At 33.2% G+C, this 72,089-nt stretch overlaps 1 protein-coding gene and 4 long non-coding RNA genes across 5 annotated transcripts; 1 reads left to right on the forward strand and 4 right to left on the reverse strand.

The window, feature by feature from the left end:
• Positions 1–25,707: 25,707 nt before the first annotated feature.
• LOC146946078 (uncharacterized) lies at positions 25,708–27,923 on the reverse strand. Its single transcript, XR_015026603.1, has 2 exons — positions 27,757–27,923; positions 25,708–26,252 (listed from the first exon to the last, which is right to left on the reverse strand). It is a non-coding gene; the product is annotated as an uncharacterized LOC146946078 (long non-coding RNA).
• Positions 26,251–32,404, forward strand: LOC146946079 (uncharacterized). Its single transcript, XR_015026604.1, has 2 exons — positions 26,251–31,730; positions 32,243–32,404. It is a non-coding gene; the product is annotated as an uncharacterized LOC146946079 (long non-coding RNA).
• Positions 32,405–34,144: 1,740 nt separating this feature from the next.
• Positions 34,145–37,241, reverse strand: LOC146946080 (uncharacterized). The gene is made up of 2 exons (XR_015026605.1): positions 35,069–37,241; positions 34,145–34,447 (listed from the first exon to the last, which is right to left on the reverse strand). It is a non-coding gene; the product is annotated as an uncharacterized LOC146946080 (long non-coding RNA).
• A 3,568-nt stretch (positions 37,242–40,809) lies between these two features.
• On the reverse strand, positions 40,810–53,863 carry LOC146946081 (uncharacterized). Its single transcript, XR_015026606.1, has 8 exons — positions 51,480–53,863; positions 50,735–50,820; positions 50,444–50,614; positions 45,004–49,189; positions 44,259–44,344; positions 43,968–44,138; positions 41,736–42,713; positions 40,810–41,106 (listed from the first exon to the last, which is right to left on the reverse strand). It is a non-coding gene; the product is annotated as an uncharacterized LOC146946081 (long non-coding RNA).
• A 12,669-nt stretch (positions 53,864–66,532) lies between these two features.
• Positions 66,533–67,885, reverse strand: LOC146946082 (uncharacterized). The gene is made up of 3 exons (XM_085748140.1): positions 67,256–67,885; positions 67,034–67,162; positions 66,533–66,919 (listed from the first exon to the last, which is right to left on the reverse strand). The coding sequence occupies exons 1-3, from the start codon at positions 67,883–67,885 to the stop codon at positions 66,533–66,535; spliced, it is 1,146 nt and encodes a 381-aa protein (XP_085604266.1).
• Between the last annotated feature and the right edge of the window lie 4,204 nt (positions 67,886–72,089).

Below are 72,089 nucleotides of genomic sequence, written 5' to 3' on the forward strand. Positions count from 1 at the left end.
GAAGGTTTAGAAAACGGCGGCTAGGGTTTCACAACACTTGTGAATTAGGTTAAGCACTCACAAAAAGTTAGTAATGCTTCAGCACAAGGGTTCTATTTATAGAATCACTTGTGTGGTCAGCAAGACAACACTTAAGTACACCGTACCTTACGGTGGACTGCGTTTCTCTATTTTTCGTAAATTAAATAATAAGTCATACTTAATTATTTAATTACTAATAAGTCTTACTTATTATTTTATAAATAAGTCTTATTTTATAAATAAGTAGTACTTATTTATTTCTCTCATCTATCTGCCCTTTGTGTGTGACCCTATAGGTTCCCATAACGTTGGCAATAATATTAAATCACATATTTAATATTATAAACAGTGAGCGGTATCTAGCAACACATCACTGCTACCCAAGTCACGAGAATGTCATGTGATCTGACGAAACCTTTCCATGATAATAATCATGTCTATAATTACCCGTCTGCCCTCATGTCTATATTGAACACAAGGCATAGACCGTGTCATCTAGGTCACTCCTGTCCCTCAGCATGATTCATGGAGTACCCATCAACCAACTTTATAGTCATCCTGTTACGGACAACGTTTGAATGGTGACAAAGCACTCGACTCCAACATCTAGGGTACATAGTGGTTTCAGGTCGAAGGGTGGAATACAACACTATCACTATGAGAATATCTTATGACACTTTTCATAACTTTTACTATGTAGTATTCTCATGGCGGGTCAATCCAATATAAATATTACTCCTAATATTTATATCTATGTGAAGACTTGATAACTCTTTATCCATGATCTATGAGATATGATCATCAGTTTACCCACATAATAGTCTCTATGCTTTAATGATATCCCACTTCTCAATAAAAGCTTGACTACGGATACTTTTAGAATAGTTTCCTTATGTTTAACGGGGTCTCACAATTAAGTTATACTTAATGTTCCATCAAACGGACTAACTATTCTAGGGACTTTATTATTTTGAAACAAAACAAAATCAATAAAGAAATGCCTTATTATTTATATATTCACAATATATATTTATATCAATATCATGATACAAAGTCAAATCCAATCAATATAGATTGGCTATTAGGGCTTATTCCAACAACAACTCCTCTAACTATCATCTTATTTGTCTTCAAATGCAAAAAAAAAAAAAAAGTACTAAAAACATAGCCAAAATGTCATATGATGCTTTGTCATCATTCTCTCTCTCTCTCTCTCTCTCTCTCTCTCTCTCTCTCTCTCTCTCTCTCTCTCTCTCTCTCTCTCTCTCCCCTCATCCATAGCGGGACTCACTACTACGAAACGATACCTAAATTTGTCAATAGAGTATATGTAATGCTCGAATAGTTTGATAGGTTGAACAAGAGACAAAAGTCTGCGGTGAGAGGTTCCCCGCTAAATATTCCATTGAGGTTGAAGATATAAAAGGATGTTTTCACTGCCACACCCGTACGAAGGTATGCATATAAGCCATGCACTAAGGGTGCAATTGGCATGGGGCAACCTTCAATTGATTCATCACGCCCATCTCAAAAGGGGAAAATTGAATCTTAACCCCAATCTAAAGAAGGAAACACAAATACATGACAAAGCCACATTGTTGGGGGGAAATAGTCACAGTTCAAGCATCCGGAACATCCAAGATCGTGTCAGGTAGGTACATGAGGAAACCCTCGGGATCTCCAAAAATTGATGGCTACCCTAATATTTCTTCACTCACAAAGGGGAACCGATCCAAGAACCGGGCAGGGATGATGGACCCGCCTTGACGGTATATCTTCCTCCAATTCAAATCCACATATATGTCCATAAAAAGATAAGGCAACAATTATACCATAATAGAAGGGCACACCATTCAAACGCTAAGAGCCCAACACCAAAAAAGTCAAAAAAATTGAAAGGAATGACGACCCAGTAATCCCCGATCTTAATTGTTGGACATAAACTCGTCAATGGTGAACCTGTTAAAACTGGGGGGCACAACAAAGGTTCATTGTCCACCATGTTACCTGGGTACTTACCTAGAATCGTCATAAAAGGAGATGGCAGAAGGTCCACAAGGAAGGAGGAAAGCGAGAAACCCAGATATAGAAAAGAGCATTCTTGAGGCACACAACGCAGAGAGGTTCCTGAATCCTCCGGCAAGGATCAAAACCCAACGATCCTGAAGGCAAGAAATCTTACTTGGTGCAGAACGACAGTAGGGAACGGTGAAGAAGGCAAACACAAATATGAATTCTTTTGATGATCATCACAAAGCCAAGAGAACAAGAGGAAATGTAGGAAACTTCAAAAAGAATTGTAGAAGCCATTTAAATAGGCTATAGGAAGCCATATGAAAAGGCAAAGTTTTAACGACTTATCTAGCAAGGAAGGGTGCCTCGAAAAGGCGCAGCCAAGTTATGTGACATCTGTCTTGGCAAGAAAGCACAGACAGAAACAAACCAGACAACAAAAGCTGATGACAAGTTGCAAAAAAGGAGTCAACCCTTATCTTCCTGTCCGGACCAAATCAAGGTCTAGGGCCCACGAGTTCATAGAGTTTCTATTCTCAACCCCTTCAGAATTGATCTCAACGCAAATAAGAAAAATGATGTCACTAACAATTCAGCTGACTAAAATCAGAAATTCCCTTACTCACATGCACCCATAAAGGTCCAGGCACCTCCAAACTAGGCAGAAAACGATTGGAACATGATCTTCAAAAATCTCATAAGGACATTTGAAGTCTGGTGTTACTTTGTACAGTCCAAAGACGACGAGTATGATGAGGCCCTTGTCGATGAAGGCATGTCCCCCAAGATACTTCTATTAAGATACAACCTGACTCCCTCAACCTATAACTTAGGGGGCAATTGTTTCAGACTTTCCAAGGCCCAATTCGGTTGGGTTCAAGGCCGACCCAAGCCTAGAGAGCAAGAAACACCGTACGATGTGAAGGTGATAAAAACAAAAGAAGGTGGGTTGAATTGTGGTAGCTTTTTCCAGTTTCTTTTTCTTTGTTGTTAAAAACCTGGTCAGGATCTGAGGTATGCAGATTCTGACTCAGAGTCCGAGTGAAGAGGATAAATACATAACACAAAGATATATATATATATATATATATATATATATATATATATATATATATATATATATATATATATATATATATATATATAGAGAGAGAGAGAGAGAGAGAGAGAGAGAGCAGACACAAAACAATTTAATCTCGTTCCTCCCACAACATAGGAATAGTCCAGTCCCCTTTTTTTTTTTTTTGATGAACCAGGAGCTTGGACAGGCATCAGAAGGCATCGTCGACATCCCAACTAGGTTGGCACCCCGAGATACCTCCATCCTATGCCGCCAGACTCAAGAAAATTTTATTAAAAAAGGGGGAAAAATATATACAAATGAGGGGGGACTAGGCCAAAACCCTCAAAGAAACAAAAAAAACAAAAACAGACAGAAGCAAAACAGAAAAACAACACCGTCCCATTAAGGGAGTCTGAAAGTAGGAAAACCACATCTATCCCGAAAGAAATCAAGCCTCAAATCCAGAGGAAGATGATCCAACCAAACCGATCCAGCAGATGAGTGCCCCAAAGAAGCCAATTTATCCGCACAACTATTTCCTTCACGGTAAATGTGCGAAGAAATTACCTGGACTCCTAGCCGACTAACATTGTGCCACCTATTTCTTAACACAATAGGAACCAAGGAAGATCGTGAAAAAATTAAAAGAGCACTAGTGGAATCACTTTCAAGCCATATATTTTTCCATCCTTTTTTTGCAGCATACTCCATCGCTAAAATAATTCCCATAACCTCTGCATAAAAGACAGACTGGAAACCGATATTACAATGAAAAGCTCCACGAAAAGTACCTAGATAATCACGGAACAGCCCCCCACAAGCTGCATGTCCACCAACCACCGAGCCATCCGTATTAACTTTTAACCAAGGCGAAGAAGGAGCCTTCCATAAAACCGTAATAATATCCTTGACAATGCGACAATGAGGAGAGACCGCAAAAGAATCAAGGAACGGGAAGTCCGAGGTCAAGCACTTACCCTTAGAAAGATTTCCGGACATTGCAATTGCAGCATGGATGCGGACTTTAGATGAGTGCAAAGTAGGCGTCACCGCGGAAAAACGCAAAGCATTACGAGCCCACCAAATAGTGTGAATTGTATGCAATATTGCCGCTAGGAAAATATCGGACACTTGCGAAGAGCACATTGCTGGTCTACAATAGAGGAGAGTCGCAATAGAAGAAGTATCAATGACACAATTAAGCTTAAAACCAATCCAATCCCAAAGATGAGTAGCAAATTGGCAACGGAGGAAAAGGTGCTCGGAAGATTCATCTGATAACAAGCATAAACTACAAACTGACACCACAATGCAGCCACGGCTTCTAAGATTATCATCCGTAGGCATTCTACCGTGACTCAGCCGCCAATAAAGAAAGGAATGAGCTGGAGGAACAGCAGCGTTCCAAATGATCTCAGCCCATGGCAGAGAAGCTGTTTGCGGACATAAAAAAGAAAAGGCAAGTTTCGAAGAAAGCGTACCATCCAAAGAATGCTTCCAAACCAACACATCCGGGAGGTTAGTATGAGGGATAACAATATTGTCAACACGGTTTTGAATGTCCCCAAAATCCTTCAGACCCGTAGGCAAGAGAAAGGAGCCGTTTACTATTACTTCGGACAGCATGCCTTTAAAATGTCCGTGGAGAGCAACATCCAGGTTTATTATGTCAACCAAAGGCTTACCTAACCAATTATCTGTCCAGAAATGAATACGATCCCCGGTCCCAACTATCCATAAGGAGTTAAGCATAACTATGCCGATATGTTCTTTAATGCCCGACCAAACCGAAGATTTAAAGTAACGCTTACTAGGCTGTCCATTAGCAAAGTACCGCCTCTTAAGCAAAGAAGACCATTGTTCCTCTTTTCCAATTAGATCCCAAGACAATTTTAGAATCAAAGCTTCATTAATCATCCGCGTAGGTTTAATATCTAAACCACCTTCAGCCCATGGCCGACACAAAACCTTCCACGCTACCGTACAAACTTTTTTTGTGAGAACATCCCCACTCCAAATGAAATTTTTTATCCACGAGTCCAATAAACGCAGCAGCCTCCGGGGCCAAAGATAAATATGAAATGAATAAACTAACATCCCATGAATAATGGATTTTACAAGTTGCACCCTTCCCATGATTGAAAGAATGCTACCTTTCCAAGATGCTAATTTATTTTTGATTTTGTCAGCAATCATACGAAAGTGAACAACCTTGGGCTTACCTTGAAAGATGGGGCAACCAAGATACTGAAAAGGGACCGTTCCAACTGTGAATCCCAACATATTAGAGATCATAATCGCTCGAGATCCTGTCATAGCTCCTGTATAAATACGACTCTTTGCATTGTTTATAACCTGACCCGAAACCTCTGAATATGTATGAAAAATATACAGAAGCTCTCTAATATTACTCTTCAGCCCTGTGCAAAAAATTAAAACATCGTCAGCATACAGAACATGAGTTGGTAAAACAGTTCCTCGACAATAAGAGATAGGTGTGATCCGCCCCCTATTGACTGAGGCCGATAAAGCCCTACTGAGAACCTCCTCGGCTAGGCAAAATAATAGGGGAGAAAGAGGGTCCCCTTGACGCACTCCACGGGAACAAGCGAAAAAACCGACCGCCTTGCCATTCACCAAAATAGATAACCGAGCTGAATGCAGAATAGCCAGGATCCAGTTAATGAAATTACTGTCGAATCCGAAATTATGCAGCACCATTACCAAAAAGTTCCAATCTAAAGTGTCAAAAGCCTTTGAAATGTCCACTTTGAGAGCAACATTCCCACCATATTGTCGTTTGTCAAGAGCATTGATCGCCTCAGAAGCAATAATAATACAGTCAGAAATGTTACGGTCCCTTACAAATCCCCTTTGCTCAACCGAAATGATTCTTGAAGTAATACCAGCGAGCCTATCTGCCACAATTTTTGTAATAATTTTGAATTGGAAATTCGCAAGAGCAATAGGACGGTAATCACCCATCGAACAAGCCCCTGGGATCTTCGGAATCAACACAATCATATTTGAATTGATATTGGGAGGAACTTCACCGCGACGGAAAAATTCTTGGACCGATTTAACAACATCATTGCCCACCACATCCCAAAAAGTCTGATAAAAGTGACCACCGAACCCATCCGGACCAGGAGCCCCATCAGCATTAAGGGCAAACACCGCAGCCTTAATCTCTTCATGTAAAGGGAAACTCATCAGCCTATGATTCTCGGCCTCTGTGACCAAAGAAGGGATTGTTTCATCCACCAGAGTATTTTGAACACAATTATTATCCATGCTAAAAATTCCCTGAAAATAAGATAGAATATGCGCCTCTAAAGCTGTGGCATCTGTGATAACATTGTCGCCGTCCTTCAAAAAAGAAATAGATTTGGTTGCTGCCCGGATTTTTGCTACCCTGTGAAAGTAGGCCGTATTACGATCACCGTGAACAAAATGTTGATTTCGCGCTTTCTCCTTCCACAATTGTTCCTGGACATTTAAAGCTTTAGTTAAAAGAAGTTGGGCCTCTAAATCCTGCAAGTAAAGAGTGTCAGTAAATCCCTCAGAATCAATTATGTGTTGTATTCGATTTACTTCATCCATTGCAAGCTTCACTTGCCTATCAACATCACCAAACACCGTGCGGTTCCAAACCTTAAAGGCATTTTTAACATTACGTAACTTAGCCTGTAAACACGCCATTCCTTGACCTCTAACTCCTTTAGACCACGTGTCCAACACCAGCTTTCTACAATCATCATGAGAGGACCACACCTTGAAAAATTTAAAAGGAGTAGCATGCTGAACCGTTGAGAAAGTAAAAGAAAACAATAGCGGATTGTGATCAGATTGATGGCGAACTAAAGCTGAACAAGTGGAGTTGCGCCAAAAATTTATCCAATCTTCATTGCAAACCCCCCTATCAAGACGAAGAGCCACATTTTCCATACCAAACCGACCATTCGTCCAAGTGTAAAAAGACCCCAAAGTAGGAAGATGATTCAAAACATTTGCATTAGTCCAATTTAAAAAATCTTCACAAGACAAAGGAGGAGGAGGGCGCCTGCCCCTTTTTTCATGAGCACCTAAAACGGCATTAAAATCCCCCATAAACATCCATGGCCCCGGAAAACAACCTTGAAGGTGCGTAAGATCAGCCCAAAGTTGCCGACGGTTCACATAATAAGTGTTAGCATAAATCGCTGCAATATATACCGTTGACTGAAAACAAGAAATTTCCAAAGCTATGCATTGATCAGACACAAATATAACAGTTGCCGATAACTCATTACCCCAAAGGGCCCATAGATTGGGTAGAAGAGGACCTCTATTATTGATACAATATTTATTTACACCTATCGAAGGCCAATACCAAGATGGAATTTGAACAAAATTAACCTTCGGTTCCGCCACAAAAATCAGAAACGGTTTGTGGGATAAATATAAATTTTTTAAAGCAATTCGAGTATCAGAGTTACCGATACCTCGTATATTCCAGTATAGAATATTCATTGATCAGTGGATTTATTGTCACCCCGTGCACGGGACTTTGTCGGCTGCTTGGAAAGAACATGTTGAATCTTAATCTTCTGTTTCTGATTTCTGGTAAGAACAGGTAATAAATTTTCAGCTGATGCGGCTGCCTCCGCCTCTGCTGCCGAACGAGCATCATATTTTCGGACCCTCTCCCATAAATCCATACCATGCTGTATATTCTTGCTGGGGTGAACCTCTTGCCTCTCTGGAGCGTTAACCGTAGCCATGCCCTCTTCAAGATTCTCCACATGATCATCATGGTCATCAACTGTGTCTAGCAAAGCTTCCGCAGATATCTCATGCATATCAACATGCTCAACATTGGATGGTCTTGGAACAATCTCACGAGCACCCATGGGACTCTCCTCCAGCTCCCTTGGGCTCACATGATCTTGCCCCACACCATCCTGAAATGATTCAGATATTACATCAACCTTGGGGTCCAGTCCCCTTTCACTTCCAAGGGATTTCACTATACTCAGTCTGGATTACAAATTGCTCAAGCACCCTTCCAAGAGACTCTCTTGATCAAGCACAAATTCCCAAGACTTCTTTGCTCTAGAACACTACCTAAAGTCTTCCCTGCTCAAGGACAACTCCAAGAGACTTTCCTTTGCTCAATCGCAACTGATTGAGACTTCTTAGTTGCTCAAGGTTTCACCAAGAGACTTATCTTCTCAAGCACGCAAGCGAGAGACTGTCTAAATATTCACAACAGTAAACAAGTTAATTTGTTCTCACACTAGATAATGGTAGTGTAAAGTGAACAAATGAACAAACTATTTAGGATTTATAAGATATAAACTTGAATACAAAAATCCTAAGGCGTAAAGTGCAAATTGAATACAACAGTAAACAAGTTAATTTGTTCTTACACTGGATTTAACAATGGTAGTGTAAAGTGAACAAGTGAACAAATGGTAGTGTAAGGCGAGAGACGTTGGAGAAGAGTGTCAGCGCAAATAGAGTCATTGAGAAGCTTCAATCAAGAAAGTTGGCCCTTTGCCAAATATGGATAATTCCGTTTAATAGTCCTTTGAATTTTCTTTGCTGAAAGTAGAATTATCTATTGCATTCTTTTTGTTCATGAGGTCTTTTATCTGTTTGCATATGTAGACAAAAGAACTGCTATATCAGATACTATGATAGTAGTCCTTTGAATTTTCTTTGCTGAAAGTAGAATTATCTATTGCATTCTTTTTGTTCATGAGGTCTTTTATCTGTTTGCATACGTCGACAAAAGAACTGCTATATCAGATACTATGATAGGAACAGTTCACATAATAAAACAAAACCTACGTGGATTCTGGGTCCCTCAGGATTTTCTCAAATCTGATGGTCATCCAAATTTGGTCGTCAGCTGTTGAGTCTGATAACCTTCACAGAATTTAACAGTTACTCAATATCTTTAAAAAAAACAGTTACTCATTATTTGAAACAGATAAATTGTTATGACTAAATTTTTGGTTCATCTAAGAAATAAACAAAAAAGAATTATAATTGGATAATAACTTTTAAAATAATTGTCAAAAAAATACTTTTTAAATAGGTACAAGGTCAAAAAGAAATGGTAAATTTTGTTTTTTTTTTTATTTTAAAAAATACAACAAAAATATATTGATGCGTTCTAGTCTTCCCCCAAAACAACACTAAGGGTGTGTTTGGATGGAGGGTTTAGGAGGGGAAGAGAGGGGAGGGTTTGATTTTCGTTTTTAAATCATGGACACTATGAAATGTTTTTTTTTTTTAAAATTAAAATAATAATGTGATAAACGATCATATAATACGTCAATCACATTTAATTTATTTTAGAAAAACATGTTGTATAACTTGTAATTTAAAAAAGAAAAATAAACCCTCCCCTCCCTTCCCCTCCTAAACACTCAATCTGAACACACCATAAAAATCCTAACTTCACATTTTAAAACAAAATATATTGCAAAACAGAATATTATATTTTAAGGCCAAATCAATATAGAACTATAACTTGTAACCTCCCTAGTATAATCGAGAGTTAGCGATTTATAGAGTTTACTCGAGTTCATAAGAATTTATAAAAAAGAGAATTTGTATATCAATTAACCTGTTTAGTAACATAAAATTGTAAATTAATAATAAGCATTTAAATGATTTTTTTTTTGAGGGAATAAGCATTTAAATGATAACTCGAGAGGTTTTTTTTTTTTTTTAAGGAACTCGAGAGGTTGACAACCTTGGTTATTGATAACATTTATTATGTTTCTACATATTGATATAGCCTATAACTATTTTTAAGATTAAAGAAATTATCAAACATCCTAACCACTTATTAGTTGTCATTGTGTAAATAACATTCTTACCTCAATTGATAAACATGTCCCAATTTAACACTTGAATGGATTAATAGATGTTTATGACTTATTATCCTCACAATAAGCCAAATGGTATGTTTGATATTATTTTATTTTTCTTATATATATATATATATATATATATATATATATATATATATATTGTCCAATGATCACTATAAGTAACACACGATCATATTCATATTTCATTACAATATACTCTTAATTGAATTAATCAAAGGATGAAAACCAAACATTTAATCTTTGAACTCTTTATTTGTGCACTAATTTTTCTCTCTGTTGTGGCAGTTGAGCAATCTAAAGATGGGAAACAACGTATGTCTGTGTATATTAATTGAATGCACAATTTTTCCTTCTTTTATTATACTTAATAAAAAGTGTTTGTTAATTTACAGTTGGGGCAACAAAAGACGTCATATCAAAAGTTGAGACAGTTGTATGGAAACCATGGGGGGGAGGATGGATAAACTATGGAGAAAAAGGTGGTGCAGGAAGAAAAAATGGTGAACAAGGCTCAGGAGGAAATCATGGTGGAGGAAGTTCACAAGGTGGAGGTGAACAAAAAGGAGGTAGCCAAAATGGAGGGAATGGGGAACCATAATGAAAGCCAGATGTATGCATGTGTGTAGTGTATCCAAGATAATATTTAAAATAAAATCATGGACTATATTTTACCCTATGTCTATTTTTAATTGGATAAACATCTTTCTTTAAGTTAATATGCATTTCATCGATACCCTTAGACTGTATCACTTATATTACCAAAGTTAAATGGACATGTACCGTTGTTTCATGTTGTATTATTTTGTTTAACGTTATGTATTATTGTCAATTACTAATTATGTCATGTTATATCAATCAATAGTATATATATAAAGTAAGGTTTTTTATGCCACATGTCACTTCCACATTCATTTTCAATATTTTTATTATTTTTTCTACTTTTAAAAACCAATATTTTATTTAACATAAATATCTCAACAAACTTTTGATTTTATGCACTCAGTATTTTTTTAATTTTTATTGAATTTATAATATTTTATGTAGCAGAAATATCTCAACAAACTACACATCAATCAATCAATCAATATCAATCAATCAATAGTATATATATAAAGTAAGATTTTTTATGTCACGTGTCACTTCCACATTCATTCTCAATATTTTTATTATTTTTTCTATTTCTAAAAACCGATATTTTATTTAACATAAATATCTCAACAAACTTTTGATCTTATGCACTCAGTATTTTCTTTAAATTTTTATTGAATTCCTAATATTTTATATAGGAGAAATATCTCAACAAACTACACATCAATCAATCAATCAATCAATCAATCAATATCAATCAATATTATATATATAAAGTAAGGTTTTTTATGCCACGTGTCACTTCCACATTCATTCTCAATATTTTTATTATTTTTTCTATTTTTAAAAACCAATATTTTATTTAACATAAATTTCTCAACAAACTTTTGATCTTATGCACTCAGTATTTTTTTTTTTTTAAAATTTTTATTGAATTTTTAATATTTTATGTAGGAGAAATATCTCAACAAACTACACATCAATCAATCAATCAATCAATCAATATCAATCAATATCAATAGTATATATATAAAGTAAGGTTTTTTATGCCACATGTCACTTCCACATTCATTCTCGATATTTTTATCAATAGTATATATACTCCCTCCGTCCCATATTACTTGACCTAGTTGACTCTGTCACGTTTGCCAATGCACAATTTTAAACTTAAATTTCTTTAATAATCTAGTAGAAAAAATTACGAAAATTTGATATTTTGAAAATATTAATCGAGACGAATCTAGCAACATCTTATATGCTATATTTTGTTTTTATATATTAGTAGAAAAATAGAGTCAAAGCATGTTACATGAATAGTGCAAATATTCTAAATAGGTCAAGTAATATGGGACGGAGGGAGTATAAAGTAAGGTTTTTTATGCCACATGTCGCTTCCACATTCATTCTCGATATTTTTATTATTTTTTCTATTTTATTTAACATAAATATCTCAACAAACTTTTGATCTTATGCACTCAGTATTTTTTATCTCAACAAACTACACATCAATCAATCAATAGTATATATATAAAGTAAGGTTTTTTATGCCACATGTCACTTCCACATTCATTCTCAATATTTTTATTATTTTTTCTATTTTATTTAACATAAATATCTCAACAAACTTTTGATCTTATGCACTCAGTATTTTTTATCTCAACAAACTACACATCAATCAATCAATAGTATATATATAAAGTAAGGTTTTTTATGCCACATGTCACTTTCACATTCATTCTCGATATTTTTATTATTTTTTCTATTTTATTTAACATAAATATCTCAACAAACTTTTGATCTTATGCACTCAGTATTTTTTATCTCAACAAACTACACATCAATCAATCAATAGTATATATATAAAATAAGGTTTTTTATGCCACATGTCACTTCCACATTCATTCTCGATATTTTTATTATTTTTTCTATTTTATTTAACATAAATATCTCAACCAACTTTTGATCTTATGCACTCAGTATTTTTTATCTCAACAAACTACACATCAATCAATCAATAATATATATATAAAGTAAGGTTTTTTATGCCACATGTCACTTCCACATTCATTCTCGATATTTTTATTATTTTTTCTATTTTATTTAACTTAAATATCTCAACAAACTTTTGATCTTATGCACTCAGTATTTTTTATCTCAACAAACTACACATCAATCAATCAATAGTATATATGTAAAGTAAGGTTTTTTATGCCACATGTCACTTCCACATTCATTCTCGATATATTTATTATTTTTTCTATTTTATTTAACATAAATATCTCAACAAACTTTTGATCTTATGCACTCAGTATTTTTTATCTCAACAAACTACACATCAATCAATCAATAGTATATATATAAAGTAAGGTTTTTTATGCCACATGTCACTTCCACATTCATTCTCGATATTTTTATTATTTTTTCTATTTTATTTAACATAAATATCTCAACAAACTTTTGATCTTATGCACTCAGTATTTTTTATCTCAACAAACTACACATCAATCAATCAATAGTATATATATAAAGTAAGGTTTTTTATGCCACATGTCACTTCCACATTCATTCTCGATATTTTTATTATTTTTTCTATTTTAGTTAACTTAAATATCTCAACAAACTTTTGATCTTATGCACTCAGTATTTTTTATCTCAACAAACTACACATCAATCAATCAATAGTATATATATAAAGTAAGGTTTTTTATGCCACATGTCACTTCCACATTCATTCTCGATATTTTTATTATTTTTTCTATTTTATTTAACATAAATATCTCAACAAACTTTTGATCTTATGCACTCAGTATTTTTTATCTCAACAAACTACACATCAATCAATCAATAGTATATATATAAAGTAAGGTTTTTTATGCCACATGTCACTTCCACATTCATTCTCGATATTTTTATTATTTTTTCTATTTTATTTAACATAAATATCTCAACAAACTTTTGATCTTATGCACTCAGTATTTTTTATCTCAACGAACTACACATCAATCAATCAATAGTATATATATAAAGTAAGGTTTTTTATGCCACATGTCACTTCCACATTCATTCTCGATATTTTTATTATTTTTTCTATTTTATTTAACATAAATATCTCAACAAACTTTTGATCTTATGCACTCAGTATTTTTTATCTCAACAAACTACACATCAATCAATCAATAGTATATATATAAAGTAAGGTTTTTTATGCCACATGTCACTTCCACATTCATTCTCGATATTTTTATTATTTTTTCTATTTTATTTAACATAAATATCTCAACAAACTTTTGATCTTATGCACTCAGTATTTTTTATCTCAACAAACTACACATCAATCAATCAATAGTATATATATAAAGTAAGGTTTTTTATGCCACATGTCACTTCCACATTCATTCTCGATATTTTTATTATTTTTTCTATTTTATTTAACATAAATATCTCAACAAACTTTTGATCTTATGCACTCAGTATTTTTTATCTCAACAAACTACACATCAATCAATCAATAGTATATATATAAAGTAAGGTTTTTTATGCCACATGTCACTTCCACATTCATTCTCGATATTTTTATTATTTTTTCTATTTTATTTAACATAAATATCTCAACAAACTTTTGATCTTATGCACTCAGTATTTTTTATCTCAACAAACTACACATCAATCAATCAATAGTATATATATAAAATAAGGTTTTTTATGCCACATGTCACTTCCACATTCATTCTCGATATTTTTATTATTTTTTCTATTTTATTTAACATAAATATCTCAACAAACTTTTGATCTTATGCACTCAGTATTTTTTATCTCAACAAACTACACATCAATCAATCAATAGTATATATATAAAGTAAGGTTTTTTATGCCACATGTCACTTCCACATTCATTCTCGATATTTTTATTATTTTTTCTATTTTATTTAACATAAATATCTCAACAAACTTTTGATCTTATGCACTCAGTATTTTTTATCTCAACAAACTACACATCAATCAATCAATAGTATATATATAAAGTAAGGTTTTTTATGCCACATGTCACTTCCACATTCATTCTCGATATTTTTATTATTTTTTCTATTTTATTTAACATAAATATCTCAACAAACTTTTGATCTTATGCACTCAGTATTTTTTATCTCAACAAACTACACATCAATCAATCAATAGTATATATATAAAGTAAGGTTTTTTATGCCACATGTCACTTCCACATTCATTCTCGATATTTTTATTATTTTTTCTATTTTATTTAACATAAATATCTCAACAAACTTTTGATCTTATGCACTCAGTATTTTTTATCTCAACAAACTACACATCAATCAATCAATAGTATATATATAAAATAAGGTTTTTTATGCCACATGTCACTTCCACATTCATTCTCGATATTTTTATTATTTTTTCTATTTTATTTAACATAAATATCTCAACAAACTTTTGATCTTATGCACTCAGTATTTTTTATCTCAACAAACTACACATCAATCAATCAATAATATATATATAAAGTAAGGTTTTTTATGCCACATGTCACTTCCACATTCATTCTCGATATTTTTATTATTTTTTCTATTTTATTTAACATAAATATCTCAACAAACTTTTGATCTTATGCACTCAGTATTTTTTATCTCAACAAACTACACATCAATCAATCAATCAATAGTATATATATAAAGTAAGGTTTTTTATGCCACATGTCACTTCCACATTCATTCTCGATATTTTTATTATTTTTTCTATTTTATTTAACATAAATATCTCAACAAACTTTTGATCTTATGCACTCAGTATTTTTTATCTCAACAAACTACACATCAATCAATCAATAGTATATATATAAAGTAAGGTTTTTTATGCCACATGTCACTTCCACATTCATTCTCGATATTTTTATTATTTTTTCTATTTTATTTAACATAAATATCTCAACAAACTTTTGATCTTATGCACCCAGTATTTTTTATCTCAATAAACTATACATCAATCAATCAATAGTATATATATAAAATAAGGTTTTTTATGCCACACGTCACTTCCACATTCATTCTCGATATTTTTATTATTTTTTCTATTTTATTTAACATAAATATCTCAACAAACTTTTGATCTTATGCACTCAGTATTTTTTATCTCAACAAACTACACATCAATCAATCAATAGTATATATATAAAGTAAGGTTTTTTATGCCACATGTCACTTCCACATTCATTCTCGATATTTTTATCAATAGTATATATATAAAGTAAGGTTTTTTATGCCACATGTCGCTTCCACATTCATTCTCGATATTTTTATTATTTTTTCTATTTTATTTAACATAAATATCTCAACAAACTTTTGATCTTATGCACTCAGTATTTTTTATCTCAACAAACTACACATCAATCAATCAATAGTATATATATAAAGTAAGGTTTTTTATGCCACATGTCACTTCCACATTCATTCTCAATATTTTTATTATTTTTTCTATTTTATTTAACATAAATATCTCAACAAACTTTTGATCTTATGCACTCAGTATTTTTTATCTCAACAAACTACACATCAATCAATCAATAGTATATATATAAAGTAAGGTTTTTTATGCCACATGTCACTTCCACATTCATTCTCGATATTTTTATTATTTTTTCTATTTTATTTAACATAAATATCTCAACAAACTTTTGATCTTATGCACTCAGTATTTTTTATCTCAACAAACTACACATCAATCAATCAATAGTATATATATAAAATAAGGTTTTTTATGCCACATGTCACTTCCACATTCATTCTCGATATTTTTATTATTTTTTCTATTTTATTTAACATAAATATCTCAACAAACTTTTGATGCACTCAGTATTTTTTATCTCAACAAATTACACATGAATCAATCAATTGTATATATATAAAGTAAGGTTTTTTATGTCACGTGTCACTTCCACATTCATTCTCAATATTTTTTTATTTTTTCTATTTTTAAAAACCAATATTTTATTTAACATAAATATCTCAACAAACTTTTTATCTTATGCACTCAGTATTTTTTATCTCAACAAACTACACATCAATCAATCAATCAATCAATCAATAGTATATATATAAAGTAAGGTTTTTTATGCCATGTGTCACTTCCACATTCATTCTCAATATTTTTATTATTTTTTCTATTTTTAAAAACCAATATTTTATTTAACATAAATATCTCAACAAACTTTTGATCTTATGCACTCAGTATTTTCTTTAAATTTTTATTGAATTTCTAATATTTTATGTAGCAGAAATATCTCAACAAACTACACATCAATCAATCAATCAATAGTATATAGTATATATATAAAGTAAGGTTTTTTTATGCCACGTGTCACTTTCACGTTTATTCTCGATATTTTTATATTTTTTCTATATTTTATTTGACATCTTATTTGACATAAAAATCTCAGCAAACTTTTGATCTTATCCACTAAATATTTTATTTAATTTTATATTTAATTCCTAATATTTTGTGTAGCCAAAATATCTCAACAAACTATATATAATACTTTCAATACTATCCATTAAATCTTTCTTTATTTTTTTCTTTCTTTTTTTTAGGAAAAGAAGTTTCAATTAGTTTTTTTCATTGAGGAAAAAAAGGTTTCGATTTGTTTTTTTTAACTATAAATAAAGGAGAATTTTTTAATCACGTAAACACATATTTTGAGCGGAAACTGAAACTCAAACTTTCTTTTGATCTAAGCTTTTTCTTTCTTCAGGTTTGACAAACACTTATACTATTGTTTCTTTTTCTTATGCTTAGAATTTTATTTTTATATATAATATGAGAGGGAACTAACACCTACGAGTGAATTTACCGATTTTTTTTTCTTTCAGGTCCTTGAACTATTGTTGCTGGCATCCATTACAAACACCTACGAGTTTCAGGTCCTTGAACTAACACCTATACTATTGTTTCTGTTTCAAGTCCTTGAACTAACACATATACTATTTTTTTTCCTTTTCGTTTCAACAGTAGCGTTTTAATATTATTAATCACCTATACTATTTTTTCAGGTTCTTTTCGTTTTAATATTATTAATCAGTAGCATTTTGATTTTAATAATAATATTTCAGGACCTGAAATATTTTTATTTAATTTTATATTTAATTCCTAATATTTTATGTAGCCAAAATGTCTCAACAAACTATATATAATACTTTCAATACTATCCGTTAAATATTTGTTTTTTGTAGGAAAAGAAGTTTCAATTATTTACTATCTCTTTTAGCACCATATTTTTCAATTAGTTTTTTTCATTGAGGAAAAAAAGGTTTCGGTTTTTTTTTTTAACTATAAATAAAGAAGAATTTTTTAATCACGTAATCACATATTTTGAGCAGAAACTGAAACTCAAACCTTCTTTTGATCTAAGCTTTTTCTTTCTCCAGGTTTGACAAACATCTATACTATTGTTTCTTTTACTTTTACTTATGCTTCGATTTTTATTTTTATATATAATATAAAAGGGAACTAACACCTACGAGTGAGTTTACTGATTGTTTTTTTTTCCAGGTCCTTGAACTATTGTTTTTGGCATCCATTACAAACATCTACGAGTTTCAGGTGCTTGAACTAACACCTATACTATTGTTTCTGTTTCACGTCCTTGAACTAACACATATACTATTTTTTTTTCTCTTTTCGATTCAACAGTAGCGTTTTAATATTATTAATCACCTATATTATTATAACATATACTATTTTTTTCAAGTCCTTCAATTTGTTTATTTGTTTTTGGGAAAAGAAGCTTCAATTAGTTATTACTAATCTTTTAGCACTATATCATTCAATTAGTTAACTAATCTTTTAGCACTATATCATTCAATTAGTTTTTATATTTGAGGAAAAAAAAGGTTCGATTAATTTTTTTTTTTGATAAAAAAAGGTTCGATTAGTTATTATGTTATCTTTTAGCAGCATATTCTAATGCAAATGCTAACTATAAATAAATTAATTTTCATTAATCACATATTTACATATTTTGAGCACAAGGAGAAACCCCAAACCTTCTTTTCATCTAACATTTTTCCTTCTTCTGGTTTGCCAAACACCAATTTTATTATTTCTCATACATACATATATATATATATATATATATATATATATATATATATATTTCAATCACTTTCTTCCCTTTCAATCGATTTTTCTCTCTCATACGCATGGACCACGAAACAAACCCATGACCACATGTTTAAAGGGACCCAAAACTCTTACCACTTGGACTAATTCATTATTGATTTTGTTACACTTTTTATTCTTGCATTGACATTCATCTCATCATTTATATTTATTTTTATGATATTATTATAATTTTAAATTTAAATAAATTCAATCTAATATACTGACACGTGTATTCGTGCACACAAACTTATAAAACTTATTTAATATCTAACCCGGGCAACGCCGGGCCTCTAAACTAGTTATATATATAAAGTAAGGATTTTTATGCCACATGTCACTTCCACATTCATTCTCAATATTTTTATTATTTTTTCTATTTTTAAAAACCAATATTTTATTGGGTTAATTAAGTAAATTGTCCCTGTACATATTCAGAATTTTGTTTTTAGTCCTTATAAAATAAATCACACTTTTTAGTCCTTATAAAATTTTTCATCAGCATTTTTAGCCCCTATAAAATTTTTCATCAGCATTTTTAGCCCCTATAAAATTTTTCAATTAGCATTTTTAGTCCCTACAAAAAAATTTCATCAACATTTTTGATTCCTAAAATGCTCAAGGAAAATGTCACAGGGACTAAAAAGTGTGATTTTATTTTATATCAATAGTATATATATAAAGTAAGGTTTTTTATGCCACATGTCACTTCCACATTCATTTTCAATATTTTTATTATTTTTTCTACTTTTAAAAACCAATATTTTATTTAACATAAATATCTCAACAAACTTTTGATTTTATGCACTCAGTATTTTTTTAATTTTTATTGAATTTATAATATTTTATGTAGCAGAAATATCTCAACAAACTACACATCAATCAATCAATCAATATCAATCAATCAATAGTATATATATAAAGTAAGATTTTTTTATGTCACGTGTCACTTCCACATTCATTCTCAATATTTTTATTATTTTTTCTATTTCTAAAAACCGATATTTTATTTAACATAAATATCTCAACAAACTTTTGATCTTATGCACTCAGTATTTTCTTTAAATTTTTATTGAATTCCTAATATTTTATATAGGAGAAATATCTCAACAAACTACACATCAATCAATCAATCAATCAATCAATCAATATCAATCAATATTATATATATAAAGTAAGGTTTTTTATGCCACGTGTCACTTCCACATTCATTCTCAATATTTTTATTATTTTTTCTATTTTTAAAAACCAATATTTTATTTAACATAAATTTCTCAACAAACTTTTGATCTTATGCACTCAGTATTTTTTTTTTTTTAAATTTTTATTGAATTTTTAATATTTTATGTAGGAGAAATATCTCAACAAACTACACATCAATCAATCAATCAATCAATCAATATCAATCAATATTATATATATAAAGTAAGGATTTTTATGCCACATGTCACTTCCACATTCATTCTCAATATTTTTATTATTTTTTCTATTTTTAAAAACCAATATTTTATTGGGTTAATTAAGTAAATTGTCCCTGTACATATTCAGAATTTTGTTTTTAGTCCTTATAAAATAAATCACACTTTTTAGTCCTTATAAAATTTTTCATCAGCATTTTTAGCCCCTATAAAATTTTTCATCAGCATTTTTAGCCCCTATAAAATTTTTCAATTAGCATTTTTAGTCCCTACAAAAAAATTTCATCAACATTTTTGATTCCTAAAATGCTCAAGGAAAATGTCACAGGGACTAAAAAGTGTGATTTTATTTTATAGGGGCTAAAAACAAAGTTGTGAATATTTATAGGGATTAAAAACTTAATTAACCATATTTTATTTAACATAAATATCTCAACAACATTTTGATCTTATCCACTCAATATTTTCTTTAAATTTTTATTGAATTTCTAATATTTTATGCAGCAGAAATATCTCAACAAACTACACATAATACTTTCAACAAAGTTTACATATACGATCTTATTTTATGATTAAAAGACTCTAATTTGTTTATTTGTTTTTAGGAAAAGAAGCTTCAATTAGTTATTACTAATCTTTTAGCACTATATCATTCAATTAGTTTTTATGTTTGAGGAAAAAAAGGTTCGATTAGTTTTTTTTTTATTAAAAAAAAAGGTTCGATTAGTTATTATGTTATCCTTTAGCAGCATATTCTAATGCAAATGTTAACTATAAATAAATAAATTTTCGTTAATCACATATTTACATATTTTACCAAACCTTCTTTTCATCTAACATTTTTCCTTCTTTAGGTTTGCCAAACACCAATTTTATTATTTCTCATACATATACTTTGATATATATATATATATATATATATATATATATATATATATATATATATATTTCAACCACTTCCTTCCCTTTCAATCGATTTTTCTCTCTTATACGCATGGGCAACGAAACAAACCCATGATTACATGTTTAAAGGGACCCACAACTCTTACCACTTGGACTAATTCATTATTGATTTTGTTACACTTTTTATTCTTGCATTGGACATTCATCTCATCATTTATATTTATTTTTATGATATTATTATAATTGTAAATTTAAATAAATTCAATCCAATATACTGACACGTGTATTCGTGCATACAAACTTATAAAACTTATTTAATATCTAACCCGTGCAACGCCGGGTCTCTAAACTAGTAACTCAATTATATCGAGCGTGTCGTAGACAATGAAGGTGAGAAAAATAGAAGAAAGAGAGTTGAATTGTGTTGGTTTTTTTTTAAAAATCTTTTCTATCTTAAAACAGATGAGAGGATAGGGAAAAAAAAAAGCAACAGAGATAGAGAGAAAAATCAACACATATATTTATTCTGGTTCAACCCACAACTAGGAATTATGTCAGGTCCCCTCACATTTGAGAGATTTTTTCACTATATAATCAATCTTGATTAAAAATTAATTAGACACCATGTCTAAGATTTTTTGCCTCACCTTGAGGACTTTCTTCAATCCAACATGATCAAAGTTTACAAAAAATTGATGTTTGTTTAAACTTCATACTCAAAGAGAGATAAACTAATTTAAGCTTATTACAAATGATTTTAAAACACTTAAGAAATTCTAAGATGAAAGTTTATAGGAATTTATCTAAGTGTCTTTGCACTAGAAACTTGATCAGGGTTTTGGCACTTTTAATTGCGCCTCTTCTATATTTTCCTTCAAACACTTAAGGTCCTTTTTATAGAAGATTTGAATAGAGTTTGAAGAGAGTGTCAACACATCAAGCTTCCTTGAGAATTGTCGTTTGATTTCAAATTCTTTGCCAAATTTGGATTTTTCAATTGAAGAGTAATTCATAATTTATTTGCTTCTTTGGGAATTATTTGTTGCATCCAATTTGCATTTCAAGAGATTTGTTTGTTTCTTCAATGTGTCTTTTTTTAATTCACGAAGGACAAAAAGTACTACTGAACATAGACAGTGACGTTTCTTCAGAATAAAACAAAATGGGTTAGATGTTCATCAAAGGGTTGACTGTTGAATAAATCCTTCATATCACAACTCTGACTTCACAACTTGACGAGTACTTTGTTCAAAGCTTTGACTTTTTGTTAACCACCTTCAGATCAGAGCTTTTTCATCAGAGCTTCTGTTGGACACTAAAATTGTTTTTATTTGTTCAAAACATAGTCTTTTAGGGCCAAAATGTTGACTTCATAGTCAATAGTTAATTATATGGTCCTACAGACTTAAACAAACTTTAGAGTATCCAATTGTTCTTTTATAATGTTATCACCAATACTTTAGATATATTATTCTAAAACCCATATTGGTTCAACAATTTCTCCCTTTTAGATGATGACAAACTTATGTATTTAAAAGAACAATTGTCCTTGTCAATTAACCTAACTTATCAGAAGGTGAGGTTTGTAAGCTCCCCTAAGCCTAAGGCAGGTTAATTAAGAAAAATTAACATAAAAATCACAGAATTCTACATGTTCAGAGAATTAAACAATTTTAACAAAAAAATGAAATTGTTCCGGGCCGGCTAAGAGCCAACAAGACATGACCCAAGTACGGCGAAGGCACATATATATTGAGCTCCATGTGCAAACACCACACTGGAGCTTGAGACGAACTGCACAACTTTCTAAAAATGTGTTGACTCGTCCGGTAGTTCTGCAGTGCCGTCATGGGCTCAGTTTCACGATGTCTCTTTAAAACTAATTACCTTTTCATTCCAAGGACCCATGTGCTAATATTAAAAGTTTTCTCAAAAGAAACACATCAGGCTAGTATTGTTATCAGTAAACAAGACATGACACTCGAGAGTATGGAGATGTAAAAGTTATTTCCGAATAGTATGCTAAGCCTTGTGGGATGGTTTTGGAGTTAGCGTTTAAGGGTGAACCGCTCAATGATTGGATCCTTTGAGAAGTTAAGGTTAACCAGGAAATAACAGTGTTTGTTGAAGAAATTGTGCGAGATGTTTAGAACCTTGCTAAGGTATTCAAGTATAAGTGGTTTAAATTAGGAATTTCAAGGATATGTGAACGATGGGATTTGATCACGATTGTCAGAATAGTAGTTTAGTGATTTTGTTTCTCCATGTCAAGTTTATATCAGTTGCTGTAAATTCACATCGAATCGGAATTTAAGACAAGACTTGGAAATTTTCCTAAGCATCTAAGAAAGATAAGAGTTACACAGAGTCGTCGGTTACACTGCAGAGATAAGAGGCGAGGCCTTAAAATTCAATAAGGAAGATCGTGTGTTCCTATAAGTTATGCTTAAGTTTAGAAATTCAGACACTTTCATAGTTAAGAGAATTGTGTTCAAGTTATGTGGACCTATTCAGACACCCCGAAGTATCGATTCAATGATATATCAGTAGACATAAATGGTTATGGCAAGAATGGATTGAGTATGTGCATGAACAACAGGATACTTCAGACGCAAGTAAGCACTGCAGGGCAAACCTGGATTCCATTAGGACCCCATTAAAAAGGCAAATCCTGAGTGTTCCAGTTATTAATAAGTCAGTGATGTGATTAGTTACTGTCAAGCGGGTAGGCTACGGACCCAAGGTAACTAGTCCAACATGCAGCAAGGACAAGTTTCAAGCTCGATATTTCAATATAATTCTAGGTTTTGGGTAGACTTTCAAGAATTAAAAGAATCATATCCGATAATATATGGATTGAGTCCGGGTGTATAACTTGTTTCGGTGGGAGAAGTATACTTCGGATTCTTTTGGCCATGTATCATCAAACGTCATAGAACTAGAAACAGGGATGTTATGCATTAGTCGCTGCAGTTATGAAGAAATCTCTAAATTTCGAGGACGAAATTTCTTTAAGGGGGTGGAGTGTAACATCCCACTCGTCAGTATTGGATTTTATCAGATAAATGAATGTCAAAGAATAAATGTCCATACAAGATTAATGTAACGAAGGATGTGATCATGCAGTGTCGATCAAGCACATGTTCAGTTACCGGTATCAAGTTAAGCGTGTTTTAAGACAAAGGGCATTTCTGTAATTGTACACAAAGAGTATATAAAGGTTCTAGGTCCCAAATTCTTCATTTACACATACTTCTTCTCTCTCTCTAAATGTAGAAATCTGAAAATTTGCCCTCTCTTCTCTCTAAGAAACATGGCTCACTCTCCCTCTCCTCATGGATTCATCCTTTTCATATGGTAAATCATGGTTATGCAAGATCAATGTAGTATTAGCTTGTGTAAGGAAGATTGAGGCTTGATTCAAGATTGGATTCTCCTTCTATCCTTAAGATATGTAAACAAGAAACTAGGGTTTGGATTAGTAATGGCTCAATAGATGGCTATGCATGAAGTTTCATCAAGAATGGATTAGCTTCAACCTCTCCAAATATTGGATACTCTTTGATAGGAGTTACATGCTCTAGGGTTTGGATTGCATGCATGAAATCAAGGCTTGAAGTTGTGTTAACTTGATGATAGTTAAGGTGAGTTCTTAGATAGAACCCACCATTGGAATTATGTGTTTATTAATGAAAGGAAATATGAGATACTAGGTTATGATTTTACCCTTTTCCATGCCATGTTCATTAATCTTGTTAATCCTTGCCTCCTTATGTTGTTTTAAGTGTTTACATGATTATTAGGGTTGAAATATGCATTGGGTCATTGAAATTGGAGCTTTTTGGGAAAAAAAATGTTGTTTTCACGTTTCTGCACTGTCATGGCTCGCCAAGCACGCCAAGTGTCGCCATGGCGGGAATCTGGCCATAGAATGTCTGTTTTTTTTAATTGATGTTGCCATGGCAAGATTTATGTCGCCAGGGCGGGAATGACAGCATAGAAACGTGTAAATGACTCGTTTCGGGCAAGCAGCGACTGTTTCTGTCCAGTTTTTCAATGATTTATTATAAACATAAATCCCTCCAATCCAATGGTTCCTTGCCAATGTTTCAAGCCACTTTATAAAGAATTAGGAAGCAACGATTACAATAGATTGGTGAAGCATGACATACAAGAATGGGACGACAAGTTATACGCTTGGGTAGCATATGATCTCTAGGCTTTGGGGAATATGTAGAGCCTTTACCTAGATAGTCGAGAACAATAAGCTAGTATGTAAAAATAACCATCCAATTTATAATTTCAATGACCCAATGCTTATAAAAAATACATTGTTTATAAAAATGAATATTCGTTTATAATCTCATTAATCTATAATTTAATTATTTTCTATTATTGTTTACTTTATTTTTTCAAAAGCTTGTTATTATTAAATAAGAATGGCTTAAAAAGTTTATCAAAAAGTCATTAAAGAATAAACCATTCTCGGATATGATCTCTAGCATATGATCTTTTACCTTTATTATGAGAGTGGTTGAATATTTAGAGTTGTACAATATAGTTACGGAATAACTTCTTTGATATGTTTAAAAGTCGTTGTGGCTATAGACGTGGTAATACAAAAGTCTTAAACAGAGGTACATAGTAATGGGGAAACTTACAGGTTGTAATATGTAATTAAAAAAGAACCCTACAAGCCGACTAACTTTGACTCTTACAAACATCGTAAAATAAATCGTATTTATTACAACCTCCTAAGTATCTCACTATTGATGGTAGCGGATTCTATTTTAAACATGATGTGTTGTTAAGACATGAAGAAATAGAGATCGAATGGTTGCTTCATTTTGTTACAAATTAAATACACATTGCGAAAGACATTGACAGATCCATGTACCAAATATGATATGTCGTTCACATGTGTCAGCTGTTGTAACACCCATACTAAACGTACCTAGGAAGTTTAGCATGCGCGTTATCTTTAGTACTGGATACATTAAAAATTTACAACATACATTACAAACGAATGAATATTCATACAAAAATTTGCGTTCTCTCAAACAAAAATACAATACATCTCGTCCATACATAGAAAATGCATCCTTGACATCCATAACATCCTGCAGTGATACGAACGCGCACTTGATGAGATATCCATCCGACTTCAAGCTTGCATATCATCCTGCTTATCTGAAACAAATAAGGATTGGGATGAGACATAATGTCTCAGTGAGTTTCACCTAATCCTAGGATATAGGCAACCACGGCGAAAACCTACGGTCACCACGTGTCTACAATACAACCTGGCGGTTGATTATACGTGTGTGGGGACTTGCTTTCCTAGACGGTAGTGCATAATAGACCCATCATAGGTTCATCTTACTCGTCATGAGTCCTTTTATCATATACGTTCCATGGGGGTTAATGGATCCTAGAATCGCAATCTCAAGATACGATATACGCATCAAGACTTAACATAACATTTTCATGACACGATTCTAAACCCGACGATTATGGAACCTTAAGATCGTCTTCGGTATAACATTCTTATCTTGTTCTATTGCACGACTTGTTCTTAGCTATCGTCATCATAAACATATCATATCATACATAATCATAATCGTTCATACATTCATTATGCTAGCGTTGAACAAACATTCATTGTCTTGATTCATTTTACGGAGAGCCCCGGGATGGAGTAGCCCCAAGTACAATCCCATACCTCCCTCAGTGACGTGCGGGTCCCTTACGGCTTAAACATTCCCCTTGGAGAACCTCTTGCATCCATCCTTGGAAGGAATACAAAAGACACGACACCTACACTCAGTGACACGCAGGCCCCCCTTGCGGAGCTTATCCCGTTTCTCATGCCACCTACTTCATTCATTAAGTCTTAGTCTTAACATTCATGGAAGGTTTCTAACCTATACATGCATACTCGTTTACCTCGGATCTGGGGTCGATCCGATTAATGATAAACTACCTTCATATTCATTCATGTTCATACTTAATCATATGCGAAGGAAATACACTTCGCATCTTACTTACATATGCATTCACATTCCTATACTAGTCATACTTAGGGATTCATGCTATCTTTCTAGTTCTCAACGACTAAGTCGAGGCTTTACATTCATTCCCTTTCTTAGTTCATCGTCTACCCGAGTAAAACGACTTAAACTCTCATATGCCATTCTTGCCATTCATGTTAAGGTTGCCATGATTTCCGTTTCAAGAATCATTTGATGTTATGTGCATTGCCTAGATATTGTTTTGGGGTTATAAAGTTGTAAAACGTCGAAAGAAAAGCTTCGGATTTCACCACCGGCCCTAAAATGGGCCAACAACCAAAAGCATGTTGGCATGTCCAGACAAGTTCGCTATTAGCGACCTTGGAGCTTATTTCTGTCTGAAGTATTAGCGAAATATTTCGCTAATAGCGAGTTTCTTCGGGTCTGTGGTGTAAAATTTGCAATTTTGACCCAAAACTCGTCCGAATCGATCCTACAATGCACCATAAACATCCAGCAACATATAGAATCATTTATAAACATATTTTATGGCAAATTAACAACAAATCAACAAGAATTGGCTAAAAGTACATTAGGGTTCTAAACCCCTCATTAACATAAATCTATACTTTCTAACATGAATTTACACAACCCAAAGGTGGTAAACTAACTATAGAACTCACCTAAACCTGTTTCTTGCATTTCCTTCAAGTTCCTAGCTTCCTCAAGATCAAACCCTAATCTCCAAATTCCTCAAATCATGGCAAAACCTCTTCCTCTTGATGTTTCCTTGTCCAAGAAGCTTCTACAACCCATATAGATCACCAACTTCATGTTTTGTGAAGCTTTGATGCCTTAAAGAAGGAAGGATGGGGGCGGCCTAGAGAGAGAGAAGGAGGAGAAACTTTCTTCTCAAAAACCTAGAGAGAGAAAGTGATGAGAAAATGAAGGAAAATGGCCCTTGTGGCCTTATATAGCCACTTGCGGCTTTTTACCACTTCGTCCTTCACCTTAGTCGTGTTTACCTGACACTGATACATAAGTCCATGCTTGACTGATATTACATGATATTATCTTCCATCGTGTTTAACATTCTCCTTCATACTCGCTTTCCATGATACATTTGACAGATAAAAATTCCATTAGATAAAGAGCGGGTTATTACAGCTGTTGAGGATCACCGAATGAAGTGGGCATCTTTCTACCATAAACACCATGAGTATTTTATAGTTCAACTTATTTTAAGAAACATAATATGAATCACGATGCAAACCAAATACAGAAAATAAGCGGTATTCTATTGTAAGTAACAACCACAATATGTTGATCAAAATATAAAAAGCACCATAGGGACTTCTCTTTTTCTTTGAGTTAGGAGCAGTTGAAATATTATTTTCACATTTGAATAAGCATCTTGGATAAATTATTGATTGTAAACTATGTGCAGAGTTATGAAATATAAAACAATCTTTTAAATCGCGCTAGTATTAGCTTTAGAAAAATAATTTTCCAAACGTCCATATAAACATAACGGACTTGTGGCAAAGGTACATTATCTTTCTAGTTTGGTAGAATATAATTATTATAGATTATTAGATAGATGTCAAATGACCAAAATGATTATATGTTTGATAAATAGTTAATATATTGTTGATGGTTAATTATCACTATTACATTTATAGATTCAAATATTAAAGATGCAAAGCATTGTCTAGTGTAATAATAAAAATGACGATGCTTAGACAAAAGAACATTTTTAAAAGTATAATACATTTCATAATTAATTAATATTTTGATGTAGAAATCATTATGAAATATAAATAATAATTTAACTCATAGATGAATATATGCATTGATATTTTTGTCAAAATAACATATATATTTGAATTTTGGATAAAAATATAGTGTTTTCATAAAGAAGCAGAAAAGCATATGCCTAATGTAACGCCCCGTTTTTAGCACCAAAAATTGGGTATTGGACCTACATATGACACCATCCTTGAAGCTTTCTCCCTACTGATTATGTGGCTGGTCAAATCCCTAAGACGAAATAGTCCACTCATCCGGGGAGGTGGAATCGTCATCTTCTTCCGTCGTATCTCGGCTTCCTTCAGAATCATCAAAATCTAATGGCATATAGCCCACATATCCACTGAAAGGGTCACCAATCCGAAAATAACAAATATACAGGAAACATAAACAGATAAAACATTATACGTGAATTAGAGATCTCAATCTAACTCACGTACAGAAATGAGCAACATATAAACTATAACAATGCACATTTAGCCTAAAAATGCAGACTACATGAGTGTGAAGCCTATCACAGGACATCACATGCAAATGATTCCGGAATTAATACACCTCCGCAGAGGGTTGTGGCAACTCCACATAAGGAGATGAGTATCTACCCATCTATCAGACTCAATGATCCACTACGGGATAAGGTGGTCTTCAACGCACCCCGTGCCACCTCTCCGGTGTGCACCTCGTGACTCCTCTCTGGTGGCCACGTTTACTATGAAATGCATGAGCATACGATTCCCCTTATATGCTAATGCAACAACTTACATATCTCAATTTTAGCATAAGCATATGTAAATAATTTATCTCATGCATAAAAGATTGCACATATATAATCATTTATTCACCTTGGAAATTAAGCATCATCCATCACGTATGAAAATACGGAGAAATTATACATATTAATTTATCATATATAAATATATCTACAAAAGGATAGGTGCCCTTACCTCGAATAGGTTTTCATCCAAATAAATAGTTGTTTCCCTCTTATTTCTGTTAGACGTCAAAATCCCTCAAGAACCCAATAGCATTCGCAAAGGTGATATTCCAAATTTTGTTCTCACACTAATAGCCCTCCAAGTAAAGGCATTTATTTATTATCTTACTCATTTCCGCAACTCTCACTCTTCTCTTAAAGCTTACAACACCAAAATTCAAGAGAAAGGAAAAAGGAAACTAAAGAAGCATAGAGAGATGAACTGACTTGAGAGAGGAAGCAAGAAAAATAAAACTTGACCCTTTTTTTATATCCAAGGGGGGCACAATTTTGAAGATTGAAGAATAAGATCAAGAATATGGTTTTCTTTTTCAAATATAAATTAACACTTCAAAATTACTCTAAAACAAGAAAACTTTTCGAACTTTAATCAAGGTTATCTTATTTTAAACCAACCTTAAATTATTATGATCTTAACGTTTTTGTCATTAAATTTAAAAGAAGAATTCGAGAGAATCTCATTTGATTTTATGTGGCTTTCCGAACTTCGTTAATTCCGTTAAAACTTTAAACGCGCAAACTAAAATTATCAGCAATGTCATGAATATTATTTTTGATTGTTTTTAAAACAATTGAGATCATAATCATTTTTTCATGTAAAAGGATTAAAAAGACAAGGTACAATAATTTTTTCTACAAATGTTGCGTTTTGAAAATAAACACAGCCCAAACACTATTCTCTCTAAAGTCTTAAGAATAATAGCACATTTAGTGTCTAATAACTATTCATTTTAGGTTACTAACTCAAATCATTAGTTTTACACTAAAAGTAGTAAGAAAGGTAACTTTAAGTTTTCCTTAAAATTATCAAAACTAGTAAAAATATAATCATACTCCATAATCTATTTTTCACACTAAAAATAAATGTCCTTTCCAAAGTTTATGACTACTCTATAAATCAAATAACTCAATTTACTATTTTTATTTTACTTAACCTACATAGTTATACTTTGTTTGTGATGGTTTGAAGTAAAAATCAAAGTCCAATATGTCCATATACTATTTTTCTTTTCTTCAAGTTGTAGGTCTCTATGTATATGGGTAGGGAAGAAGCCACTTGAGAATTTAAAATAAAAAAGAAAGCCGAACAGTTGAAAAGAACAAGGGTGAAACTTCTTTTAATAATAAATGAATTAAAGTAGTAGACAATAAAAAGAAAAGAATGAAAATTAGAACCAAGTTACTTACAAGTACAAGGGACTAAAGAACTTTAAGCAAGTGTTTTCAAAGAAACAAAGAAACAATCGTAAAATGAGTTTATAAATAAATAAAAGAAAAAACAAAGAACATGGTATCCTTTATTTTTAACCAAATAACGAGACATTAGTTAAGTTAAACAAAAGGGATCTTATGATAATACTAGCTTAGCTTAGAAAAGAGATAAGAAACATTAGTTCCAAAATACTCTTGTAGCATCAAAGGCACAATTAAGGTTTCACTTCCAAAAATTAATCATGTAATTAAAATCTTTCTATTTAGAGATCATGAGGCAAAACCATAAAATAAACAAGGAAAGAAATTGTAGAAGAAGTCCTTACAAATCCAACGTATGGCACCCAAGGGAGGAGAAGAGTAAATCCACCACACTTTTCTATATCTCTCTATAAATCTATCTTTCTTTAACAATTTTCATGTCCAAGTTCTCTTAGCTTCTCTCTAATTATTTATTTATTTATTTTCCTTCAAGCCTTTATACAACAAATTAAAAATGAAAGTTCTTAGTTCCTAAAGGAGAAAGAAGTTATAGGCCAAAAAGAAAAGAGGATGAATCCTTGCCAAATGATTTGATTCATATCCTTATTAGAAGTTGTTGTTTGAGTTTATGATTCTCTATACAATTTTTGAGTGATGGATGTTAAAATCAAGGCTTAATTACTCTTTTGGTCCCTTAAGTTATTTGTTGGTTACATTTTGGTCCCATAAGTTATTAACGTTACAATTTGGTCCCTTAAGTTACTTTTTGGTTTCGTTTTGGTCCCTTAACTATTAAAAGTTTCGTTTTGGTCCCTTAACTTATTTTTTGGTTTCGTTTTGGTCCCTTAACTTATTTTTTTGGTTTCGTTTTGGTCCCTTAACTTATTTTTTGGTTTAGTTTTGGTCCCTTAACTCTAATACATTCATTCTAGCGTAAAGGACCAAAGTGGTTGACGGAAGAAGAGTTAAGGGACCAAAACGAAACCAAAAAATAAGTTAAGGGACCAAAACGAAATCAAAAAATAAGTTAAGGGACCAAAACGAAACTTTTAATAGTTAAGGGACCAAAACGAAACCAAAAAGTAACTTAAGGGACCAAATTGTAACGTTAATAACTTATGGGACCAAAATGTAACCAACAAATAACTTAAGGGACCAAATCATTAATTAAGCCTAAAATCAAAGAAAGAGTATAGAGGTTGCATGAGTAAAGGTTTCATGGAGATCAATTTTGAAGGAGTTCTAGGTATTGAAAAGAAAAGAGAGAAGAGAGAAGGAAGGAAGAATTAAGAATGAAGAACAAGAAAGAAGGAAGAATGAAGAAAGAAGAGAGAGACACGTGAAAGAAAATAAAGAAGAGAGAAGAAATAAGAGAAAAGGAAGAGAGAAGAAAGACGTGAGAGAGAAGAGAAAATGAAAGTGAATGAATGAGTGTGAATGAGCAACTTGATTTGCATACATACATGCATATAAATAAGTAAAAATATAGTATTTTCTCAAAAATAAAAATAAAAATAAAAATAAAAATAGAGTATATAATGCATATGTGTGGGGGAACCGTGTGAGGAAGAGGAAGAGGATAAGAGGTAGATAGATATTTTCTTTAAAGCCAATCTACATTTGACTTTACTAGTTACATTTGGTTCTTATGAGAAAAATTTCGATGGGAAAAATATTTTTATTGCATAAATCTATCATAAATAATTTTATGAGTCTATACAAAAAATTTCGTATAAAACGGAGTTTGTTTTGAAAATTAAGCGCGGTAAAATTTTCGTTTCTGGAAGAGACTGAAAATTAAATTCTCGAGAAATTTTTCGAAAAATTTATCATGAGTCGCTATCGCGACAAAAACTACAAAATATTCGAGTAGCGATAAAATTTATCGGTGAAGGTATTTATTTATTTTTACTTAAACAACAATTAAAATAAATATGGAAACATATTATTATATTATTAATATTTATTTCTTTTCTAAAATTACGGGTCTTACAATACTACCCCCCTAAAAAGAGTTTCGTCCTCGAAACTTAGGGATGTGAATATTCTATTAGTCGTAAACAACAACAAAAGGCTTAGTACTACTAAAAAATTCTCTTGGAGGTATTCCTCTCACCATATCATCCTCTAAAATTCACCGACATAATATTTAAAACTACACTTTATGAGCTTATCTTTAGCAATTTTACGCTTTAACTAAATAACATTCGCTTCATTTGGGAAATATTTCCACTAATTACTAAGACCCCTCGGGCGCCTAGATTCTAACACTATAGTTTTTAACTCCATCCTTAAATTAACACAAATATATTTTTCTTTAAGGACCCATGAAGTGATGATCTCGAACCATTTTAACTTAAGGTATTGACATCTATACACACTATAACAGTAGGTAAGAAGAGATGTTCCCTTCAACGTGACTTAATGAAATGATATACAATCCACTTCGAGAATAATCTCGATAGAATGTAGGGGTAAAAACAATTATATTTACCAGAAATTCCCTCTCTTTAAACAATATTTTTCTATACGGGAACAATGAAGGGTTTAAAGTTTAGAACTTTAGTCTTTTAGATAATACCAGGGCAAAAGGAAGTTGGTTACTATCAACTTCAAGCGATTTACGCAATTCATAGATATGAGTGAACGACTTTCCCCATACAATTCTTCCAACTTCGGAACATTATTTACCTCTCTAACCCACCAAGTTCCTATAAAACTCAACACCAAGGGATACCTTACCACATAAGTACTAGACGTACTTGTTTCAGCTAAGAAACGATCGACTACATGAAGCAAAACTTGCTTCACAAAAGGGAAAAAAAGTTCAGAGTACAACAAAACTCCAAACAAATTTCTCCCACTAAACCCAACTATTGATCAACTTAGGACAAACGACTCAAGGACTCTAAGAAAAGTCAACCAAAGCTCTGATACCACAATGTAACGCCCCGTTTTTAGCACCAAAAATTGTGTCTGTTTTTTTTAACGAAAGAATAAATAAAACCTTTATAAACTCGAGTCATAGACTCTTATTAACAAAATAAACTAAAGGTTACTTTTTAAAATAAACGTCAGAGTTATATAGAGCTTTGTTTGGCAACGGAATAATTTACAAGACACAATTACATCCCTAAGCAGAGGGAAAGTTTCCTATCCAAAATTTTATCTAAAATTGACAGGACCACTAAGCTGATCTTACTATAAAAATAAAGAAAGTTGGGTATTGGACCTACATATGACACCATCCTGGAAGCTTTCTCCCTACTGATTATGTGGCTGGTCGAATCCCTAAGACGAAATAGTCCACTCATCCGGGGAAGTGGAATCGTCATCTTCTTCCGTCGTATCTCGGCTTCCTTCAGAATCATCAAAATCTAATGGCATATAGCCCACATATCCACTGAAAGGGTTACCAATCCGAAAATAACAAATATACAGGAAACATAAACAGATAAAACATTATACGTGAATTAGAGATCTCAATCTAACTCACGTACAGAAACGAGCAACATATAAACTGCACATTTAACCTAAAAATGCAGACTCTACATGAGTGTGAAGCCTATCACAGGACTTCACATGCAAATGATTCCGGACTTAATACACCTCCGCAGAGGGTTGTGGCAACTCCACATAAGGAGATGACTATCTACCCATCTATCAGACTCAATGATCCACTACGGGATAAGGTGGTCTTCAACGCACCCCGTGCCACCTCTCCGGTGTGCACCTCGTGACTCCTCTCTGGTGGCCACGTTTACTATGAAATGCATGAGCATACGATTCCCCTTATATGCTAATGCAACAACTTACATATCTCAATTTTAGCATAAGCATATGTAAAGAATTTATCTCATGCATAAAAGATTGCACATATATAATCATTTATTCACCTTGGAAATTAAGCATCATCCATCACGTATGAAAATACGGAGAAATTATACATATCAATTTATCATATATAAATATATCTACAAAAGGATAGGTGCCCTTACCTCGAATAGGTTTTCATCCAAATAAATAGTTGTTTCCCTTTTATTTCTGTTAGACGTCAAAATCCCTCAAGAACCCAATAGCATTCGCAAAGGTGATATTCCAAATTTTGTTCTCACACTAATAGCCCTCCAAGTAAAGGCCTTTATTTATTATCTTACTCATTTCCCCAACTCTCACTCTTCTGTTAAAACTTACAACACCAAAATTCAAGAGAAAGGAAAAAGGAAACTAAAGAAGCATAGAGAGATGAACTGACTTGAGAGAGGGAACAAGAAAAATAAAACTTGACCCTTTTTTTATATCCAAGGAGGACACGATTTTGAAGATTGAAGAATAAGATCAAGAATATGGTTTTCTTTTTCAAATATAAATTAACACTTCAAAATAACTCTTAAACAAGAAAACTTTTCTAACTTTAATCAAGGTTATCTTATTTTAAACCAACCTTAAATTATTATGATCTTAACGTTTTTGTAATTAAATTTAAAAGAAGAATTCGAGAGAATCTCATTTGATTTTATGTCGCTTTCCGAACTTCGTTAATTCCGTTAAAACTTTAAACGCGCAAACTAAAATTATCAGCAATGTCATGAATATTATTTTTGATTGTTTTTAAAACAATTGAGATCATAATCATTTTTTCATGTAAAAGGATTAAAAAGACAAGGTACAATAATTTTTTCTACAAATGTTGCGTTTTGAAAATAAACACAGCCCAAACACTATTCTCTCTAAAGTCTTAAGAATAATAGCATATTTAGTGTCTAATAACTATTCATTTTAGGTTACTAACTCAAATCATTAGTTTTAGACTAAAAGTAGTAAGAAAGGTAACTTTAAGTTTTCCTTAAAATTATCAAAACTAGTAAAAATATAATCATACTCCATAATCTATTTTTCACACTAAAAATAAATGTCCTTTCCAAAGTTTATGACTACTCTATAAATCAAATAACTCAATTTACTATTTTTATTTTACTTAACCTACATAGTTATACTTTGTTTGTGATGGTTTGAAGTAAAAATCAAAGTCCAATATGTCCATATACTATTTTTCTTTTCTTCAAGTTGTAGGTCTCTATGTATATGGGTAGGGAAGAAGCCACTTGAGAATTTAAAATAAAAAAGAAAGCCGAACAGTTGAAAAGAACAAGGGTGAAACTTCTTTTAATAATAAATGAATTAAAGTAGTAGACAATAAAAAGAAAAGAATGAAAATTAGAACCAAGTTACTTACAAGTACAAGGGACTAAAGAACTTTAAGCAAGTGTTTTCAAAGAAACAATCGTAAAATGAGTTTATATATAAATAAAAGAAAAGACAAAGAACATGGTATACTTTAGTTTTAACCAAATAACGAGATTATAGTTAAGTTAAACAAAAGGGGTCTTATGATAATACTAGCTTAGCTCAGAAAAAAGATAAGAAACATTAGTTCCAAAATACTCTTGTAGCATCAAAGGCACAATTAAGGTTTCACTTCCAAAAATTAATCATGTAATTAAAATCTTTCTATTTAGAGATCATGAGGCAAAACCATAAAATAAACAAGGAAAGAAATTGTAGAAGTCCTTACAAATCCAACGTATGGCACCCAAGGGAGGAGAAGAGTAAATCCACCACACTTTTCTATGTCTCTCTATAAATCTATCTTTCTTTAACAATTTTCATGTCCAAGTTCTCTTAGCTTCTCTCTAATTATTGATTTATTTATTTATTTTCCTTCAAGCCTTTATACAACAAATTAAAAATGAAAGTTCTTAGTTCCTAAAGGAGAAAGAAGTTATAGGCCAAAAAGAAAAGATGATGAATCCTTGCCAAATGATTTGATTCATATCCTTATTAGAAGTTGTTGTTTGAGTTTATGATTCTCTATACAATTTTTGAGTGATGGATGTTAAAATCAAAGAAAGAGTATAGAGGTTGCATGAGTAAAGGTTTCATGGAGATCAATTTTGAAGGAGTTCTAGGTATTGAAAAGAAAAGAGAAGAGAGAAGGAAGGAAGAATTAAGAATGAAGAACAAGAAAGAAGGAAGAATGAAGAATGAAGAAAGAAGAGAGAGACACGTGAAAGAAAATAAAGAAGAGAGAAGAAATAAGAGAAAAGGAAGAGAGAAGAAAGACGTGCGAGAGAAGAGAAAATGAAAGTGAATGAATGAGTGTGAATGAGCAACTTGATTTGCATACATACATGCATATAAATAAGTAAAAATATAGTATTTTCTCAAAAATAAAAATAAAAATAAAAATAGAGTATATAATGCATATGTGTGGGGGAACCGTGTGAGGAAGAGGAAGAGGATAAGAGGTTGTAACATCCCAGTCTGCTTACAGGATTGCCGACTAACCCCACAAACCAACACGAGTCTTTTCAGCATGCTTTGTCCTCACTCACATGCTTACCGGGAAACTTCCCGGTAGGTCACCCATCCTAGTACTACTCCAAGCCAAGCACGCTTAACTGTGGAGTTCCTATGGATTGAGCTCCCGAAAAGAAGATGCATATCTTGTTCTTGTTCTTAAACATAATCATACATGGGCTCGATCATGAGCATAAACATAACATAATCATAATCATAATAAACATAATCGTGTCTAAGTTCATTAATTGGTTAGCGTTGAACAAACAGTTATTATCTTGATTCATTTTACGGATAGTCCCAGGTGGAGTAACCCCGAGATCAATCCCATACATGACCGATGTACGTACATCGGACTCCCTCGGTGTCGTGCGGGTCCCTTGCGGCTTAAACCGTTCCCCTTAGGTCGAGAACCTCCCGTATCCCCCTGGCGTGGATAACAAGAGACACGAACACCTACGTCTTGCTTACTCGGTGACATGCGGGTCCCTTACGGCTTGAATCGTTCTCATTACGAGAACCCCTTGTATCCCCCTGATGTGGATAGCAAGAGACATGCCACCTACACATATTAATCATGGTCTTGTCGTGCATATAAGTTAGACATAATCATACATACATGTTTACCTCGGAACCTTGATCGATCCGATTGTCGGTAACTCATACTTGCTAAGGCATACTTGATCATATGCGAAGAGAATACACTTCGCGTCTTATCATTCTAGGGAAACATATCATATACTTGTCATATCATTCATGCTATCTTTCTATTTCTCGACTAGCTAAGCCGAGGCTCTACGTTCATTCCCTTTCTTAGTTCATTGCTACCCCATCATGCTTAAACTCTCTTGAGCCATCCTTGTAATACATGCTAAGATTGCCACGATTATCGATGCAAGGATCATTGGATGATGTGTGCAATTTTCAATAATTTCTAAAGACCGAAAGTGCCGAAAACCCAATTCCAAGCCGTTTATAAATCTTATGATTTGACAAAGCCAAGTTTGTTCCAGTAGAAAAATAAGTGAAAACAGTCAAAGAACACTTCGAAACGATCGCTACGGACCCCCACGCGACTGCCCCCAAGCACCCGAACGCAGAACAACACGGAGGTTGTCCTGTCTAGGGCGCCTGGCGCCAGGAGTGGGGCGCCTAGCGCTGGCTCCCTGTGTGTGGGCGCCTAGCGCCCTTGTACAGGCGCAGCGCTGCGAACTTTTGCGTTTTCGGTGCTTTCGGCTGCGGGTTTTCGCCATTTTCGACCCAAAACTCGTCCAATTTGACCCTGTAATGCACCAAACACATCCAACAACTTGTATAGACTTAATTAAACATATATCATGGCAAATTTTAACATATAATCAACTAGGATTGGCTTAGGGTACTAAGGTTTCATAAAAATTAAACTAACATAAATCATGATTTTCTAAAAGATTAATCAATCCCAAAGGTGGGTAATCTATCTATGGAACTCACCTAATCATGCTTTGATCCTTTCCTTTGCTTGTTTCTTACTTGCTAAGCCATGCTTAATCATGCTTGATCATGATTTGGAAGAAGTTTGGTTGATTAGAGAAGAGAGGGAGGCGCATGATAGAGAGAAGGAGGAGAGAACTCTTTCTCTCAAAACCTAGAGAGAGAAAGAGAAAGAAATTGTGAGGTTTTCCACCCTCAAATCACTTATATACTCCCTTGAGCGAGATTACTTAAATGCCCTTCGTCTCAGTCGTGTTTACCTGACCCTGATACATAACTCATGCTTAACTGATATTACTTATAAATATCTTCCGTCGTACTTAACTTTCTTCCTCATAATCACTTTCCACGAATCTTAGTCCTCTGATACATTTAACAGATGAATTTTCCATTAGCTGACGAGCGGGATGTTACAGAGGTAGATAGATATTTTCTTTAAAGCCAATCTACATTTGACTTTACTAGTTACATTTGATTCTTATGAGAAAAATTTCGATGGGAAAAATATTTTTATTGCATAAATCTATCATAAATAATTTTATGAGTCTATACAAAAATTTCGTATAAAACGGAGTTTGTTTTGAAAATTAAGCGCGGTAAATTTTCCGTTTCTGGAAGAGACTGAAAATTAAATTCTCGAGAAATTTTTCGAAAAATTTATCATGAGTCGCTATCGCGACAAAAACTACAAAATATTCGAGTAGCGATAAAAATTCATCGGTGAAGGTATTTATTTATTTTTACTTAAACAACAATTAAAATAAATATGGAAACATATTATTATATTATTAATATTTATTTCTTTTCTAAAATTACGGGTCTTACAATACTACCCCCCTAAAAAGAGTTTCATCCTCGAAACTTAGGGATGTGAATATTCTATTAGTCGTAAACAACAACAAAAGGCTTAGTACTACTAGAAAATTCTCTTGGAGGTATTCCTCTCACCATATCATCCTCTAAAATTCACCGACATAATATTTAAAACTACACTTTATGAGCTTATCTTTAGCAATTTTACGCTTTAACTAAATAACATTCGCTTCATTTGGGAAATATTTCCACTAATTACTAAGACCCCTCGGGTGCCTAGATTCTAACACTATAGTTTTTAACTCCATCCTTAAATTAACACAAATATATTTTTCTTTAAGGACCCATGAAGTGATGATCTCGAACCATTTTAACTTAAGGTATTGACATCTATACACACTATAACAGTAGGTAAGAAAAGATGTTCCCTTCAACGTGACTTAATGAAATGATATACAATCCACTTCGAGAATAATCTCGATAGAATGTAGGGGTAAAAACAATTATATTTACCAGAAATTCCCTCTCTTTAAACAATATTTTTCTATACGGGAGCAATGAAGGGTTTAAAGTTTAGAACTTTAGTCTTTTAGATAATACCAGGGCAAAAGGAAGTTGGTTACTATCATCTTCAAGCGATTTACGCAATTCATAGATATGAGTGAACGACTTTCCCCATACAATTCTTCCAACTTCGGAACATTATTTACCTCTCTAACCCACCAAGTTCCTATAAAACTCAACACCAAGGGATACCTTACCACATAAGTACTAGAAGTACTTGTTTGAGCTAAGAAACGATCGACTACATGAAGCAAAACTTGCTTCACAAAAGGGAAAAAAAGTTCAGAGTACAACAAGACTCCAAACAAATTTCTCCCACTAAACCCAACTATTGATCAACTTAGGACAAACGACTCAAGGACTCTAAGAAAAGTCAACCAAAGCTCTGATACCACAATGTAACACCCCGTTTTTAGCACCAAAAATTGTGTCTGTTTTTTTTAACGAAAGAATAAATAAAACCTTTATAAACTCGAGTCATAGACTCTTATTAACAAAATAAACTAAAGGTTACTTTTTAAAATAAACGTCAGAGTTATATAGAGCTTTGTTTGGCAACGGAATAATTTACAAGACACAATTACATCCCTAAGCAGAGGGAAAGTTTCCTATCCAAAATTTTATCTAAAATTGACAGGACCACTAAGCTACTATAAAAATAAAGAAAGTTGGGTATTGGACCTACATATGACACCATCCTGGAAGCTTTCTCCCTACTGATTATGTGGCTGGTCGAATCCCTAAGACGAAATAGTCCACTCATCCGGGGAAGTGGAATCGTCATCTTCTTCCGTCGTATCTCGGCTTCCTTCAGAATCATCAAAATCTAATGGCATATAGCCCACATATCCACTGAAAGGGTCACCAATCCGAAAATAACAAATATACAGGAAACATAAACAGATAAAACATTATACGTGAATTAGAGATCTCAATCTAACTCACGTACAGAAACGAGCAACATATAAACTATAACAATGCACATTTAGCCTAAAAATGCAGACTCTACATGAGTGTGAAGCCTATCACAGGACATCACATGCAAATGATTCCAGAATTAATACACCTCCGCAGAGGGTTGTGGCAACTCCACATAAGGAGATGAGTATCTACCCATCTATCAGACTCAATGATCCACTACGGGATAAGGTGGTCTTCAACGCACCCCGTGCCACCTCTCCGGTGTGCACCTCGTGACTCCTCTCTGGTGGCCACGTTTACTATGAAATGCATGAGCATACGATTCCCCTTATATGCTAATGCAACAACTTACATATCTCAATTTTAGCATAAGCATATGTAAATAATTTATCTCATGCATAAAAGATTGCACATATATAATCATTTATTCACCTTGGAAATTAAGCATCATCCATCACGTATGAAAATACGGAGAAATTATACATATCAATTTATCATATATAAATATATCTACAAAAGGATAGGTGCCCTTACCTCGAATAGGTTTTCATCCAAATAAATAGTTGTTTCCCTTTTATTTCTGTTAGACGTCAAAATCCCTCAAGAACCCAATATCATTCGCAAAGGTGATATTCCAAATTTTGTTCTCACACTAATAGCCCTCCAAGTAAAGGCCTTTATTTATTATCTTACTCATTTCCCCAACTCTCACTCTTCTCTTAAAGCTTACAACACCAAAATTCAAGAGAAAGGAAAAAAGGAAACTAAAGAAGCATAGAGAGATGAACTGACTTGAGAGAGGGAGCAAGAAAAATAAAACTTGACCCTTTTTTTATATCCAAGGAGGACACGAATTTGAAGATTGAAGAATAAGATCAAGAATATGGTTTTCTTTTTCAAATATAAATTAACACTTCAAAATTACTCTTAAACAAGAAAACTTTTCTAACTTTAATCAAGGTTATCTTATTTTAAACCAACCTTAAATTATTATGATCTTAACGTTTTTGTCATTAAATTTAAAAGAAGAATTCGAGAGAATCTCATTTGATTTTATGTCGCTTTCCGAACTTCGTTAATTCCGTTAAAACTTTAAACGCGCAAACTAAAATTATCAGCAATGTCATGAATATTATTTTTGATTGTTTTTAAAACAATTGAGATCATAATCATTTTTTCATGTAAAAGGATTAAAAAGACAAGGTACAATAATTTTTTTTCTACAAATGTTGCGTTTTGAAAATAAACACAGCCCAAACACTATTTGTAACGCCCATACTAAACTTATCTAGAATATTTAGAATGTGCGTTAGATTTAGTACTGGATACATTAAAATTACAATAATAAAATTTCGACTGAAATAAATATATACATCACTGCAGGATCATACATTTGCTATCTAAATACTTGTCTGGAAGCATAAAAATAATATGAACTGATATGACACGAGCATGTGAAAATATATCAGTCAGCCTCCTGAATTATCTCCTTGCCACGTACAACCTGCTGATCTGAAATAAAATAAAAGGGATTGGGGTGAGACGGGATGTCTCAGTGAGTTCCACCTATCTTAGGTTGTAGGCAATCTCAGGGAACCTAGGATCGCCATCTGTCTCTAAACTCAACCCATTTCGGGTTTATATAGTTTTATCATGCATAACTGAGCGATCGGGGGATAACTAGGATCGCTGTCTAAAAGACTGATATAATCCTGCTACTAATACTCAACTCATAATCATAATTATAATCATAATGTCTGTCATATTATGTTAGAAATGTTAGCGTTGAACAAACAATATTATCTGAGTTGATTTTACGGAATAAACCCAGGTGGAGTAACCCCGGAATTTATTCCACTCTGACCGGTAATAATTTCCAACTGACGGGAACCCAACTGACGGGGATACCGGACTCCTCTGATTATTGTGGGGTCATCCTCACGGATAGTGCCCGTTCCAACTGGCGGGAACCTTTCGTATCCAACTGGCGGGATAGCGAAAGCCACAACTTAAACATGTTTTAATATTATAACTTGAACTAATTTCCTTGTAGTAATAACATTCTGAGTCTAATAATAAAGACGTAGTAATTTCGTCTTTATTCTGAAATTATTTGTTATACTAACCTATTCAGGTTCTAGGCATATCGTTGTCATATGCCATTCCTAAAAGGTTATAAAATTTTCCCCATATCCTGATAAATTAAATTCGACTAATTAAGCCGAACTTCCATAATTATGATTCTTTACTTTCCAATGATTGAAAATCTACCCATGAATGAATTGTTTCCAATGGCTAATTTACTCTAAACATTCTTTTACACAAATAAATATACACTATGGTAGTATATGATTAGAGGATATTCATAATACAATTTCGGCTAGATATACATATTCGATAAAAATGAGAATTTAGAGTCTTAGCCAAACCAAACCATCATATCACCTTAAAAATATAATTTATATTAGTTAAGAGCCGAAATAAAGTAATAAAATCCAACAATTCTCACTTTCCGGAATGTTAGCCGAAATTGCATATTTATTCATACTCACGTAAAACTTATCATAATAATTTTCCTCTAACTCCTACATTACCATAAGCATATTTATCAACATAAAAATTATTTTAGAGTACACTAGCAAGGGTGTGAACCTTAAATCATATTGTCACTAAATTATGTCTTAATATATATCAATTTATAAACTATCATTCTAGTGGCATAATATAACTACCCAAAGGGAAGTTTTTCTATCTAAGGGAACTCACCTTATCTTATTCCAAACTCTTGAACAATTATAAGCATCTACTGAGCATCTTCGCCTCTGCCTCTATTCGGTCATCCGAAGAACAGTCCAAAACTACAACAACTTAATTCATCACCAACTTGAATCTCGGTTCAGCACAAAATCCTACTTCTGTCCTCAACTTCAAAATTGTCTACAGATTTCAATATTGGACCAAAATCAGTGAAACGGGTGCCAAAACGTCCGGAATTTCGTTAGCTAACCATATCAACAACAACCACTTGATTCGGAGTTACAGGGAGAAAGTTCTTACCATTTTAGTGGAGTCCTGTCCCAAAACCCGTAAGCAGTTTTTCCAGCAGAAATTCACAACTTCAAACTCACTTTCTGAGTTCGTTCCTAATCCGAATCATATAAAATTTATATTCAAACTGAAGGAAATTAAGCGTAGAATTCAAAAATCCAATAGTTACTCGATTACAGGTTACACAACAGTATATATACAAGCCAATGAAGACCATACAAATGTCGTCTCAAAGTCATGAATTTAAGTGTAATCACCCATATCAACAATTACCATTCAAAATACATCAACAATAACTCATCAGGGCTGCTAAACCATTATATTCTTGGCTCCAATTAGCAAACAACAGGACGGCTCTTTTATCAAAGAAATAGCAAAATCACAAACACCAAAACTATAACTCATTCATTCCTTCAAACCATTATATAGTTTGTCCCCCTCATTCACCTACTATCAATTAACTATCAATGGATGAATAAGCTAGGCATACAAACGTCAACTTCAAGAAGTCAAAATCAAACTCATTAATCAACCCTTATTGAAAGCCAAAATGCCAAGATAAACTTCATTCCACTCTACCAAACAATACAACACCTTGTTTATGCTACTAAAAATCCCAAAACAAATTTATAGCAACCACACTACATCTTAACTACAATTACAAATTCCTCCAAGATTCATACCAAAGTCTTACTCTTATTTAAGAATCAAAACATAATTAAATACTAGATTTATGAAATTGGTGAGAACTTACATCTTTGCCAAATCTACTAGTAACCCTCTTGACCCATGCTCCATGCTCTTTCTTCCACTTCATTTCAGGTTCTTAGTAGTTCCATATCACACATCAATCCACCAAAATGCTTAAACTTGTAAAACTTCACAAAGGTAAAGGAGAGGGAGAGAGTGTCGAGTGAGAGGGAGGGAGGATTGGAATGACCCATGAGTTCTTTTTCCTTGACCTACTTGAATACTTTGATGAGAATTAGAGGCATTTAGCTTAAGATTGAAGCTTGGGAAGGTTAGGGATTGTGTTAAGGTGATGGGAGGAATGAGTGTTGAAAGGAAGAAAGTGAGTGAAGGAGAGTAACAATGAGAAAGGAAGGGATCGGTGAGAGAAAGAGAAGTGGAAATGGGAAATAAATTTTCCCTTTTTGTCTTATATAAAAATATCCATAAGTGGAAAGGACATTTTTGCCCCCTATTTTTCTACACTCTTCCTCAAACCAAAATATCCGATAAAAATGCCGTGAAAGTTTTAAGCGGCAAATTTCATTTACCGTAGTCCATTGAAATAATATAATTTGGTCCTGAAAGGTCCTATGCACAATTACCATTGTCCTTCTCTTAAAATTTCCAAGGATAGAATCACTGATACATATAACTGACTGAATTAACATGCGGAGTATTACACTCTACCCTCCTTAAAGAAATTTCGTCCTCGAAATTTAGAGTTTACCTGCTAATAACCACGAATAATTCCTCTATACTTTTGACTTTTGACTCTAACATACATCTGTTACTAACTTACGACTGACTCAAATATTGGTTTGACTTAATATATATAAAGTCTCCCGACTATTTAGCCATAGATACAACTGACTTGAATTAATAGGTTAAAACCGATTTCAGGACATGTTTTCCAATCTCATAGGCCAAAAAGATTCGACAATAACCTCCTTAACTGTGAGTTGTGGAATACACAATACATTTCGATCATAATGGAAAGCAAGGTTAACCAATGTGTCTGATATCCTTCGAGTAAATTCTTGGTTCCACATACTCCTTATAAATTTGACTTAGGTTACTAATACTTGTTTACCTTCACTGAGTTCTGGAAAATGTCATACGCTTATTGGAGTAACACTTTTATCGATCCTTTAACGGATCCAACCTTTAAGTTGTCCTTCATACTACGACTGATTCCAATAAAATTTTATTTCTAAACTATGCCTTGCATATCGAGGTCTCATATAGTAATCATACCATTTTCTGTATAAGATCATTCATATTCGGAACATTTCCTGACATTAAGTTTACTTCAATGAATGTAATAATTGATTCAACTTCCTCCACTATCCGACATATAATTAGGAGATGATACTTTTGATATCTGTTATTTCTCTTATGGAACGAATCCAACATGGTACTATCTCAACATCTGATGGAAGTACTAACTGACGAGTACAATCCATAAATCATATCTAAATACAAAATGTACTAACTGGCGAGTACATTAAATGTAATTCTTATCTGAGTAATAGTGCACTAACTGACGAGTACACAATACACGAGGTAGTACGACTGATAACTAAATACATGACATATAACTGTAGTCATTCGACTATACTTCATCTGCACTAAGTTTTCAACATTCTTAAATTAATCAAATTGCACTTTGATTCATGTCAAAATAAATAAGATACGTAATCAAATTTTCTCATGAACTTACTCTTCCAAAATATACATTTCATCCTTGAAAAATATTATTCTGTCTGTTACTATAGGGAACATATTATTTCAGTCTTTCTGATAATTCCATACTCGTTACCTGAATTGGTATAATTTCATATTGTATATCACAAAGTTTTCTAACTTGTATGATATCAATCTTTTCTTTACCTTCAAAAATACAGAGTTTAAAATTCCCGAACTTCACAATAGAATCGTGTTTAAGCATCCGCATTCTTGTTCTGAGTAGTATCCTTGCATTTAAATACCTTTTACTATACCTGATATCCCATGAGAATATTTCAAACCAAAATAAAATCATCTTGATACAACATCCATATTTATTACCTCATACATGACTCTTTTCCAGCTAAACTGATACTTTCATTCTTTGAAATCATTAAGTCGACTGACTAAGTTACATAAATTCCAATTTTCTTAGATTTAACAAGGTACAGACACTTCCGTCCTACTCTTACTACGTCTTCTTTGACTGCTTAAACTTTCAATATCTTTGAATGACGTGGCTTGAAAAATCCTTGGTTCGTCTCTTAAAATTTCCCCATGAATATCTCATCTCAAAGTCTTAAACTATTACTGATTAATTTTCTCGCTGCGCGACTCTGATTTATCAACTTATTTCAATCAGGTGTACTGACCCAATCATTACAAAATTTCTCAATTTTATTGCTACTTGTTATGAACCGAGAAGTTAACTTTACACTTCTTGCTGCTCCGGGCTCTGTTTGATATCGTTAGCGGACTATTTTCAAGTATTATTCGCTCCCTTAAACATATGTTATATACTTCTTCTCGCGAGATGTTCTTTGAGTAATTCTCACTCTCACATCCTTTACATATTGCAATGACAGTTCGAGGTTTATTTCAATTCTTGTCATAATAGCATTTACACTTACTATCTCGTATGAGATGGCTCCGACTCCAAAAATTCATTCTCTTGGTTTTCATGACAATCGCATAAGAAAATTTATCAAATGAAAATGTTCGACTCCTTAATACTTTACTTCGTTCTTAACTCTTTCACTAGCGAAGATTTTCCATATAATAAACTTCAAAATAATTCTCAATCCAAAATCCTAACTAATTCTTAACACATCTACCCATTATATTCATGCGTTAAAACTTTCTATTGAAGGAACTTAACATCACTCACCCTTTAGTTAACTGAACCCCAGTAAATTATTATTAAATCTTTATTTTCTGTTTCGACAAAAAATTACGCCTTGGGATAGCTTTTCAATTCACTACTAAACTGATGTTTATTAATCCAACAACAACTTAATAACTCATGATAGATGCAGGGGTCTGGCTCAATTTTTCCTTCATATACAACTCTTGTTAACTTAACTTCTCCGCGAGTTCTTGTCAATAAGAATACATCTAAATCGTACTTTGATCCATAAACACTCTTCCACTACTATTTATTCATCCTTCTTGACTCTTACGCTGCATAGCATCTTCACTTCTTGATTCATAAATCTTACACTTACAATTCGGAAGATGTGACTAGCCTGACATAGTTTATTTAGCTAGCGTCGCCCACTCAACGACTGCATTACGGGGTTATCTTCGTCTACTCCAAGACATCTTACTACTTTCCAATTAATTCACTTAACAGTTCGTTTTGGGCTTCGAGTCCGTCTTATTCTTACATACTCTACATCCACTGAGAGTTTATGAATTCCATTATTCGTCGGATAATTTTCTCATATCAAGTTCATCTTCAGATCCCGTAATTCTAGTTACGCCTTTATAAATACTCATTTCTTCTATACCTTACTTATGCTTCTTATATTGTGGCTCCAGTCAAAGTTGCAATCATCCATTTGTCACCCTGAATATCTTACTTCTACGGTATCCACATAAAAGTGTCGTTCAACAATACCAGAGTACTCCGTCTTAATCTTAACATTTCCCTTATGTCCTTGATTAACCTTCAACTTCACAGTTTACCAGCCACCATTTGTCGTTGAATACTTCCTTGTCAAAATTCGTTATAAAACCTGACACCTTGACTTTCCTTTTCCGCATGCTTCTTTCCTCCTAGGTCCTATTCAGCTCTCAGACATTTGTTTTAGCTGTCACATACTAGGTTGAGTTGATCAGGCTCAGCTAGATATGACATTTAGAATAAATATCTGGAACCCAATAGTCCCACTCCATTTTATTGAATTCTAATGATCCAAGGCACGATCTGAATCGACCTGCTCTGATACCAAATTGTAACGCCCATACTAAACTTATCTAGAATATTTAGAATGTGCGTTAGATTTAGTACTGGATACATTAAAATTACAATAATAAAATTTCGACTGAAATAAATATATACATCACTGCAGGATCATACATTTGCTATCTAAATACTTGTCTGGAAGCATAAAAATAATATGAACTGATATGACACGAGCATGTGAAAATATATCAGTCAGCCTCCTGAATTATCTCCTTGCCACGTACAACCTGCTGATCTGAAATAAAATAAAAGGGATTGGGGTGAGACGGGATGTCTCAGTGAGTTCCACCTATCTTAGGTTGTAGGCAATCTCAGGGAACCTAGGATCGCCATCTGTCTCTAAACTCAACCCATTTCGGGTTTATATAGTTTTATCATGCATAACTGAGCGATCGGGGGATAACTAGGATCGCTGTCTAAAAGACTGATATAATCCTGCTACTAATACTCAACTCATAATCATAATTATAATCATAATGTCTGTCATATTATGTTAGAAATGTTAGCGTTGAACAAACAATATTATCTGAGTTGATTTTACGGAATAAACCCAGGTGGAGTAACCCCGGAATTTATTCCACTCTGACCGGTAATAATTTCCAACTGACGGGAACCCAACTGACGGGGATACCGGACTCCTCTGATTATTGTGGGGTCATCCTCACGGATAGTGCCCGTTCCAACTGGCGGGAACCTTTCGTATCCAACTGGCGGGATAGCGAAAGCCACAACTTAAACATGTTTTAATATTATAACTTGAACTAATTTCCTTGTAGTAATAACATTCTGAGTCTAATAATAAAGACGTAGTAATTTCGTCTTTATTCTGAAATTATTTGTTATACTAACCTATTCAGGTTCTAGGCATATCGTTGTCATATGCCATTCCTAAAAGGTTATAAAATTTTCCCCATATCCTGATAAATTAAATTCGACTAATTAAGCCGAACTTCCATAATTATGATTCTTTACTTTCCAATGATTGAAAATCTACCCATGAATGAATTGTTTCCAATGGCTAATTTACTCTAAACATTATTTTACACAAATAAATATACACTATGGTAGTATATGATTAGAGGATATTCATAATACAATTTCGGCTAGATATACATATTCGATAAAAATGAGAATTTAGAGTCTTAGCCAAACCAAACCATCATATCACCTTAAAAATATAATTTATATTAGTTAAGAGCCGAAATAAAGTAATAAAATCCAACAATTCTCACTTTCCGGAATGTTAGCCGAAATTGCATATTTATTCATACTCACGTAAAACTTATCATAATAATTTTCCTCTAACTCCTACATTACCATAAGCATATTTATCAACATAAAAATTATTTTAGAGTACACTAGCAAGGGTGTGAACCTTAAATCATATTGTCACTAAATTATGTCTTAATATATATCAATTTATAAACTATCATTCTAGTGGCATAATATAACTACCCAAAGGGAAGTTTTTCTATCTAAGGGAACTCACCTTATCTTATTCCAAACTCTTGAACAATTATAAGCATCTACTGAGCATCTTCGCCTCTGCCTCTATTCGGTCATCCGAAGAACAGTCCAAAACTACAACAACTTAATTCATCACCAACTTGAATCTCGGTTCAGCACAAAATCCTACTTCTGTCCTCAACTTCAAAATTGTCTACAGATTTCAATATTGGACCAAAATCAGTGAAACGGGTGCCAAAACGTCCGGAATTTCGTTAGCTAACCATATCAACAACAACCACTTGATTCGGAGTTACAGGGAGAAAGTTCTTACCATTTTAGTGGAGTCCTGTCCCAAAACCCGTAAGCAGTTTTTCCAGCAGAAATTCACAACTTCAAACTCACTTTCTGAGTTCGTTCCTAATCCGAATCATATAAAATTTATATTCAAACTGAAGGAAATTAAGCGTAGAATTCAAAAATCCAATAGTTACTCGATTACAGGTTACACAACAGTATATATACAAGCCAATGAAGACCATACAAATGTCGTCTCAAAGTCATGAATTTAAGTGTAATCACCCATATCAACAATTACCATTCAAAATACATCAACAATAACTCATCAGGGCTGCTAAACCATTATATTCTTGGCTCCAATTAGCAAACAACAGGACGGCTCTTTTATCAAAGAAATAGCAAAATCACAAACACCAAAACTATAACTCATTCATTCCTTCAAACCATTATATAGTTTGTCCCCCTCATTCACCTACTATCAATTAACTATCAATGGATGAATAAGCTAGGCATACAAACGTCAACTTCAAGAAGTCAAAATCAAACTCATTAATCAACCCTTATTGAAAGCCAAAATGCCAAGATAAACTTCATTCCACTCTACCAAACAATACAACACCTTGTTTATGCTACTAAAAATCCCAAAACAAATTTATAGCAACCACACTACATCTTAACTACAATTACAAATTCCTCCAAGATTCATACCAAAGTCTTACTCTTATTTAAGAATCAAAACATAATTAAATACTAGATTTATGAAATTGGTGAGAACTTACATCTTTGCCAAATCTACTAGTAACCCTCTTGACCCATGCTCCATGCTCTTTCTTCCACTTCATTTCAGGTTCTTAGTAGTTCCATATCACACATCAATCCACCAAAATGCTTAAACTTGTAAAACTTCACAAAGGTAAAGGAGAGGGAGAGAGTGTCGAGTGAGAGGGAGGGAGGATTGGAATGACCCATGAGTTCTTTTTCCTTGACCTACTTGAATACTTTGATGAGAATTAGAGGCATTTAGCTTAAGATTGAAGCTTGGGAAGGTTAGGGATTGTGTTAAGGTGATGGGAGGAATGAGTGTTGAAAGGAAGAAAGTGAGTGAAGGAGAGTAACAATGAGAAAGGAAGGGATCGGTGAGAGAAAGAGAAGTGGAAATGGGAAATAAATTTTCCCTTTTTGTCTTATATAAAAATATCCATAAGTGGAAAGGACATTTTTGCCCCCTATTTTTCTACACTCTTCCTCAAACCAAAATATCCGATAAAAATGCCGTAAAAGTTTTAAGCGGCAAATTTCATTTACCGTAGTCCATTGAAATAATATAATTTGGTCCTGAAAGGTCCTATGCACAATTACCATTGTCCTTCTCTTAAAATTTCCAAGGATAGAATCACTGATACATATAACTGACTGAATTAACATGCGGAGTATTACACTATTTTCTCTAAACTCTTAAGAATAATAGCATATTTAGTGTCTAATAACTATTCATTTTAGGTTACTAACTCAAATCATTAGTTTTAGACTAAAAGTAGTAAGAAAGGTAACTTTAAGTTTTCCTTAAAATTATCAAAACTAGTAAAAATATAATCATACTCCATAATCTATTTTTCACACTAAAAATAAATGTCCTTTCCAAAGTTTATGACTACTCTATAAATCAAATAACTCAATTTACTATTTTTATTTTACTTAACCTACATAGTTATACTTTGTTTGTGATGGTTTGAAGTAAAAATCAAAGTCCAATATGTCCATATACTATTTTTCTTTTCTTCAAGTTGTAAGTCTCTATGTATATGGGTAGGGAAGAAGCCACTTGAGAATTTAAAATAAAAAAGAAAGCCGAACAGTTGAAAAGAACAAGGGTGAAACTTCTTTTAATAATAAATGAATTAAAGTAGTAGACAATAAAAAGAAAAGAATGAAAATTAGAACCAAGTTACTTACAAGTACAAGGGACTAAAGAACTTTAAGCAAGTGTTTTCAAAGAAACAATCGTAAAATGAGTTTATAAATAAATAAAAGAAAAGACAAAGAACGAGACATCAGTTAAGTTAAACAAAATGGGTCTTATGATAATACTAGCTTAGCTCAGAAAAGAGATAAGAAACATTAGTTCCAAAATACTCTTGTAGCATCAAAGGCACAATTAAGGTTTCACTTCCAAAAATTAATCATGTAATTAAAATCTTTCTATTTAGAGATCATGAGGCAAAACCATAAAATAAACAAGGAAAGAAATTGTAGAAGAAGTCCTTACAAATCCAACGTATGGCACCCAAGGGAGGAGAAGAGTAAATCCACCACACTTTTCTATATCTCTCTATAAATCTATCTTTCTTTAACAATTTTCATGTCCAAGTTCTCTTAGCTTCTCTCTAATTATTTATTTATTTTCCTTCAAGCCTTTATACAACAAATTAAAAATGAAAGTTCTTAGTTCCTAAAGGAGAAAGAAGTTATAGGCCAAAAAGAAAAGAGGATGAATCCTTGCCAAATGATTTGATTCATATCCTTATTAGAAGTTGTTGTTTGAGTTTATGATTCTCTATACAATTTTTGAGTGATGGATGTTAAAATCAAAGAAAGAGTATAGAGGTTGCATGAGTAAAGGTTTCATGGAGATCAATTTTGAAGGAGTTCTAGGTATTGAAAAGAAAAGAGAAGAGAGAAGGAAGGAAGAATTAAGAATGAAGAACAAGAAAGAAGGAAGAATGAAGAATGAAGAACGAAACCAAAAAGTAACTTAAGGGACCAAATTGTAACGTTAATAACTTATGGGACCAAAATGTAACCAACAAATAACTTAAGGGACCAAATCATTAATTAAGCCTAAAATCAAAGAAAGAGTATAGAGGTTGCATGAGTAAAGGTTTCATGGAGATCAATTTTGAAGGAGTTCTAGGTATTGAAAAGAAAAGAGAGAAGAGAGAAGGAAGGAAGAATTAAGAATGAAGAACAAGAAAGAAGGAAGAATGAAGAAAGAAGAGAGAGACACGTGAAAGAAAATAAAGAAGAGAGAAGAAATAAGAGAAAAGGAAGAGAGAAGAAAGACGTGAGAGAGAAGAGAAAATGAAAGTGAATGAATGAGTGTGAATGAGCAACTTGATTTGCATACATACATGCATATAAATAAGTAAAAATATAGTATTTTCTCAAAAATAAAAATAAAAATAAAAATAGAGTATATAATGCATATGTGTGGGGGAACCGTGTGAGGAAGAGGAAGAGGAAGAGGAAGAGGATAAGAGGTAGATAGATATTTTCTTTAAAGCCAATCTACATTTGACTTTACTAGTTACATTTGGTTCTTATGAGAAAAATTTCGTTGGGAAAAATATTTTTATTGCATAAATCTATCATAAATAATTTTATGAGTCTATACAAAAAATTTCGTATAAAACGGAGTTTGTTTTGAAAATTAAGCGCGGTAAAATTTCCGTTTCTGGAAGAGACTGAAAATTAAATTCTCGAGAAATTTTTCGAAAAATTTATCATGAGTCGCTATCGCGACAAAAACTACAAAATATTCGAGTAGCGATAAAAATTCATCGGTGAAGGTATTTATTTATTTTTACTTAAATAACAACTAAAATAAATATGGAAACATATTATTATACTATTAATATTTATTTCTTTTCTAAAATTACGGGTCTTACACCTAACAAGATGACACTAGAAAAGAAGAGTTAAATTTTATAAGTAGAAAATAAATTAATATATATTATAATCAAAATGATATATATATATATATATATATAATTAAACCAAAAAATAAAATCCGAATAAATGACAGATAAAAAAATACAAATTGTTATATCATCGTACAATTAATTTTAGATATTTTGTTGATAAACTTTTTAAGCCATTCTTCTTTAATAGTAACAAGCTTTTGAAAAAAATAAAGTATACAATAATAGAAAATAATTAAATTATAGATTAATGAGATTATAAACGAATATTCATTTTTATAAACATTGTATTTTTTTGTTTTCGTAGTTTTAAAATTATTCAACACAAATTAATTTCTTTTTTATTAAAAAAAAGAAATTGAAATTATCCTCATTAATGATGGCACTAGTTGTTTTTAATTTGAAATGTTTCAATTGAGATTAAATTTATTCTATTTAGATAATTACCTTTATTAGATAATATATTTCAATATTTTCTTAATCTTTTACCTTTATTAACACTTGGAAAAGGATTCGAGTTTAGAAGACTTGTCAACCTAGTTAGAATGTCTTACATTCTCTTTAATGTCTTTACGCTATTAATTTACCAAAAATAGTAATTTCTTCAAACATAAAGTATGTACTAATCATCGTTAAATCCCACATTAGAATTTCTTTATTAACTAATTTTCTACTATGTGTCACATTCCTTATTAGATTTTTGTTTTGTTTTGTGTTTCTAATACGAAACCGTCAATTAACTTGGGACAACAAGTCCTAATAGTCAAATATATAGTTTTGTTAAGGAGTTAAAATATACATAAATGTGCATTTATTGTTATGTTTATAAATTGTGATTGTTTTATACCACTTTGTTTATCAAATCAAATTGAACTTAAACTATCAGAATATTAAGATTAACAAAGTGAAGAGTCATGGAAAAGTGTGAGATGAAAAAGAATGTGACAATTTTGATGATGATAATCTTAGTTGTTGCACAAGCTGATGAGTCACCTTCACCTTCATCACCACCCCATCGAACAGTAGGTGAAATCATTTGCCTTGGCAAGTGTGCTCTTAAATGTAAACGCTTCTTAAGAATAAAACCATTATATGTAGGTTGTGTTGGTGCGTGTGCATTGTTGAAATGTCATAAAGTATCGTCAAAAGCTGCTTATGATTGTGCAATCAATTGTGTCATTTCAAAGTCCAATAACTTCAACACCGGTAAATATGATTTTTCTATTGTCTTGTATGTTTTTTTTTATTATCAAGACAATTTTATAAATTGTTGTGGTAGTAATTAATAGAGTTTCTTACAATACTTCACTTATTGCAGATGCTCGTGGTGTAAATCCAATCGTGAATTCATGTATGGAAGCTTGCAAGAACAAATAATTTGTCCAATGTAACAATCAATGTTTCAAGGAAAACTAGCCATGAAATTTTTTATTTTAAATTTGATAAGTAGTGACCATGAAATTATGTTTTTTTTACACATATAATAAATCATATCTCGTTATCATTAGCATCTCAATTTGTGTTATTTTTGTTAAAATGTTTGACAAAAATAGATGTATTTATATGACGGATATGATTTAACATATGTGTAACCTTCTTAAATATTGGTGCAAACAAATAATGATTTATATTTGTTTATGATGTACTAAGAAGTCATATAAGTAAAATCTATATAATTTCAAATAGATCCTTTTCAATAATTTCATTCTTTTGTCTCATGTTTCTACCTTGTGAGTGTGAAGAAACTTACATTGATAATAAGGATCAAAATTCACTAAATTTATTAAATATACAGATCAGAAACTAATTTTTTTTGCATGTGTAATAATTTATAAAATCTTATATTATCGAGAACTAAGAAAGACTCTAATTCCTTGTCTGATAATCTTAATTTCTATCAATGTTGTTGCATTTGGGTTATTGTTGATTAACAATAAAGTCAATCATGATTTGTATAGGTGACTAAGTGATGTAATAAATTTCAAAATAAAATTAGAATATTTAATCGTAGACTAGTTTTTCCATTATAGTTGTTGAGTTTAAACAATCAAAATGTTAAATCGTCGTATGATATATAATAATTGCAAACACCAATCTTTTATATTAAAAAATATACATTTGTAACTACATAATCTTCATGTCAAAGACTAATCCAATGATATGTTCATGAAGTGTTAACCAAATATGAAATTTCATGAAAATTATATAGTTGTTCTTTTTCATATGAATTATAACTCAAGGGATGAATTTTTAAAAGCACTTAACTTTTACACACCTTCAAGTTTAAGTTGTTTTATACATGATTCCAATGATTCGTTTCAACATAATTTAGTGGATATGGAACACATTGAAGGTGCAATAAAACACAAGAAATAGATTGTTTTAATTATGATAAATAAGAAAATATTTTAAGTAAATAACAATCCCTATAACATATACTTGTCCAACTTATATCACATTATCTTGTCCTTGTAAAATTACCTAAGAGTTAAACCTTCGATAAAAAGAAATATAGCATAACTAGGCTAAAAACAAGTATGAAATGTCAAGTTTACACCACAGATTTTTCTATTTAAGGTAACTCTCAAACTAGAATCTATAAAATATAAGCCAGAGACACAAGAAAATATAGCTGAAAGATACGATAAAAAAGTTAAGCTTGTTGAAAGGCTTTTCAGAATATTTTATTTGCTACAAAAAAATTGCTACAAAGTAATTTGTAGAATTTAACCGATCGAGAGTGGTTGTCTATTTAGAGTTGAACAATATAGTTATGGAATAACTTCTTTGATATGTTTAAGAGTCGCTGTGGCTATAAACGTGGTAACACAAAAGTCTTAAACAGAGGTACATAGTAATGGGGAAACTTACAGGTTGTAATATGTAATTAAAAAAAAACCCTACAAGCCGACTAACTTTGACTCTTACAAACATCGTAAAATAAATCGTATTTATTACAACCTCCTAAGTATCTTACTGTTGATGGTAGCGGATTCCATTTTAAACATGATGTGTTGTTGAGACATGAAGAAATAGAGATCGATTGGTTGCTTCATTTTGTTACAAATTAAATACACATTGCGAAAGACATTGACAGATCCATGTACGAAATATAATATGTCGTTCACATGTGTCAGCTGTTGAGGATCATCGAATGAAGTGAGCATCTTTCTACCATAAACACCATGAGTATTTTATAGTTCAACTTATTTTAAGAAACATAATATGAATCACGATGCAAACCAAATATAGAAAATAAGCGGTATTCTATTGTAAGTAACAACCACAACATGTTGATCAAAATATAAAAAGCACCACAGGGACTTCTCTTTTTCTTTGAGTTAGGAGCAGTTGAAATATTATTTTCACATTTGAATAAGCATCTTGGATAAATTATTGATTGTAAACTATGTGCAGAGTTATGAAATATAAAACAATTTTTTAAATCGCTCTAGTATTAGCTTAAGAAAAATAATTTTCCAAACGTCCATATAAACATAACGGACTTGTGGCAAAGGTACATTATCTTTCTAGTTTGGTAGAATATAATTGTTATAGATTATTAGATAGATGTCATATGACCAAAATGATTATATGTTTGATAAATAGTTAATATATTGTTGGTGGTTAATTATCACTATTACATTTGTAGATTCAAATATTAAAGATGCAAAGCATTGTTTAGTATAATAATAAAAATGACGATGCTTAGACAAAAGAACATTTTTAAAAGTATAATACATTTCATAATTAATTAATATTTTGATGTAGAAATCATTATGAAATATAAATAATAATTTAACTAATAGATGAATATATGCATTGATATTTTTGTCAAAATAACATGTATATTAGAATTTTGGATAAAAATATAGTGTTTTCATAAAGAAGCGGAAAAGCATATGCCTAACAAGATGACACTAGAAAAGAAGTGTTAAATTTTATAAGTAGAAAAATACATTAATATATATTATAATCAAAATGATATATATATATATATATATATATATATATATAATTAAACCAAAAAATCAAATCCGAATAAATGACAGATAAAAAAAATACAAATTGTTATATCATCGTACAATTAATTTTAGATATTTTTTTGATAAACTTTTTAAGCCATTCTTCTTTAATAGTTACAAGCTTCTGAAAAAAATAAAGTATGCAATAATAGAAAATAATTAAATTATAGATTAATGAGATTATTAACGAATATTCATTTTTATAAACATTGTATTTTTTTTTGTTTTCGTCGTTTTAAAATTATTTAACACAAATTAATTTCTTTTTTATTAAAAAAAAGAAATTAAAATTATCCTAATTAATGATGGCACTAACGACCATTAAAGAATAGTTGTTTTTAATTTGAAATGTTTCAATTGAGATTAAATTTATTCTATTTAGATAATTACCTTTATTAGATAATATATTTCAATATTATCTTAATCTTTTACCTTTATTAACACTTGGAAAAGGATTCGAGTTTAGAAGACTTGTCAACCTAGTTAGAATGTCTTACATTCTCTTCAATGTCTTTACGCTATTAATTTACCAAAAATAGTAATTTCTTCAAACATAAAGTATGTACTAATCGTCGTTAAATCCCACATTAGAATTTCTTTATTAACTAATTTTCTACTATGTGTCACATTCCTTATTGGATTTTTGTTTTGTTTTGTGTTTCTAATACGAAACTATCAATTAACGTGGGACAACAAGTTCTAATAGTCAAATATATAGTTTTGTTAAGGAGTTAAGATATACATAAATGTGCATTTATTGTTATGTTTATAAATTGTGACTGTTTTATACCACTTTGTTTATCAAATCAAATTGAACTTAAACTATCAGAATATTAAGATTAACAAAGTGAAGAGTCATGACAAAGTGTGAGATGAAAAGGAATGTGACAATTTTGATGATGATAATCTTAGTTGTTGCAAAAGCTGACGAGTCACCTTCACCTTCATCACCACCCCATCGAACAGTAGGTGAAATCATTTGCCTTGGCAAGTGTGCTCTTAAATGTAAACGCTTCTTAAGAATAAAACCATTATATGTAGGTTGTGTTGGTGCGTGTGCATTGTTGAAATGTCATAAAGTATCGTCAAAAGCTGCTTATGATTGTGCAATCAATTGTGTCATTTCAAAGTCCAATAACTTCAACACCGGTAAATATGATTTTTCTATTGTCTTGTATGTTTTTTTTATTATCAAGACAATTTTATAAATTTTTGTTGTAGTAATTAATAGAGTTTCTTACAATACTTCACTTACTGCAGATGCTCGTGGTGTAAATCCAATCGTGAATTCATGTATGGAAGCGTGCAAGAACAAATAATTTGTCCAATGTAACAATCAATGTTTCAGGGAAAAGTAGGCATGAAAATTTGTATTTTAAATTTGATAAGTAGTGACCATGAAATTATGTTTTTTTTACACATATAATAAATCATATCTCGTTATCATTAGCATCTCAATTTGTGATATTTTTGTTAAAATGTTTGACAAAAATAGATGTATTTATATGACAGATATGATTTAACATATGTGTAACCTTCTTAAATATTGGTGCAAACAAATGATGGTTTATATTTGTTTATGATGTACTAAGAAGTCATATAAGTAAATTATTGGTGCAAACAATAATTTCATTCGTACTTATTTTTGATCCCAAGGCTTGTCTAAACATTTCTAAACATAAAAAGACACTCAATTTGATATGAAATTTGGCCCAAAACATTTTCCTAACAAATTCGCCATTTTGACCCATTTCATAAACTTCAAAAATAACAACACAAATCATCACAAACTCAAAGATTATGATTACCCAAGGTTTCTAACATCAACAACAACACCTCACAACATCAACAACAACAACCAATCATGAATTCACCACAATTCATCAACAACAACATCTCATATCATCAATTTTTGGGTAAAACACAAAGCATACATATGTACATGATTTAAGCTTGCAATTTCACCATCAACAACTCAATTAGCATTCAATTTACATACCCAAACATTGCATCACATCATAAGTACGAATTTCACAATTAATTTCACTAATAATCAATTATTCAAATAAGCACTTATGTAAAGAATTAGGGTAGAAGCTACAACTAAGTGATTATGAGTAAAGACTAACCCCCTTACCTTAATTCTCCACAAACTCAAGGTAGGGTTTCACTTTAGCTCCCAAAGCTTGGATCTCTAGCTCTCTCTCTAGCTCTCCTCCTTCAAACCCTTTCTCTTCTCTTGTCTCTATCTCTTCCCAAATGTGAAAATGTTGGTAAAACCCTATTCCTCTACTTAATTGGGTTTACTTAATTGGGCTCAACTTACAATCCTTAAATGGGCCTAACCCATTTCTATTCTAACCCAAAATGTTACTACTCACTTAACGGTAAAATGTAATAACAACGGTCAACTACCGGTAACAAAATAATTACCACACTCTCTCTATCAACTTAATAAAATACCCACTCTCACTAAGCACTAAAAGTAATCCTCAGCAAAATTACAAAATTACTCCTACTCGTGAAATGACCAAAATACCCTTGAGTCCAAAATGACTAAGATACCCTTCTAACACCGAATTCTACGATCCCCAACCAAAAATACACACAGAGGCAAATAATCACATAAGAGCACATATTAACACACATAAAAGAATTAAATAAATAACAAAATAAATCTAGCGAAAAATCGGACTGTTACACCTCTCATGTTCAAATGTCTAGAATACCCTCATTTTAACTCGCGCACAAAACATCGTTTAAAAGATAATACGTTCTTCACATTAAGCAGGATATTACATCCTACCCCCCTTAAAAAATTTCGTCCTCGAAATTTAGAATTTACCTGAAAACAAGTGCGGGTACTGACTTAACATCTCCGACTCACGTTCCCACGTAGCTTCACCATCAGCCGAACCTTTCCATATGACCTTTACTATGGGAATCTCCTTGTTTCTAAGAGACTTGACATCACGATCAACAATCATCTCTGGCTCCGGTTGAAACGTCAAATCCGATTTCAATTCTATGGAGTCTAGTTCAACTAGTTGGAAAGGATCCGAAACATATTTCTTCAATTGAGATACATGAAATACATCGTGTAAACCCGACATAGCTGGAGGTAGAGCTAACTAATAATGCTACAACATTGGCTTTTCCTGGATGATATTTCAAATCAAAGTCGAAGTCTTTTAGGTACTCCATCCAACGTCGTTGCCTCATATTCAAATCTCTTTGGTCAAACAAGTATTTCAGACTCTTATGATCACTGAACAGTTCAAACTGGGCTCCATATAAGTGATGTCTCCATATTTTCAAAACGAAAATTATGGCTACCAACTCTAAATCATGTGTGTGATAGTTTTCTTCATGCGTCTTGAGTTGCCTAGATGCATAAGCTATCACATTGTCCTCTTGCATAAGTACACCACCAAGTCCTTTTGATGACGCATCACAAAACACAATGTATTTCTTCTCCGGGTCAGGTATGGTTAAAACTGGGGCTTGAGTTAGCTTCTTCTTCAAAGTCCTGAAACTTTTCTCACATTCTTCATCCCACACAAATGGCACATCTTTTCTTGTGAGTCGAGTTTAAGGTAAAGCAATCTGAGAAAACTTCATGATGAACCTTCGGTAGTAACCGGCTAATCCCAAAAAGCTACGAACTTCCGAAACATTCTTCGGTCTTGTCCAATTCTGGACAGCTTCAACTTTCGATTGATCAACTGCCACACCTCCCTGAGAGATAACATAACCCAGAAATTTAACTTCCGACAACCAAAACTCACTTACTGAATTTTGCATATAATTGCTTCTCCCGAAGAATATCCAACATTATCCTTAAGTGTTGAGCATGCTCTTGTGGATTCTTAGAATAAACCAAAATGTCATCAATGAAGATAATGACAAATTGATCTAGATACGGCTGAAAAATCCGGTTCATATAATCCATGAAAACTGTTGGAGCATTAGTTACACCAAATGGCATAACTAGAAATTCATAATGTCTGTAACGCGTTCTGAAAGCTGTCTTGGACACATCTGAAGATTTAATACGGATCTGATGGTATCCTGACCTGAGATCAATTTTCGAGAACACTGATGCCCCTTTTAGTTGATCAAGTAAATCATCAATTCTTGGCAAAGGATACTTGTTCTTGATGGTCACCTTATTCAGCTGACGGTAGTCAATGCACAACCTCATGCTGCCATCTTTCTTCTTGACTAACAAGACCGGTGCACCCCATGGAGACACACTAGGCCTGATGAAATGCTTCTGAATAAGCTCCTCAAATTGGGTTTTCAATTCTTTGAGTTCCAAGGGAGACATTCTGTAAGGTGCTACTGACACTGGTTCTGCTCCAGGAATCAAATCAATCGAAAGCTCAATTTCTCTCTCCGGTGGCAAGCTTGTGATGTCGGCCGGAAAAACATCCAGATACTCACTAACAATAGGAATATCATTAAGGCTTAAATCTGACTCTGAAGTCACAGTGAGCATAACATAAAAATCCTTATCCTGAGTACAAATAAATTGAGCCATCTGATACGTGTGTTTAAGAAGTTCTAACAATGCTACTCCTTCCACCGTGTTACTTGTAGGCATGTAAATACTTTTCTCTGCACACCCTATATAAACATGTTTTGATGACAACCAGTCCATGCCTAATATCACATCCAGTTGTTTCATCGGAAGACATACTAAATCTATATAGTACGTCTTGCTAGATACGGTGATCAGAAAATTTTCACAAACATAGTTCGCTACAATACCCCCGTCAGTGGCCGTAGTCACCATCATAGGAGGATTTAATAATGAAACTGACAACTGAAGAGTTTCAACACATTGAAATGAAATGAAAGAACATGATGCACCACAATCAAACAAAACTCTAATAGGATTTTGGCCAAGGAAACACGTACCACCAATCAGATCTTCATTAGCCTGTGCCTTCTTTAAATCTTGATACATCTAGGTGGCACCAGGGTGAATTGACAAACTACTCTTATGAGCTTCTTCCAAAATCAATCTCCTAAGCTCTTGATCATTTGGAACACATATCCTTTCTTCAAACAAAATTGCTCCATCCGAAGCCATGGAAAAGCCTGGGTGAACACTTCTTTTCTGAAGTTCTGAGTCAACATTCTGAGCTTGTATGATCTTTGACCGCAAATCACATGAAACTTCCAATCTGTGTAACCAAATACCATCATCATCCTCTGTGACTCCAAGGTTAAGGTCTCGGCCTTCTCATACATATCACAAGTGTGCATCATAACTTTGGCTTGAGCTAAAGCCTTGCGACTCAAAGCATCTACTATTCCATTTGTCACCATTCTTCGTTGAGCGGTTTCCCACCAATCCTGCGCTGCACCTCGGAATTGATTAGTTGCATAAACCACCTTCTCTTCCTCGGTACAGTTATCCATAAGGAAAATCTTTTCCATATGCTTGATCCATCTCTTAGCTTCAGGTGGCTCTCGGAAAGCTGGATTTCCCACAACTGGAGGCGGTGGATGCGGCTGATGCATTCTTGGACCTTGCTGCATAGCTGCAGCCCACTGCTGTTGGGATTGTGCGTTCTATTGAATTTACTGCTGCATCATATGCATCATCTGTTGATTTTGTTGCATCATATGTGCCCACATCTGGGAATTAGGGTTAGCTTTCTCATCCACTTCTGATTAGCTCTTGGCCGGCCTCGTCCCCTTCGTGCTCCAAACATTTTCGCTCTAACTGTCATATTTAAGTCAAAGTGATCAATTTCAACCAAATATAACAATGAGGACAATATCCTAAACATAAAAAGAACGACTACTTGGATTGTATTATTAATGACCCAAGGCACCATCTGGAACGACCTGCTCTGATACCAAATTGTAACGCCCATTTTGAAAGTATCTAGAATATTCAAATGTGCGCTAAAAGTGATATTGGATACATTAATTATACAATACAGAAAACGACATTAAGTCGAAAGTTTAGGTACAACAACTTCCCAAAAGTTTCTATGTTACATTATTACACCGAAGTATGTCAAGCGAAGTATAATACAAAGTTTGTAACATCGCATCTCATAATATAACATATGCATCTGTAATCCACATCAAGAAGTTTCCATGTAAACTCGATCATTCCAAGACTTTCTCTTTACCTTTTCCTTGTGAAACCTGAGAACCTGAAAAAAAATAAGGAGTTGGATGAGACATAATGCCTCAGTGAGTTCTTTCTATCCCTAGGCTAGTGATAACCTCTAGGAAACCTATGGTTACCACGTGTCTAAAATACAATCTGCCGGTTGATTATACGTGTGTGGTCATTTATGTCTAGACGGATGTGCACAATAAAATCCGTCAAGATTCTTCATATCGTGTTTTAGGCTTTACTAACACTCATGTCATGGCGGTTAAGGGGAACCTAATACCGCGTTACTAAGATACGTTATATGCATCGAGGCCTAAACATATCATATTCATGACACAAACCTAGGCTGGACGATTAGGGGAAACCTAAGATCGTCGTTGGAATGTTTTCATATCTTGTTCTATTCCTATACTCGTTCATATCCATCATCATAACATAATCATGCATGAATACATTCATTAAATCATTATGTTAGCGTTTAACAAACAGTTAATCTTGATTCACTTTTACGGAGAGCCCCGGGTGGAGTAACCCCGAGAACTATCCCATACATGACGAATGAAACCTAATTAGGGTACATTGGACTCCCTCAGTGTCGTGCGGGTCCCTTACGGCTTGAACCGTTCCCCTTGGAGAACTCCTCGTATCCCACTGGTGTGGATAGCAAGAAACACGAACACCTACGTCTTGTAATAATCTTATTCATATGCATACATGAAAGTTTAATCCTTACAAAATAACTCATTTACCTCGGATCCTTGATCGATCCGATTAGTGGTAAACTACAACATGTTAATTCGTGATCATGAGCGTAGATAGTATTCTTCGCATCTTAACATATATATAGATATACATTAATTTGTTACAAATCTCTCTCTAAGTTCATGCTCAAATTCCTACCCATACTCTCTATCAATGCCTTACCTCGAGTCCTTGATGGTTACATGAAATTAAGTGTAACATATACCTTCCCACTACCATTCAAACAAGAAGTCTAGGGTTACATGTTTCTTCTACAAACAAATGAGAGTTTTCTTTGATCATTAGAGGAGTTTAAGAATGAAAATTAGTGGTTCAATGATGCTCCATATTGAACAAATCAAGGCAGCAAAAGAGAAGGAATATATGTTGTTTCAAATGGCAACAAGGTTCCAGAATTCCAGCAAAGTTCGCTATTAGCGAACCAGAAAATTTGCCACGCCAGAAAATCGCTATTAGCGTACTTCTCTGGAAGTTTGCTGGGCAATTTAGCCATTGACGTGAAAAAGTCGCCATTGGCGAGTTTCTTGGTGCTCAAGTGCAGAAATTCAAAAATCACATGGTTCAGCTCATTCATGGTACTACATATAACCCTAAACATCCAGAAAGGTTTATTATGCAAAGGTTTAACAAGGCACATCATATATTACACTTAATCAACCAACAAACCATTGATTTCATGCATAAGAATAATCATATATTATCTATGGGTATTAGGAATTAAAGCTGCCAAAAACAACCCATGGTAAGATTACTAACTAAGAACTCACCTAGAACGGTTTTGAAGTTGTCTCCAAGTCTCTAACCATAAAACCCTAGAAATCACTACTTCAAGAGAAGGGAAAACTAGTTGAATAACTTGCTCCAATATACAAAAAACTTTGCAAAAGACTCTTGCCTAAAGATTTGAAACAAAACTTGGGTGTTGAGGAAGAAAAGGAACCGAGTTCCTAGAGAGAGGTGAGAGCTCCAAATTGTTGTTGACCTAGAGAGAGAAGCTTGAGTGAAAAATGAGGATTTTGGGGTCTAAAGCTTTTATATACCTCTCATGTTCAAATGTCTAGAATACCCTCATCTTAACTCGCGCACAAAACATCGTTTAAAAGATAATACGTTCTTCACATTAAGCGGGATATTACAGGAGTGACCCATAGAAGCCAACCTATCTGCGTAGCTGTTACATCTAATATTCCAATAGAGACAAATCATTGATCAGTGGATCCCCGTGCATTGGATTTAGAAGACTTCTTTGAAAGAACATGTTGAACCTTCAGTTTCTGCTTCTGATTTCTTTTAAGAACCGGCATGAAACCTGCAGATGCGTCAGCTGCAGCTTCAACTGCTGATCGAGCATCATACTCTCGGACTCTTTCCCACAAATCTAAACCATGATGAATGTTCTTTCTAGGATGTACCTCTTGTCTTTGTAATGGAGCAGGACCCACAGGAATATTATTAACATCATGTGTTTCAACACATAAATTAGATGCTGTATCAGTTGGCCTTGTTTGGATGTTTGCGGAATGTTCCAACGCCATAACATCCATAGATGATGACTGATGTGTTGCAACAGTGGCACCATCTTCAGATCCCTATTGTGTATCATCTTGTGTTTTAATGATTTCCTCAAGTACATGAACGGATGTGCTGGGCAACCTTTCTTGATGAATTTCTGTGTCAACATTTCTTTCGTAGGTGATCACAACCTGAGCTTCGGCCTTATCAGCACACAAGTTGGCCTCCAAATCTAGAAATGCTTCAGTTGAGTTGATATCACGCACTTGTACTGCCTTAGTAAGTGACTGCTGATGTTGTTGTGAAACATCAGCTGGTTGCTGAACATCACGTGAGTGTTGATGCAGATGTGCGACATCACATGATACATCACGTGGTTGCTGAATTTGTTATGGGGGGGTTTCCACATTTACTGAAGGACTTGTCTGCGGAATTGGAAGTGGAACTTGAAACGCTGCAGATGAACCTATTCCGGAAGGGTTATCCTTTAAAGCAACCCATTCAATTCTTTTTGTTGGAACCTGTTTTTTTCCTTCTACTACTTGTTCCTTGTCTGCCCTACTATCCTTTTCTTTCCGAGGGTAGAGCCACCGACAAGCAGTAACGGCATGGCCTATGTTTTGACAATGTGTGCAAAAATCCGGCATACGCTCATAAAAAACCTCAACAGGAAACGCAAAGCCTTCTCTTTCAACAAGAATTTCATAAAAGATCTTGCGAGTAAAATCCATATCTACAAGAATTCTAGCATAATGACCAAACAACCGATTGGTAGTCGCATTGTCTATTAGCAGCGGGGTGCCAACAGCATTTGCAATCTCACGGAGGGTTCTCTCCATCCAATACTCCTGAGGAAGCTCCATAAGTCGAATCCAAACCTGAGCATGGGAATTGCGTTGATTGTGCATGTTAAAATCCTTAGCCAATTCGAAAAGCCATAGAACACCAGGTTTCAAATTTACGGTGCCCGCAGCCCAGACATTTCTCTTGTCGTTCTCAGTGGCAAAGAAAAATTCATAATAGCCCCGGCCTAACGACGCCATGCTCCAGTTGGCTGTCGTTTTCCAGACTTTCTGTAATTTCGTCTGAATGTCCTTTTTTGTATACGGTTTATCGCCTTTGTTCAACATCAATCGACCCCGCAAGTTATGCTTGCATACTGCCGTTCTCTTCTCGTAAACTTCTTACCTGATTTTGATGCTAACTTGTTCCCCTCTAATTAAAGGCGGAGGCAGATTTTCATTGGATGTCATATTGGTGCAACCGGTCAAAGCCTGTGCAAAAGAGATCGGCGGTGCAGTAGCTAGATGAGGTATTGCAAAAGAAGGCTTCGGTGCAGCTGATGCAGTTGGAGCAGTAGGAACAACGTCGAGCATTTCAGGTGGTGGAGCGGGAGTTGCAGCGATTCCATGTCGAATAGGTGGTGGTGCAAGCTCTGCCAGCCAGTCAAACATGGCTGGGGCAAAGCGGCGGCAAACTAGCACCTCATGTGTATGTAAACAGATGCTTTGTAAATCACTACCACTAATTGATGAACCAAAAAATAGGAAAACGTGATACGGTAACACAAACAATTGAAAGAAGCAATAACACGTAAAGGCTTGATAGTGTTAAGAATTGAGAATGTAATATCCCGTCCGTCAGTATCGGAATATTACCAGTCAATCGTGCCAGAGGATTAATATTTTGGAAAGAAAGTTTGACGGAATATTTATTACGAGATATCATCTAAACACGAGTTAAGTATCAGTGTTGGATTTAACACGCGTGAAGACAAGGGTATAAGGGTAATTTCATGGAAAAGGATATTTATTTGCTTTTGGGTGGAAAATATCTCATTTTTCCCTTATCCTTTCTCTCTCTATGTTGAAAAGAATTTCTTCTCCTTCTCTCTACTCTCTCCATCGCCCTCCTCTCTTCTTCACCACCAATCTTCCCATGTTTTTCCTCCTTTCCCCCATGACAAGATTTTACCTTTGATCTCTCATGATAACTTGAACATGTGGAGACTTGGTTTATTGGAAATCTCCTCTTTTTCTCTCATGAAGCTCATCCATCTCTTCCTCTCCTTAACATCATTTCTTCCAAGTTGTTTAAGTGATGAACCAAGCTTGGATGTTAGCAATTTTGTAAGCAAGAAACAACTATGGCTTTGGATTTAAGGCTTTAAGGTTGCTATGGAAATTCCAGGGCTAGGGTTTGGATTGGTAGTGGATCAATTGAAGACTTATGCATGAAGTTTCATCAAGAATGGTTTAAGTCCAACCTCTACAAAGACTTGATATTCTTTGAAAGGAGAAATATGCTCTAGGGTTTGGATTAAAGCTCTTTCTTCACTTTGGATTCTTAAGAGTTGTGATCATGGAATCTAGGGTTTGGTTAATGATTAAGAGGTTGAGGTTTTGGTTGCTTGAGCATGGAAGCATATGTTGAAGCATGTATCATGGAGTTGATGAACAAGATCAAGAATTGGAATTGTAGATGTGAAGTGTTGATGCTTGAAAGCTTGGGGATCAAGTGCAAATCATTAGGTGAGTTCCATAGATAGTTTTCCTACCTTTTGGGATCATGTTTATATCTTGCAAGGATAATATGAATTTCTAGGGTTTATAAGTAATATGTTTAGTAGCCCCTTTGAGCCATGCTTGCTAGGTTTGCAAATACTTGCTATAAAAACGTTTTACAAGTTTCCTATGACCTCTAGAGTCATAACATACATAGATACACTTGGTTTTGAGGATTTTGGGTCAAAACACTAATTATGCAGGTGCTGGACTGTCATTACTCGCCACAGCGAGCAGATTGCTCGCGAGGCGAGCTAGACCCACAGGAAGGGGTATTTACTCGCCCTCAACTCGCCACGGCGAGCAGCTACTCGCCACGGCGAGCAGTTCCTCGCCACGGCGAGCAAGCTTACTCACGAGGCGAGTGGACAGTGCCCAGTACACTGATTGCTCGTTTCGCGTGTGGTTGACAAGTTCTGGCTCAAGTTTTCTTCAAGCAGTCTTTTAATAAAATAAACCCCTCAAACCAAGGTTCTAAATGTTAATCTTTTGCAAGGCTTTCATGAGAATGAAGCAAGTATTTGATATAGCTAGTAAAGCGTGGCAAACGAGAGAAGTCATGTTATGATATGAACTGGGGTAGCAAGTTATTCAGTGAGCAAGGGAAAAACTAGAGCCTCAACATAGTAGTCGAGAACTAGCATGTTAAGCAAAAATCCCTAGAATGATAAGACGCGGAGTATGTTCTCTTCACACATGATCAAGAATGATATAGCAAGTATGTTAGTCGCGGATTGATTAATTAATCTCTCTACTAAGATTAAGATGTACATGAACAAGTATGAATTTATCGCTAATCAGATCGATCAAGGTTCTGAGGTAAACATGTATGCATGATTAGGTTTAACCTTCATGAACGACAAGACCATGAATATTATATGTCGGTGGCATGTCTCTTGTTATCCACGCCAAGGGGTTACAAGGGGTTCTCATGATGGGAACGGTTCAAGCCGCAAGGGACCCGTATGTCACTGAGTAATCAAGATGTAGGTGTTCGTGTCTCTCGTTATCCACGTCAGGGGGATACGAGAGGTTCTCGACCCAAGGGGAACGATTCAAGCCGTAAGGGACTCACATGACACCGAGGGAGTCCGATGAGCCCTTGCTAGGTTTCATCGGTCATGTATGGGATTGTTCTCGGGGTTACTCCACTCGGGGCTCTCCGTAAAATGAATCAAGATAATGATTGTTTGTTCAACGCTAACCTAATGAATGAACTTATGCACGACCATGTATATTATGTCTTTGTCTATGCAAGAATGATTTCATGTATGATTATGTTAAGAACAAGAGCACTAGATGCTATTAGACAAGTACGAGTTATGTATAGAACAAGTAAAGAATGTAATACCGATGATGATCTTAGGTTTCCCCTAATCGTCCGGTTAGATTCGTGTCATGATTATGTTATGTTTAGGCCTCGATACGTAGAGCTTATTCTTGGCAATGCGGTGCTAGTTTTCCCCTCGACCGCTATGACACGTATAGAAGTGAAGCCTATAACAAGTAAGATGAACCTATGACGGGTCTAGCATGCACTACCGTCTAGGAAAGAATGACCACACACGTATAATCAACCGTTAGGTTGTATTGTAGGTTTCCCCTGAGGTTACCTATAGCCTAGGATTTAGGGGAACTCACTGAGACATTATGTCTCATCCCAATTCTTATTTTGTTTCAGAGATCAGGTTGGACGTCAAGGTAGCAGCAGGATGGATAATTCAGCAAGAGCTCGTTCGTACTCGCAGCATGGTGATTACAGATTACAAGGATGCATTTATCTAATCTTAGACAAGAATTGTTGTATTGATAATGTGCGAACGCGTTTTGTGGTATAATATATTCATTCGAAGTTTTTATGTTGTAAATTTTTAATGTATCCAGTACTAAACTAACGCACATGCTAGACTTTCTAGATACGTCTAGTATGAGTGTTACAGAGAAAACCGTGAAGCAATTTACCAAGGAGGATGTGCGGCTCTCATGCTAGAAACCCTAGCAGAGCGTTTCCATAAAAAATCCTATTCAAAATCCAATTTATGAAAGTTAATGGCCAACAAAAACATAATTTTTTCTTCAACAAAAAATAAAGTATACAATAATAGAAAATAATTAAATTATAGATTAATGAGATTATAAACGAATATTCATTTTTATAAACATTGTATTTTTTTGTTTTCGTAGTTTTAAAATTATTCAACACAAATTAATTTCTTTTTTATTAAAAAAAGAAATTGAAATTATCCTAATTAATGATGGCACTAACAACCATTAAATTAAAGAATAGTTGTTTTTAATTTGAAATGTTTCAATTGAGATTAAATTTATTCTATTTAGATAATTACCTTTATTAGATAATATATTTCAATATTATCTTAATCTTTTACCTTTATTAACACTTGGAAAAGGATTCGAGTTTAGAAGACTTGTCAACCTAGTTAGAATGTCTTACATTCTCTTTAATGTCTTTACGCTATTAATTTACCAAAAATAGTAATTTCTTCAAACATAAAGTATGTACTAATCGTCGTTAAATCCCACATTAGAATTTCTTTATTAACTAATTTTCTACTATGTGTCACATTCCTTATTAGATTTTTGTTTTGTTTTGTGTTTCTAATACGAAACTGTCAATTAACTTGGGACAACAAGTCCTAATAGTCAAATATATAGTTTTGTTAAG

The sequence above is a fragment of the Medicago sativa genome, chromosome 2, assembly GCF_051527215.1.
Source record: "Medicago sativa cultivar Bolivia chromosome 2, Bolivia_mono, whole genome shotgun sequence".
NCBI lineage: Eukaryota > Viridiplantae > Streptophyta > Magnoliopsida > Fabales > Fabaceae > Medicago > Medicago sativa.

Bases quoted from the DNA above. Each gene is read 5' to 3' on its own strand.
- LOC146946082 (XM_085748140.1), bottom strand. From the start codon at position 67,885: ATGGCGTCGTTAGGCCGGGGCTATTATGAATTTTTCTTTGCCACTGAG. The intron at 67,163-67,255 runs GTAAATGTGGAA...CGTGATGTTCAG, and splicing joins TTCCGCAGACAAGTCCTTCA to CAACCAGCTGATGTTTCACA. The intron at 66,920-67,033 runs GTTGTGATCACC...GATACACAATAG, and splicing joins CTGATAAGGCCGAAGCTCAG to GGATCTGAAGATGGTGCCAC.